Consider the following 72,089-nt stretch of genomic DNA (forward strand, 5'->3'; position numbering starts at 1 on the left):
TTCCGCTCACTGACTGCTTGAGTGCATGGACAATGCGGTCTTTCACATGATGGAGGAGGGCTGGGATGACTTTGCGAGAGAAGAAGTGGCGACTGGGTAGGTCATAGCGTGGTACTGCATAGGCCATGAGTTCGCGGAAAGCTGTGCTTTCCACCAACCGAAAGGGCATCATCTCAAACGAGATTAGTTTGGCAATGTGGGCGTTCAAACCCAGTGTACGCGGATGAGAGACTGAGTACGTTCTTGACCTACTCATAGTGTCTGGGAGAGTGAGCTGGACTTGAGAGCTGCATATGGTGGAAGTAGCGGTGGACAGGGCGGACTGAGAGAGGGTTGATGATGGTGATGGAGTTGGTGTTCTTTCTGATGGCCTAGAATCAGTCTTTCGTTGATATAACAGTGGGATTCCCTGACTGCTGTGGTCTTGCAACGACACCTCAACATTTGCTGCTGTGCTAACCGGTGGGCTTACAGTGGGGGAAACAATGTAGCGTTGCTGACTACCTTCGTTGTGATCAGTTGCACATGTGGCACTTGAGGTTTGGTGTTGTGGCCACGCTTGCAAGTGCATGCTGGTTAAATGTCTAAGCATGCAACTGGTATTCAAATTTTTCAGATTTTTCCCTCGGCTAAAGGTCTTTGCGCACTTCTTACAGATAACCTTGGCCTGATCATGAGGATTTTGTTCAAAAAAGTGCCACACTGCACTCTTCCTACTTTGGCAGACATTTTGCGGCCTAGCACGCTGTGATCTTTTGACCCTCTGGACAAGCTGTCCAGCAACTCTTTTGATGTTTGGAACCTGTCTTTGGAGTGCTCCGGGCCTGCCAGATAACAGCTGTTGCGATGTCGATGTCTGCTGTGGATGCTCCTCATCTGAGCTATTGGAAGCAGCACCCTCTTCCCCAATGGATGCCAATCTGGGTCAACAACTGGGTCATCCATCACCTCCTCATCTATGTCATGTGCACCTTTCTCTGTGTCACCGTGTATGGTGGTATAGTGTGCGGGTAGGGGCACCTGAGTCTCATCAGGGTCAAAATCTGGCTCTGTACACTGCGAGGACAATGTAGTGCTCTGAGTGAATGTACCAGCAGAATCATCCATCAGCGGCTGTGCATCAGTGCACTCCATGTCAGATTCATCTTGGCCTGGGTAATTCACCATTTCACTTGATAATCCAGGCATGGTATGTGAAAACAGCTCCATGGAGTAATCAGTAGTATGGCCTGCGTCATCCTTCAATCTTGGTTGGGGTGAAGGACACAAGGAAAGGTGTGGTTCATGAACATGAGCCTCCAATGACGACTCAGTGCTTTTACTTTTTACAACTGAAGAAGAGGAGGCGATAGAGCTGGAGGCTGAGTCAGCAATGTAAGACAAAACTTTTTCCCGATGCTCTGCCTTTAAAAGCGGTTTGCCAACTCCTAGAAAACTAAGCGTTCGAGGCCTTATGTAGCCAGACGATGACGCAGGGTCAGCACCTCCTGCATTCGGTCCTATTTTGCTCTTGCCACTACCATCAGATCCACCACCAACACCATCATTACCAGCTGCCAACCCCCGCCCAATTCCACGGCCTCTTCCACCAGCCTTCCTCATTTTTGGTAGAAATGTAGACAAAATCCAACAAACTATATAGTAATGTAAAACAAGGTACAAGGTGTCTATAGGACAGGGGAGATTTAGAATTTCTGCACACACTTGTGGACAGTGGACACTTTTGGATTGTGTGAGGCCCACTGATATCTGAGCGCTATGTGACAGGCTCGATGGCACAGCTGCCTGTGACCAAAGTGACGAGAGGATAATGGAGATTTTGAATCTCTGCGCACACTTTTGGACACTGGACACTTGTGGATTGTGTGAGGCCCACTGATATCTGAGCGCTATGTGACAGGCTCGATGGCACAGCTGCCTGTGACCAAAGTGACGAGAGGATAATGGAGATTTTGAATCTCTGCGCACACTTTTGGACACTGGACACTTGTGGATTGTGTGAGGCCCACTGATATCTGAGCGCTATGTGACACGCTCGATGGCACAGCTGCCTGTGACCAAAGTGACGAGAGGATAATGGAGATTTTGAATCTCTGCGCACACTTTTGGACACTGGACACTTGTGGATTGTGTGAGGCCCACTGATATCTGAGCGCTATGTGACACGCTCGATGGCACAGCTGCCTGTGACCAAAGTGACGAGAGGATAATGGAGATTTTGAATCTCTGCGCACACTTTTGGACACTGGACACTTGTGGATTGTGTGAGGCCCACTGATATCTGAGCGCTATGTGACACGCTCGATGGCACAGCTGCCTGTGACCAAAGTGACGAGAGGATAATGGAGATTTTGAATCTCTGCGCACACTTTTGGACACTGGACACTTGTGGATTGTGTGAGGCCCACTGATATCTGAGCGCTATGTGACAGGCTCGATGGCACAGCTGTGACCAAAGTGACGAGAGGATAATGGAGATTTTGAATCTCTGCGCACACTTTTGGACACTGGACACTTGTGGATTGTGTGAGGCCCACTGATATCTGAGCGCTATGTGACAGGCTCGATGGCACAGCTGCCTGTGACAAAAGTGACGAGAGGATAATGGAGATTTTGAATCTCTGCGCACACTTTTGGACACTGGACACTTGTGGATTGTGTGAGGCCCACTGATATCTGAGCGCTATGTGACAGGCTCGATGGCACAGCTGCCTGTGACCAAAGTGACGAGAGGATAATGGAGATTTTGAATCTCTGCGCACACTTTTGGACACTGGACACTTGTGGATTGTGTGAGGCCCACTGATATCTGAGCGCTATGTGACACGCTCGATGGCACAGCTGCCTGTGACCAAAGTGACGAGAGGATAATGGAGATTTTGAATCTCTGCGCACACTTTTGGACACTGGACACTTGTGGATTGTGTGAGGCCCACTGATATCTGAGCGCTATGTGACACGCTCGATGGCACAGCTGCCTGTGACCAAAGTGACGAGAGGATAATGGAGATTTTGAATCTCTGCGCACACTTTTGGACACTGGACACTTGTGGATTGTGTGAGGCCCACTGATATCTGAGCGCTATGTGACACGCTCGATGGCACAGCTGCCTGTGACCAAAGTGACGAGAGGATAATGGAGATTTTGAATCTCTGCGCACACTTTTGGACACTGGACACTTGTGGATTGTGTGAGGCCCACTGATATCTGAGCGCTATGTGACAGGCTCGATGGCACAGCTGTGACCAAAGTGACGAGAGGATAATGGAGATTTTGAATCTCTGCGCACACTTTTGGACACTGGACACTTGTGGATTGTGTGAGGCCCACTGATATCTGAGCGCTATGTGACAGGCTCGATGGCACAGCTGCCTGTGACAAAAGTGACGAGAGGATAATGGAGATTTTGAATCTCTGCGCACACTTTTGGACACTGGACACTTGTGGATTGTGTGAGGCCCACTGATATCTGAGCGCTATGTGACAGGCTCGATGGCACAGCTGTGACCAAAGTGACGAGAGGATAATGGAGATTTTGAATCTCTGCGCGCACTTTTGGACACTGGACACTTGTGGATTGTGTGAGGCCCACTGATATCTGAGCGCTATGTGACACGCTCGATGGCACAGCTGCCTGTGACCAAAGTGACGAGAGGATAATGGAGATTTTGAATCTCTGCGCACACTTTTGGACACTGGACACTTGTGGATTGTGTGAGGCCCACTGATATCTGAGCGCTATGTGACAGGCTCGATGGCACAGCTGCCTGTGACCAAAGTGACGAGAGGATAATGGAGATTTTGAATCTCTGCGCACACTTTTGGACACTGGACACTTGTGGATTGTGTGAGGCCCACTGATATCTGAGCGCTATGTGACACGCTCGATGGCACAGCTGCCTGTGACCAAAGTGACGAGAGGATAATGGAGATTTTGAATCTCTGCGCACATTTTTGGACACTGGACACTTGTGGATTGTGTGAGGCCCACTGATATCTGAGCGCTATGTGACACGCTCGATGGCACAGCTGCCTGTGACCAAAGTGACGAGAGGATAATGGAGATTTTGAATCTCTGCGCACACTTTTGGACACTGGACACTTGTGGATTGTGTGAGGCCCACTGATATCTGAGCGCTATGTGACAGGCTCGATGGCACAGCTGTGACAAAAGTGACTAGAGGATAAGGGAGATTGGATTGCTTTTAAAAAAGCAGTTTGCGGAGCAGTGGGTAAACAGCAATGCCAGCGTGTCAGGAAGCCTTAAAAGGCAGCCCAACAACCAACACCACTGATACACCACAATATAGCCTCCCCTTGCACTGCACACACAGTGACTTGTGTGTTGTGCAGGCCAAATCGCTAGCAGCAGAAGCAGTTTTTTTGTCTTCTTCCCTGCCTAACGCTCTTCCTACAGAATCAGCAGCAACCTCTCCCTATACTAAGATCGGCAGAAGTAAGATGGCGGTCGGCGTGCACGCCCTTTTATACCCCCTGTGACGCCCACCAAAGCAAGCCAATCACTTGCATGCCCTTCTGAAAGATGGTGGTGACCCGTGCCTAGGTCATCACGTTGCCCACAGTGTCCGTGGATCCTGATTGGCTGAAAAAGAGCGCAAAACAAACTTTTGAAACGCGACTTTGGCGCGTAAGTCGCCGACCTCGTGGCCGACCTCATCCTAGGGTCGGGTTTCGTTTCATGAAACCCGACTTTGCCAAAAGTCGGCGACTTTTGAATTTTTTCGACCCGTTTCGCTCAACTCTAGCGATGAGTGCTGGCCAGCGGGATGTCAATGATCAAAAAATGGCCCAGGACATTCGAGCACGATCAGCGATATCCAGCGGGGGGCAGCGGTCACTGCTACGTGTCACATGTAGCGAGATCGCTGGCGAGGTCGCTGTTGCGTCACAAAATCTGTGACGATTCAGTGATCTCGCTAATGATCTCGTTATGTGAGAAGGGGCCTTTACACTAGACAGTCTGAAAATGTACCAGATCCATGGTGGCTCATGGTAGATAACAAGTTTGCATCTTTAGACATATTTGTCTAATTTTACTCTACCCTTTCACTTGAGGACAATATTTTGCACCACAAATATGAGAATTTTTGGCGTATTTTGCATTTTAGGCCACAGCCATTTTCCGCTGAGCCATATACTTTCCGGCAAAGCCATGACCACTTGTTGAGTGAGTTGCAAAAAGTGTCTAAAACATGTAAAAATGTGGTGCACGGCATGCACGCCCTTGTTTTTTGGGGGGAACTTACATCAGAATTGTGGAGCACTAATCTTATTAAATATCCCCCCACTGTGTTACTTAAATGCCAAGCTTTCAGACTATTTAGACCTTGCTGACACTGACTTCAGTGGAGTTTTTGATATACCTGAATGAAATCTAAATAATCTTAAAAAGAAATTTGAGACGTGTATGTGCGATCTCCCAAAGGAGCAAAAGTTTCGCACACAGAAACAAACATGATCAGAACACTGGTCCACAACCTCTCCAATATCACCCAAGCATGGTTGTCATTATCTAAGCACCTTGTCTGTTCTTTGAAATCTGTTAATTCCGGCACAATGTTCCTAAAATTAATATTAAAGTTTAGGAAATGATTTGGGCCACTGAAATTATCTGCTATATCTGTATGTTTTGGTATTCAGCGATAAATAGACACATAGATAAATAATGGTAAAATAATAGAAATTTAGGACATCATAAATATATATATAATGTATAGCTCTATGTTGCAGAAAGGGTTATATTGATATGTATACACAGCGCCATCTAGTGTCCTCATCGCCTGATGACTTTAGATCACAGCTAAAGATTGGAAAAAAAATGATTAACATTATTATTATTTATTATTATAGCGCCATTTATTCCATGGTGCTTTACATTAGCTTCTATTTCTGTTTCTCTGTGTTAAATTTCATTCTAGCACATAGTTTGTATTTTAGAGCATTATACGCAATACCTGCAAGATGTTCTCTGCATGGGTAGGTTCACATGGACCAATTATTCTGATCAGAGGTTAATCAGAGTGTGATCAGAGTGGCATCAGTTTTTCTTAGGCGTGGAGAGAAAAAAAAACCTTCTCCACCTCCTCCATTCTGACAGTCCGTGACAATCAGATCGCACTCAGATGTCAAGTGTGCGCTCCGTTTTTTTTCACGGGCCCATAGACTTGCATTGCTGATTTTGATCCAACACTTGGATCAAAATCGGATTTGTCTCTGATTTTTTTTTTTATGTTGAACACTCGGTCCAAGGAAAAAACTTGGACAAGTGCATAGCCTCATAAAATATCAGGTATGAGTATGATCTGTGAAAGCTATGGATTACACTGGTACAAGAAAATTGGTTGTGTGCATGAGCCCTTATTAAAATGCTAACATAATAAGTAAAAACTAACAGGGACATTATTTTTGACGACAGTTAAGTTCCAAAGAATGTCCAGTGCCAAAAACTAGGAAAAATGTAAAGTATGCCAACACTTGGGCGGTGAAATCAAATTCCTACAATGAATGAACAGCCAGAGATATTACATGGTCCCTACTACTCAGTTTCAATGCCATTATGACATCACTGGTGCCACAAATGACTCAATACTTAGAGCTCTCACCAGTCGTAAGCTTTATGGACGGGCCAACTGCTTCAGGTAGCCACTGATAGGAGAACAATATGCTGCAGGTTGCAATGACATCCCTAGCAGTACATGCTTCAATCCCTATAAGGGTGTAGTCAGATTACTGTATTACAGCAAGGAAGATCGCATCACAATGGTGGAACAGGCTGGGAGCTCTACTGACCCAAATGTGACAGCATGTATTCCTATGCAGTTGTCACGCTCGGGTCAGGAGAGCCACCGGCCAGTCCGTGCACTGCAATGCGATCGTCGTTGTGATATGCGGTCATCATACTTACTAATTTCAGCATGACCATGGTGCCTGGTGAGGTCCAATTGAGTTTGATAAGGAGGAATTATTGACTTGAATTGAACCATAATGTCAAGCTAATGAAAGGGGAAGGATTAGAAATCACAATTGCTCTTCTAGATTAATCCGTAAGTGGCTGAATGGGATCAAATGGCCAAAGATGTGTTCCAAAATCTAGCCTTTCTAGAAGAGCTAGAAGCATGGACGCCATTACAGTAGCAAATAGGAACAAGCTTCATATGGACACCAATGGTTTCAGAATGTGATACCAAACCAGCTGTGATCAATCTCCAACTTCAGGCATGGAGGGCAATAAGAGAGTCATACCGAGACCAGAGTCATCTATAAGCAAGCCCACATTAATATCTCTACAACTCAATGAAACCTTCAGCACATTTTATTTGTCTCCTCATAGGATGATGTGCTTAGAAATATTTTCTAATTAGCAAACTGATTGGCTAATGTAAAAGATGGATTGACCGGATTTCTCAATTAATCTTTACAGTTAATTATCAGATTCACATTCTCTCTACAAACACATACAGTTAAAAGCCTTTTGCTATTTCAAGTGGAAACCAATAAAAATCTTTTGGGCATATGGAGCAATTAGTGGCAGAGTATCAAAGCAAGCGGAGAGGGAATATGCAAAACAGGCCAGTGTCAACTTGTATCGTCTTCGTTAGGGATCTAACGAGAATATGGAAATGAGTGTGGATGATATGAGCCAGGAAAATAATTGCGCCGCTTATCTTACTTAACCCACTCAAGACCAGGGGAGATTGTAATGCACAAATAGCAGTATTATAGGCAGGTTGGTGTAGAGCTTGCATTAACACGTGGACCCCCCTAATCCAGAGAGGATTAAATATTTCACTACAAGAGAACGGTTAACATATTTTCACATGCAATTTTTGCACCTGTCCCTAACTTCTGAAACAGTTTTATTTAAATCCTTGATGTCAGACACCTGTCATCCTAACCCTTGTTGGGCCAACATTATTCTCTGCTGCTGCCCCCACCGCCACTTACACATGCATCCTCAATTCTGCCGAGTGTGCACGTATTCTAAATAGAAAGAAAGAATTACACTGTTATTTCTCCAGGAATAAAATGATAGAAAATTAAAATTCAAAATGTCTGATCTTTCTTTCCTCCTTCATCAGTCAATGAAGAGCCGGGAAGCCCCCATACACTTTATTTGGTTATTCTAATCAGCAAGCCACCTAATATTATACAACTATGCCCATTTTTATAGTGGGTTTTCTTGGGTGTACATATTATAAACATAGTGACTTTTAACCCCTTAACGACCAGGGGTATTTCAGTTTTTGAATTTCCACTTTTTGCTCCCCTTCTTCTCAGAGACATTATTGTTTTATTTTTCGGTCAATATAGCCGTATGAGGGCTTGTTTTTTTGCAGGACAAGGTATACTTTTGAACAACATCATAGGTTTTAGCATATCGTTTACTGGAAAATGGGAAAAAAATTACAAGTGCAGTGAAATTTCAAAAAACGTGCAATTCCACAGTTGTTGTTTTTTTTTTTTTTACCAAGTTCACTAAATGCTAAAAACTGACCTGCCACTATGATTCTCCAGGTCATTACGAGTTTATAGACACCAAACATGTCTAGGTTCATTTTTATTTAAGTGGTGGAAAATAAAATCCAAAGTCCATTTTCAGAGACTTGTAGCGTCTACATTTTTCGTGATCTCGGGTTGGATGAAGGATTATTTTTTGCGCGCTGAGCTGATGTTTTTAATGACACCATTTTGGTGCAGATACTATCTTTTGATCGCCCATTATTGCATTTTACTGCAATGTAGCGGCGACCAAAAAAAACGCAAGTCTTGCGTTTTGAATTTTTTTCTCATTACGCCGTTTAGCGATCAGGTCAATTCTTTTCCTATATTCAAAGATCGGGTGATGCTGAACGCGACAATACCAAATATGTGTATATTTGTGTTGATTTTTATATTGTTTTATTTTGAATGGTGCGAAAGGGGGGTGATTTGAACTTTTATTTTTTTATATTTTTAAAAACTTTTTTTTCACTTTTTGCGTGCTTTAATAGTCACCATGGGAGACTAGAAGCTGCAATACTTGGATTGCCTCTGCTACACACAGGTGATGATCAGATCGCCTGTGTGTATCAGAAATGCTCGCTTGCTATGAGCACGACCAAGGGGTGGCGCTCATAGCAATCTGGCAATGTCAACCATAGTCCATGGGCACTGGACTGTGGGATGGAGGATATGTATGATGGGTATATGGGCATGGGACTATGGGATGGAGGATATGTTTGATGGGTATATGGGCACGGGACTATGGGATGGAGAATACATATGATGGGTATATGGGCACTGGACTATGGGATGGAGGATATGTATGATAGATATATGGGCACGGGACTATGGGATGGCGGATACATATGATGAGTATATGGGCACTGGACTATGGGATGGAGGATATGTATGATAGATATATGGGCATGGGACGGAGGGTATGTAGGATGGGAATATGGGCACGAGACTATGGGATGGGGGATATGTATGATGGGTATATGGCCACAGGACTATGGGATGGCGGATGTAGTGAAACCTCCACCAGGGGGAGCTGGTGAGGGAAGAGAGGTTACACACTAAGAGCAGCAACCCTGAGCAACAGCACAGGTGCCACAGGTAACGAGACAGAATAGTCAGACAAACCGAGTCAGAAACTAGCAGGAGCAGATGTACCAGAAGGAGCAGCAATACACATAGTCAAAATACCAAGCCGAGAGTCAGAAAGCCAGAACATGAGCACGGGGTCCAAAACGTGAGACGAAATACGTGGTCGGGGTACAAGCCAGGGGGTCAGATGCCAGAGAGGGAACGTAACAACAGAGATGAATACCAAGAGACGGGGTCAGAGATCAGTCCGGGTCATACACGTGAATATCAGTCAAAGGCAGGAGGATCACCAAGGTACAAGGGTCAGAGGCTCTAAACTGGAAGCTTGAGCTATCACTAACACTGGTCAGCAGGCTGTGAGAGACTGAAATAGCCCAGCTAGCTCCAGAACGAGGCTGAGGAGATTAACTCCCGCATGACCAGTCTGGAGTGAAGACAGCAGAAGATAAACTCCGGACTGGACCATGACAGCGGATATGTATGATGGGTATATGGGCACGGGACAATGGGATGGCGGATATGTTTGATGGGTATATGGGCCCTGGACTATGGGATGGAGGATAATCATTATAATTTGTTATAACTAACCGCAGTTAGTTACTATGCCCGGGCAATGCTGGGATCTTCAGCTAGTCTTCTTATAGTGTTCTCCTGCCTTGTGGGCCTCCAGCATTTTCATTTTCACAGGGCTAGGAAGCTGCTTAGAAGAACCTATGGCTGCTGTTTTTTGGCACAAGGTTAGAGCAGATTGGACTTTTATAAAGCTAGGAATTTTGCATCTCCTGGTCTTTCCTAACAATGATAGTGAACAAGTCATAACCTTAACAGGCTAATTAAGGTCTGAAACCTTGGTTAATGTTATCTGAGCAAACAAATCTCCAAGGGTGCCCAAACTTTTGCACCAGCCCATTTTACTTTTTGTAACTTTTAAAATGTAAAAAATACATGCCTAAATGTCTAAAATACAAAAGGAAATATGTCATCTTTAACATTAGGCCTTTTAGAGATAATTGCTTAACTGTTCGCAATAGCAGTAATTTTGACCAGAGGAGCCAAAAGTTTTACATGCCACTGTAGATCAGGAGAGGAGAATGCCAGTAATTACATGTCTCCCATTGGTAACTTCCACTTTCATTTAAAATAATCTCTGGAGGTAGATTCTCCTGCAGATCAGTGTCCGGCCCATAGATCTTTACAGCTCATTTACATATTAAGAAAAATGTGGATTTCTCTGGAATAAGACATCAGATCGCAGATATCAAAGTATAATTTTATTCAACATTCTATTACCTATATGTTTCATAGTGATCAGTGGGAGTTTACGGACAGGAACACTTCCAGAGCCTGTTTTGCTCCAAGTCCCAGACATTGGCTTAATCACACACCAGTATCTCTGAAAGACCTTTACTTTATTCATAAAAATAATCATTTACACAAAAATTGAGATTTTTTTTTAAAATAAAATTGCATTAATGAAATATAAAGAACTTTTCATTGCCAAGTTACAACAATTTTTTCCCTTGTTCCCTGCCTTGCGCCAAGGCCCAATAATAGTTCTACTGGGCAAATTCAACACAGTTGATGCTCACCCAAGCAATTATTTCACTAAAAATGAGATAGAAGTTGAGACCTAAATAAAATTGGGAGTCATAGAAGTTGAAGATTTTTTATAAATAAGTATTTGCACTTTGTGACCATCCCTGCACAGTAACCCAATCTTGAGCATTGTACCAGCTGTGGAATTCTCTCCAGATACTGCCCAACTCCTCCAAATTTCGCTAAAAATGAGGGTGATGCTGTGACGTACTGAAAATTAGCGACAGATAATTTTGTTTGGAAAATTTTTTTGCCATTTTTCGCTCAGACCTGGCAGCAGCTCAGTCCTGCACAACATTCTAAAAATGGAGAGGGTGCAGAAATGTACCAAATATTTGAGTCACGGAAGTCAAAGAATTTTATTTTTTTAAAATTATTTGCATTTTGTATACAGTCTTGGCAGGGTTATTTTTTAATCTTTACTTTCAGTTTTTAGTTAATGACATGCTCATGCTCCGGGGCAGCCTGTGGGGAGGTCTTCATGTGGTGCTCTGATTAGGTATTCATAATGAAGACTGCTGACAGGTCACTGATCCCTCACTTACCTGCCCCCTAGTTAACATAATGAATATTATATATACATAGTAAAAAAAAACCTGCAGGCAAGCGCCAGCCATGGCACCTGGGCTGCAGCATAATCGCATGTGTAATATGCATATAATTATTATGGTTAAGGTTATCTTGATATTTAAAAAATAAAATCCATTTGAAAATGGTGTCCACCACACCTGCACAGTAGCAGCTATCGGAGTATATAGAGGTGATCCGATAGCTGCTACTGCGTATGTGCCGGCGGTGCCAAATTGCTAGAAAAGAAAAAAATATTCCTTCTTCAAGATGGCGCCTCCGCAGTGGCAGCTAATGGCTCACTTCTATATACACCGATAGCTGCTACTGCGCAGGCGCTGCACGTACCATTTTCAAATGGATTTTTTAAAAAATATCAGGATAACTTCAACCATAATGGTACATACTCATATGCGAGAAAAAAACGGTCCAATTTCCGGACCGAAAAAACAGACGAGTGCCATGCGAGTGTCATGCAATTTCCGTACGATTTTTCCATGGAACATCTGTATGACATGTGTATGACATGCGTATGTAATCCGCATGCACTGTGATTTTAACATGAGCTTTTACATACAGAAGTTCTCTGTTCTTTACACATCGTTTTAAAATGAAATATTCTGCAAAACACACACATATACAGCATATATATAGCTATATATATATATCTATAAAAATGAGTGTATGTGTGTATCAAGCCACGCCCACTCCACATAACCCCACCCACTCCACATAGCCACACTCACTCCACACGCAAAGCCCCGTCTAAAAAATATCTTATATATATATATATATAAAATATCTTATCTAATAAATATATATATATGATAAATATCTAATAAAGCTATTTCATAGGCACATCTTCTAGACCATAAAAGGTACACTGCCTGTGTTGCCCATAGCAACCAATCACTAAGCATCTTTCATTTCACCAGAGCTGTTTAAAAGAAGCTGAGCTGTGATTGGTTGCTATGAGCAACGGTTTTCCTTGTATACAGTTGTGGTAACTGAGGCCTATTATTCTTATTATTTCTATGGTGTTATCGTCCTTCTGTAAAGCTGGAAATAACACAATTTAGTATTGTGCCAACACAGACCACCCTCTGACACAGACTGCAGGGGGAGCCCAGAATCAGGAACTTCTCTTTTTCTGGCATGAAGCATCTCATTAACTTAAAAATTCAAACACAGATTAAAAAAGAAACACAAGAGGGATTTCTCCAACCCAGGTATCATTTTAATCAGTGTAACAGCGCCAACCTGACAATGTTGGCTCTGACGGGATGATGTGGGATATTAGTGGTAGTAGTCCGGTGGCTCTGGCTGATGGGATGATGTGGGATATTAGTGGTAGTAGTCCAGTGGCTCTGGCTGATGGGTTGATGTGGGATATTAGGGGTAGTAGTCCGGTAGCTCTGACTGATGGGATAATGTGGGATATTAGGGGTTGTAGTCCGATGGCTTTGGCTGACGGGATGATGTGGGATATTAGGGGTAGTAGTCCGGTGGCTCTGGCTGATGGGATAATGTGGGATATTAGGGGTAGTAGTCCGGTGGCTTTGGCTTGTGGGATGGTGTGGGATATTAGGGGTAGCTGTCCGATGGCTCAGGCTGACAGGATGATGTGGGATATTAGGGGTAGTAGTCCGATGGCTCTGACGGGATGATGTGGGATATTAGTGGTAGTAGACCGGTTGCTCTGGCTGACAGGATGATGTGGGATATTAGGGGTAGTAGTCCGGTGGCTCTGGCTGATGGGATAATGTGGGATATTAGGGGTAGCTGTCCGGTGGCTCTGGCTCACAGGATGATGTGGGATATTAGGGGTAGTAGTCCGATGGCTCTGACGGGATGATGTGGGATATTAGTGGTAGTAGACCAGTGGCTCTGGCTGACGGGATGATGTAGGATATTAGGGGTAGTAGTCTGGTGGCTCTGGCTGATGGGATGATGTGGGATATTAGGGATAGTAGTCTGGTGGCTCTGGCTGACGGTATGATGTGGGATGTTAGTGGTAGTAGTCTGGTGGCTCTGGCTGATGGGATGATGTAGAATATTAGGGGTAGTAGTCTGGTGGCTCTGGCTGACGGGATGATGTGGGATGTTAGTGGTAGTAGTCTGGTGGCTCTGGCTGACGGGATGATGTGGGATATTAGAGTGAGTGTGGCTATGCAGAGTGAGTGGGACTATGCACTCAGCTTTATATTTATAATCATTATAGTTTGTTATAACTAACCACAGTTAGTTACTATGCCCGGGCAATACCGGGCTCTTCAGGTAGACAGATTAAAAGCCGGTAAATAATCTGCCGTGTACAGTATAATCATAGAGTGACAGGTTAGAATAGAATAGATAAAATAGATATATACACATAGAATAGATGTGTGTGTATATATATATCAGTAACATATACAGTATATATGTATATATATATATATTGTGGCAGGACTAAGAGTCGTGTAATCGATGGGAGATATGTGTCTCAAAAATGGCTTGTCTGCATAATGTAAGGCATAACAAATATTGCTGTATTATTATTGTTTTGAAGGACCTGTGGTGAGGTCACAGTCCTGTGACCAGTCAGCTGCTGGGTTCATGGGTGTGGCTACACCCTTAGAATGTGGCCTGCTCTTGAATCAGGGAGCTATATGTGAGGGGGTATACACCTCCTGTGTGCGCTGAGGCTCGTGGACTGAGCCTGAAAGAAAGGACAAGGATGTTGCTTTGTCTCCTGAACTGATGGTTGTTTATTTTGGTGACGTGCTGTTTGGTTTATGACATAATAAACCGCATGAACTTTAAGGGAACCTGCCTCCTGACTGTCTCCCGTCGCACCTAAGGGAGTAGAATCTCTACAATATATATATATATGTGTATTTATATTGCAGAGAGAGAGTGAGATATATAGAAGAATAGCCGGTAATTCATTTGTTGACTTATGTGAAATCACTGCAGGAACCGACAGGATAGGAGCGATGGATTACATACAGTAAATCCATATAGAATGGATAGATATATACGTCAGTGTCAAATACAATTAGTATAGTGTGTGTGAAAAACAATGGAGTGGGGTTCCCCTATAATTAATAGCCATTGCAGACAGCTGATGGCTGATGTTAATAGCCTAAGAAGGGGCCATGGATCCTGGTCCCCCTAGCTAAAAACATCAACTCTCAGCCACCCCAGAAAAGGCGCATCTTTATGATGCACCAATTCTGGCACATAGCCTTGCTCCTCCCATTGCCTTGTAGCGGTGGCATATGAGGTAATAGTTGGGGGGGGTAGTAATGGAGAGGCATCAATAAGATGCCCATATTACTAACCCCATAGTCAAATTGTAAAGAAAATACAGATGACTCGCCCCCCAGAGGCCTGGGGTACTCGGTGCCTGGCCCGTTGATTTCAATGGGAGATGTCACAGGGGCAGTGACCCGGTCCGTGGCCTCAGGCGGTCAATGTAAAAGGGGTACAGTGATGAGGATAAAATTATTGAGACGATTTGTGACCCCACCTGTGGTTTCTGGTCAGTTTGACTAGCGCTGCAGGGTTGCTTTTCTGGGACAGATGGTGTGGTGCAGCAATGATGTTGAAGCTCCCCACAGGTGGAGCTGTAGTCCCAGGGCAGTGTAGATGAGGTTGGTAAGTGGGGAGATGGTGTAAAGAAGTAGATGTAGCAGAGCCGGGTGTAAGGCACAAGAATAAGTGGAGGACACAAGGGCATGTAGTTCCAAGGCTTTACTCACAGTCTGGTGCACACAGATGCCCGCAGTGGTGCCGTGTCCTCCCGGTCAGGGGCTCAGCCAACTCCCAGGCAAGGTAAAGTACACCTTTCCAGCACTCCTCCAACATGTGCCTTCTCTTAACGTCTCTACACTAGCGCCTAATCTGAAATACTTGTAGTTGCATATTAAACTCAAGTTGCTCGTTCTTGATGTTACTTAGAACTCTATTTGTGCGGCAGACAGTTGTAGCCTGCTTCGGGGACTCCTTGCTATCATGTCCCGCCTCACCCTCATTGCTGTTGTGCTCCCAAGTCTTAGATGGGAATAAAGTGGTGACGATTTCTATTCCTCCGGTTTCTGCTGCAGGAACATCAGTATCCATATAACCTCGGGGACCGGACCCCGGCCATGCGCTTCAAACTTGAGGAAGGGCTCTGCTCTGACCCTAGTCCTTAGTTCTCTTCTTCTCCTTACGTTCCGTGCTAAACTATCTTCCTTCTGAAGAATCAGGCTTTCTATGGCTCTTTCCTGTGCCAGCAGCTCCAGGTCACAGGAGTCTGTTGCAGCACTTCCTTCACTCCATCCCTCTCTGGGGATCTTCTCTCACAGACTGACTTTTTCCTAATATTCTGCCACTCTCTTGTGCAGTCTAAACTCCACCCACCTCCCAGCAATCTTTGTGTTCCAAGCAGGGAGCCACAAAGGTTGCTCTGCTACACTACTGGTGTGCATGTGGGATGTGAGTATTGGAGTGTGGTCCGGGGACGGTGCATGCGCGGGATCAGATCTCGTCCCGACGAGATTCAGATCTCGGCAACGAGATCTCGGGACGAGATCTGAAGCTGCGCATGCGCCGTCCCCGGACCGGCGGCCATCTTCCCGGCGTCCATGCTCCCGGAGGCCACCACAACATGGCGGCGGCCAGCAAGGGAACTGCGGGGGCCTCTGGGCTGCGAAGAAATGCCGACGGAGCCGCCGCCCCTGCACCGGAGCACAGCCCGCTGCCACCACCGCACCGCAGAGCCCCGCCCGCTGCCACCAGCCACCAGGTTAGACCGTGTATTGCGACCATAAGACGCACCCCCCACTTTCCCTCAAAATTTTTGGGGAAAAAAGTGCGTCTTATGGTCGGAAAAATACGGTAATTGAAATAAAAACACAGACTCCTTTATAAATTAAACCATACTTACAACCACACCTAATCCATGCGAAGCCCTCATTCTCCTGTAATAAATTCAAAATAATAAAGCAGCAATATACCATACCTGTCCGTCATTGTGTACCACGCCATAATCCATATCTGGGGGATATACATTTTTCAACCTGGGTGGTGCTAAGATTCGACTGTCCTGGCTGGAAAACACTGGTGAATGAGGAGATGCTGCCAGCGCAGACTCAGTGACTAGCGGTGACGTCACTGAGTCTGCGCTCCTTCACAACCTGAACTGCGATGACCTCTGTACCGTGGGAATATGCTAGTGAAGAGGTCACCGCAGTTCAAGCTCAGTGTCTTCATAGCAGATTACCGTGAGAATTCAGACCCATTTAAATTTTTCACTCTTTGTTTCATTGCAGCCGTTTTGGTAAATTCCAAAAAGTTCATTTTTTACTCATTAATATACACTCTGCACCCCATCTTGACTGAAAAAACAGAAATGTAAGATTTTTTGCAAATTGATTAAAAAAGAAAAAAACTGAAATATCACATGGTCATAAGTATTCAGACCCTTTGCTCAGACACTCATATTTGTCACATGCTGTCCATTTCCTTGTGATCCTCCTTGAGATGGTTCTACTCCTTCATTGGAGTCCAGCTGTGTTTAATTAAACTGATAGGACTTGATTTGTAAAGGCACACACCTGTCTATATAAGACCTCACAGCTCACAGTGCATGTCAGACCAAATGAGAATCATGAAGTCAAAGGAACTGGCCAAGGAGCTCAAAGACAGAATTGTGGCAAGCCACAGATCTGGCCAAGTGTCACGGAGTGACTGTCCCAGTGTGACACGACCCAATAATAGGTCGGTCACCAAACAACAAAACAAAAAACACACCAGGAAAAAATACACCTGCTAACCCAGCAGCAAATGCAATTATACCAGCAGGCCAGTGGGGGGGGAAAACTGACAATAACCCCCCGATGGTCTGAAAGGAAAAAAGATTTAATTTGCCACACATCCAAAAATGGATTGTGACACTGTAGGGAAGTGGACTGACCTATGGACATGTCTGATGAGGAACAGTAAATGTAAGATGTGCAGTAAATATACTTGACGTGAACTGGTGTATGCGTATGGGGAAACAGCTAGAATTAGGAAGAGATGGTGCAGGACCGGGTTCTGGCCACTAGGGGGAGACAAAGAATAGCAGGAGAAGAAGACGGTGCAGTACTGAGGTTTGGCCACTAGAGGGAGACAAAAGAAAGCAGGGAAAAGACTTAACAACAGCTAATGCTTAAAAAACCGTATAGTCAAGGTGGACGGGGTTACGGGGGCTAAAGAGGGGAATTCCCAGGCAGGGGAATAAACAGGGAGAGAGCCCCAGGGAAGCCAATCCAGGAGGAGGAGTTCACCGCAGGAAGAGACTGAAGAAGGGAGGGACTGGAAGGAGAGACAACAAGACAATGACCCTAAGCACACAGCTAAAATAACAAATGAGTGGCTTCAGAACAACTCTGTGACCATTCTTGACTGGCCCAGCCAGAGCCCTGACCTAAACACAATTGAGCATCTCTGGAGAGACTTGAAAATGGCTGTGCACCAACTTTCACCATCCAACCTGACGGAACTGGAGAGGATCTGCAAGGAAGAATGGCAGAGGATCCCCAAATCCAGGTGTGAAAAACTTGTTGCATCATTCCCAAGAAGACTCATGGCTGTACTAGCTCAAAAGGGTGCTTCTACTCAATACTGAGCAAAGAGTCTGAATACTTATGATCATGTGATATTTCAGTTTTTTTTTTATAAATTTGTAAAAATTTCTACATTTCTGTTTTTTTTCAGTCAAGATGGGGTACAGAGTGGACATTAATGAGAAAAAAATAAACTTGATTGAATTTACCAAATGGCTGAAACAAAGAGAGAAAAATTTAAAGGGGTCTGAATACTTTCCGTACCCACTGTATAAGAGAGGAAAACACAAATACAAAAAATAGTGTGCACACCGGATGAAATACAACAAAAATGCACAACTTTATTAAATACCAAGGACATACATGAACAGACCATTAAAAACATCTAAAAATATACATGTAGCATGATAACCATCCAGCACCCCTGAATGATGTTTAAAGCAGGGCAATATATGGGTAGATGCAAAAACAACTGTCCACTGGAGTTTTTTCATAATTTCTGGCTTGCATATTCTTGCCAACTGTAGTAGGGGCAGATATCAGTGCCCTTAAAAGGAACCTGTCACCTCGTTTTGCCGCTATAAGATGTGGCCACTGCCTTTCGGGGCTTATCTGCAGCATTCTCTTTAACATACCGGCTTCCAATACTGCACATTCGCGCACACTCCTATTCTCCTGTTTTCTGTTCTGCGTGTTCTGTATTTTACCTTCTTCCGGATAGGAGACACCACAGCAGTCCAATACCTGGTGGGCTCATCTCTATACGAGTACATACCTCCCCGTGGTGGACTAATCACATAGATGCCACACCCCGTTAAATGCTTACTTCATTAGACACGGCCTTCTATCATGATGTATCTTACCTATGAACATACTAGTCCTGACAAAGCTGTTGCCAAACAGCGATACACGTGGGGATTTTCCCTGCACCCCTGGTCCTTGCGGCAAAATGCCTCTTATGGCCTCATGTGGTGGCTTTGAGCAATCCTTAAGCATTTAAGGTAGCATTATCCACAGGGATCTCTCTGTGGACACATTTATTTCCATCTTTGCAGTATTATCTGCAATCTCACATTTATATATCTCACTTTTTTGACATCCCTTCTCCTTGCTTGTCTCCTGGTCTCTTTGATTGTGACCATTAAACCATGCATCCCTTTACTCCCTCTATTTCTATCATGTCTCCATGACTATAGGTTGCTATCCTTCCCATTGGACAGGTTTCACCTACTTGCTCCCTTGGGGACCTAGGGGTACTATTCGCTATTTGGGCTTCAGTTGCCTTTATTGGGGCTACCTATAGGTTATTTGGATGTTCTACAATTGTAATTTTTGCCTTGCCCTTGCTCCTAATTGTTTTTGTATCCACCTATGTATACGAGTATTTATTGCCGTGCTTTACACATCACTCAGGGGTGTTGGATGGTTATCATGCTACATGAATGATTTTAGATGTTTTTAATGATCTGTGTGTGCACACCATTTTTTGTATTGGTCTTTTCATCTTCCATATGTACTATGAATACAGTAGATTACATACCTGTAAATATAATTTTAACATTTTACTACCTAAGGCCTCTTTCACACTTCAGTTATTTGCATCAGTTAAAATCCGCCAAAAAGGCAGACAAGCGGATCCGTTCTCAACTGATGTGAACGAATGGCACAGGATCTGTTTTTAGATGGATCCTGAAAATGATGAAATTTAAAGGAGAAAAAGAGAGAAAGAGAGAGAGAGAGAATATTTTTTTTGTCCGGCAGCCAGACAGATTTTGGGGTTAATTCTGTGTCTGGAGGATCCGCCGGCAAAAAAAACGTTGCAAGGTCCGTTTGGAAATCTTTGAGGATGTTGACGGACACTAACATTGTGGCGGATCCTCAAAAAAACGGATGCAACGGACGGCAATCAGTCAGGATCCGCCACTAATGAAAGTCAATGGGGAAAAAAAAGGATCCGCAAAGAAAAATGGCGGATCTGTTTTTTTTCAAAATTGGCGGATCTTGACTGATTGTCAAAAACGGAAGTGTGAGAGAGGCCTTATCTGGGAATGTGCTGTGTGTGACATGGTCAGACACTTCCTGTTTAATTTATGAAGTTAGACTCTGAAATTCACAAAGCCTATATGGGCAATGCAAGAACTGCCAAAAATTAGAAGGAAGAAGGACACCGATACACCCTGTATTAGGTATGAAGGAGGACCTCATACACATTCTGTTAAAATTGTTAGGTAGTGGGACTCCTAGACTGATCAAGCCTAGGCACTAAGTGCAAGAGGTGTCAAATATTAGAAGGAGGGACTGCAAAACACTCTAAAAGACACATAGAGGAGGTCCTCAGAAAACATTTTTTCCCCATTTTTAAGAAGTGGGACTCCTAGACTGGTAGAGCACATGTGCAAGGACAGCCAAAATTAGAATGAGGGACTGCACTACAACCTGGAAGACATGTGAAGGAGGGCCTCAGGAAACATTTTTTTTTCCCAATTTTTAAGGAATGAGACTCCTGGACTGGTAAAGCCTATGCACTAAGTGCAAGGCATGAAAAACATTTACCCCTGGGGGTATACATATATGTAAAAGAATTGTAGATGTAGGCTTTATACACATCCTGTAAAAATTATGAAGTTCATCATACACAGCCTGTAATAATTAAGAACGAGGTTTGCATGATGACCCTGTAAAAACCTGTAAGGAGGACCGCATGATGACCCTGTTAAAATTTGAGTGAAAGCTGCATCATGGCCCTCTAAAAATTTTGAGCGAGGACCGTATGATGACCCTCTGAAAATTTGGAGTGAGAGCTGCCTGATGACCCTGTTGATATGGGGGAGAAGGAAAAGAAGAAACTATGAGCAGTATACCCTTTTTTGGGTGGGAAGATGTGCATGAGAATACACCAGAAAGAAAAAAATATTTGAATTGGCTTTATGTTTCACTTCTGTCATCCAGTGAGATTGAGAAATCTGGGCCAATCCAGGCCTTATTCATTTTGATGAGTCAGCCTGTGAGCATTTTCATTTGACAGGCAGATGTGCCTATCAGTTTTTATGCCCCCAGTGGCACTAAAAACCCACTCTGAAAAAACCCTAGTGGCAGGCCAGTCCAACACCTCCAAGGCATAGAGGGACAGTTCATGCCACGTGTCCAGTTTGGATACCCAATAGTTGTGTGGCACAGAGGAATCACGGAGGCTGCTGGGAAGGTTGACTACTCCTTCATCATCTTAGAAAACTTTTCCCTCCTTGTCAGACTACCCCACGCTTGAGGGCCTGGGTGCTGAGAGGGTCTAATGAAACTGCCCCAGACATTTTATGGTGTTCCTCTGCCACTGTTGGACATGGTGTGTCTTCCTCGTCTCTCCTCTTTGGTTACCCAAGGATCTATTACCTCTGCCACCAGTGTTCTCAGATTGTAATTTTTGTACTAATTGTTCAACTAGGACCTTAGGACCTGGTATTGCACCATTGCCAGGGTGGTAGTCATGGCAACTTGCTGTTCTGTTCCCACACCCTGGTGCCGCACAGATGAAATGTAATGTCTTTCCCACTGCATGTGCAGTGTGCGCAGCAGAACACTCACATTCACGGCCAGAGTCCCCTTGGCTGCGGTCACTCCCATTTCGCATCCATGAACTTCACAAACCTCTTCAGAGTCAATGTCCTTTAAGGGTGCCTCTGCCCTCTGGCTTGCTGCGGGGGTGGCGACCATTGCAGGCTGCTGCACACAATGCTACGCCTTCCACGCCTGTCTCTCCTCGATGATGGAGACTAATTTCACCGCCACGGCATGCGGTACCCGAGGCCCCTCTTCTTTAATAAATGTCACTTGGTCCCATTCCTGTAGAGGACCGTCAAATGTAATGGACCCAGCATTAACGTAAACCTTGTCCCCGGTCTCGGCCTCATGGATGAACCCGTACCCTCTGGTAGGCTTGAAGTATTTGATTAGGCTGCGTGTCACTGGGCAAGACATGGTTCCTCTGCTGGGGAGCCACAGCTCCTTTAAGATTCGGTGCTCTCGCAGCTTCTTCTCCTCAATTATTCCTGCCACCCACTGGGCCTCTTCCGCCATGGGAGCCCAGGGTTCATCAATGTAGGCACCGCAGGGAGGAATGGAGACCGGGGAACGTGGCGGGGTAGTTGTTGGTGTGTGAGCTGAGGTGAGAGTAGGTGACGTACTCAATGGGACTGCGACGGTTCTGCACTGTGGCCATGCGAATTCGGGATCAAGGCCGTGACAGTCCCTCTCTCCACGACTTCCGGTTTTTCTATCTCTTCTTCCGGTTCCAGCTTCTCCGCGCTCGTGGTGCTCCAGCTTCCAGCGATCTTCTTTTCTGGCTGACCAAAGGAGAACCAATCCTACAGTTCACCCGTCCACCAGCCTCCGGGGTGCCAGTCCGACTTTGCCTGGGCTGCGGACCGTTCCCAGTCCTGTTGGCTGATTCCTCCATGGAACAACATACTCCTTTGCTGCATCTGCATAGGTATCTCACTAGGTAATGGTGTCTCTTCCGGGCACGCCATCTTTCTCCTCTGGACTCAGCCCATTCATGGGTGGAGCTACTTCCAGCTGCCCCACCCATTCAGCTTCAGTCTCCCCCATTCCTCAGGGATCTGCTGTAGGGGTCGGAGCTTCTTTCACCACGCCCATCCCAGGCAGGCACCAGTCACTAGGGGACGTGGCCTCAGCTTAGGAAACTGCTTCTGCCATTGTTGTGCCTTTTTAAGTTTAGGACGCCCACGATGGGCGGCACCGCTCCCATTTTTCACTGACCGCCATCTTCATATCAGTGTTCGGCGCCATCTTTAAGTCTCTAACAGCTGCCATCTTTACTGTTTTCAAGGCTCCTCCACTCTCTGCATTTAAGGCATCACAATCCTGCCGACTATGCCAATTCTGTAAGGTGGCCAGGGTGGTAGTCGTGACAAATGGCTGTTCTGTTCCCACACCTGGCGCCCTACAGATGAAATATAATGTCTTTCCCACTGTATGTGCAGTGTGCGCAGCCGAACACTCACATTCACTGCCAGAGTCCCCTCGGCTGCGGTCACTCCGGTTTCACATCCATGAACTTCACCAACCATTTCAGAGTCAATGTCCTTTTCCAACGATTTAACTTTATTGAGCAGCAGGGTATCCATCACACATGCAGCACAATCTACACATTTTGGCATTTCCTCAGCTTTCCCTGTTTCTCTTGCAGTCTCTTAGTCCTTCTGGAAATCCCTACCTTATTTTGGGGCAATTTCGGTCCACTCCTGGACAATCCCTGTCTTGCTTCTAGACAATCCCTGTCCTGTCCATGCTCCAGGCCCACCAGCTTCCTACCATTCCCTGGTCCGACTTCAATAGGAAAAGGTGCCAAGTTCGCCATTTCAGCTTCTCCTGCCCCAGTCGTAGAACCCGGATCCTCTTTGGGTTGTTCTCTGTTATAGCTGGTGACTGCCCACATGTTCCCCAGCCTGGGGCCCCTTCCTGCCATAGCAGCTTTATCGCACAAAGCCTAGAGAGTATCCCACATAAAGTCAATTAAAACATAACCTTTAATGAACCATTAAAAGGACATAACACACAAAAACATGCTCATGTGAACCAGTGCTCAATAGAAAATGGTTTGGTCTCACCATTGGTATTAGATATAGCATTCCAGCATCAGGGCATATCCTGCTGGAGAGACGATCCACTCATGGGGAGCTGAGACATGGGAAAACCAGTGTTTGGAGCTTCTGTCTATTTTTCCCTTTATCAGTGGGGGTGTCCACTACAGGAACCACTTGGGGCCTGTCCTTGTTAGGACAGGAGTAACGCTGGGGCACGACAGGGAGTGTAGGACAATACTTTACATTAACACTGGTTTTCCCATGTCTCGGCTCCCCATGAGTGGATCGTCTCTCCAGCAGGATATGCCCTGATGCTGGAATGCTTTATCTAATACCAATGGTGAGACCAAACCATTTTTTATTGAGCACTGGTTCACATGAGCACTTTTTTGTAATGTTTTTGTGTGTTATGTCCTTTTAATGGTTCATTAAAGGTTATGTTTTAATTGACTTTATGTGGGATAGTCTCTAGGCTTTGTGCAATATTTAACCCCTGAGGGTTTTATGGAATAGTGCCAAAAAGCTCACACTATAGCTGAGTGCACATAGCAGCTTTATCCCCATGGCTGGCAGACTGTCCTTTCTCACTGCTCACTGCTCCATCCTGACTGCTCTGAGCCCTAACCAGGAAGTGCCCTCCTTTAACTCACTGCTCTGTGCTGCACTGCTCTGTAGCCCCTCCCAACAGGAAAATCCCTATGCTGACTAAACCTAAGCTACTAATCCCATTCCCTATTTCTAATGTGCCCCCTCTATTCTAATCCCACTATTGTACTATACTACCTTCTATACTATCCCTACTTCTACACATATTAAAAACATCACAATACAGCACATAAACAGTATAGCGCATTACAATAACATTAGCAAATGACAGGGTGCCGCACGTAAGACAGGTGTACAGTATCCACAGGGGAGAAGACAACTGATGGACCCTGTTAACTCCTTACAGCAGCACACGCAGCGTATCTTTACAAGTAGCTCAGGAAAATGTGGGTAGGTTTTCAGAAACCACTGAAGATGAGCACATGGGTCAAGCATTGTACTTGTGTGAGCTTGTCAAGCTTTAGACACGCCAACAGGTTACAGCCATTATCACACATGATCATGCCTTGATGCAGGGTCAGCAGCGAGAGCCACAGATCTGTCTAGTCTGTTATACCTTTCCACAACTCTGCGATGATGTGCTGTTTGTCACCTAAACAAATTAATTTCAGCAAAACCTGTTGCTGCTTCACCAAGGCAGTGCTGCAGTGCTTCCAGCTTGAAACTGATATGGACGATGTGTACTGAGATGGCAATTCAGAGATGGAGGATGAGTAGAAGGAGGGGGTAAAGAAACTCGTAGAGGAAACCCTGATGGAACTAGTGCCCACAATCCTCGTGTCAGTAGCACGTGTGCTGTACCAGAGTCAGATTCGGTCCTAGCCTCCACAAGATTCACCCAGTGTGACATCAGGGAAATGTAGCGTCTCTGGTCACAAGCTCTTGTCCACGTGTCAGTCGGTAAGTGAACCTTCTCAGTAATTGCGTTGATCAGGGCACGTAATGTTATTGGACACGTGCTACTTTAAGGCAGTGACGGGACACTGAAAAAATAGTGGCGACTGGGTACCGAGTACCGAGGGATGGCCACCACCATGAGATTGAGGAAATCCTCAGTATCTACAAGCATAAATAAACATCAATATCTTCAAGGCAAGCAGTCTGGAAATTTGCCGGTTTAGAGTTTGGGCATGTGGGTGGGTAGCTAAGTATTTCCGTTTCCACTCTAAGACCTGGGATAGGGACAACTGAATGCCGTGCTGGGACAAAGAATTGGGCATCGTTGCTGATGGTGCTTGCTAATGTGCAACTAGAGGATGTATGATGGATGGCATCCGCAATTATTTCATGGACACCAGATTGGCAAGCACACAGCACAGGGGATGTGGCAGTGGTGTCACTTGCAAACTCAGGCATTCATCCCACCTAGTCGAGTTCTTTGTTGACATGTACCTAAGCATGCTGGTGGTGGTTAGGCTGGTTGTGGTCAGGCCCCAGCTCATCTTGGTACTGCACAGGTTGCAAATGATCATTCTTCTTCCATTCTACTTTCTTTAAAAAAGCACCAGACTGGGGAATATCTAGCCCTTGGCCTGGGAACTTGATGCGTGTGGGTGCTCTGAGGAACAGTTGCCTGCCTTTTCCCTCTGGCCACAGGTGCGGTGGATCCCTCCTCCTCTGCACTGCTTATCTTGCTCTGCATGGCACCTTCCCAGGTTGGGTCAGTAACTTCATCATCCACCACCTCGTTTTCCACTTCTGCACTCTGGTACTGACTTGTTGATTTAACAGCATCACTTGTTGGCAACCATTTCTCATCATCATCTATCTCTTTTCGACAGTAAATGCTGTTCCCCACCGTTGCCTTCTGTCCATGGCTACTAAATGTTTGGACATCACTACACACGTTCTCCTCATGTCCCTCTTGAAACGTGCAGAGCGAGAGGCCAAAATAAGTAAATAAAAATGTAAATAGCTCCTTGTATTGTCCGAGTGTGGGATCACTTCTCTCTTGGGACTTCCCATTGTGGGAGGATGGAGGATCAGATTTAGGATTATGTGGTACAGACTCTTGGCTAGTGAGACTGGACCTTGTGGAGGACAGGGTGGTGCTGCGAAGCATACTGGAATCATTATCTTTCATCCAACTGACCACGTGTTTGCACTTTTCTGGCTTCAAGAGTGGTGACAAAGTAGAACAAGAAGCTAAGTCTTTTGGTGAGTATGTTGGTTGTGCTCCCGTAGCAGGCACAGTTTCACCTGGCCCATTTCCTTGCTTCTGCAAGCACCATCAGCAGCACTTCCACTTCCTCATCCCTTACTGCACACTTTGTGCATTTTAAATTAGTTGTCACAAATGAAAAATCAATTTTTTTTGAAAAATGTGTCTTATATTGTGAATTTGAACTTCCAAAGATTTGACCATCTCTAATCACCACCAGTAAACAATTACCCTTTTTCAGTGGTGCATCGATGTTATGCAAAACATTTACACAATAGACCATAAAATACATGTAAAGTCCGTGGCTGGTGATGGACTGCAATTTTCAGCACAACATCAATTCCAAGAACTGGACGATGGTCTCTGCTTCGAGAAAGTATAAAGCAGAGAGGGCTTTGTGCAATATATAATGGTGGGTAGACATCTTCCATTGAGGCTGAAGGCTCAAGATTCTTTTGCAAAAGGCAGTACTATCAAGGTGGTTTGGCATCAATTGTGGTGAACTTGCCACACAAATGGAAGACTGGATGCATCTTTAATTCACTGTTAAATCCAATTGGAGTAATATCATTAAAATATAACTTTTAATATATTTGTATTAAAACAACTAACAAAACCAAACTAAATGAAAAAATCTCACAGGGCCATTTGGGATACTAGCTTCAGCATCTGCTTTAATGATGGATTCTGTCAAGCAGTTAGAGTGTGATAACATTAAAGGTAACCTGTCAGCAGGATTTTGCACAGTAACCTGCAGACAGTGTCAGGTTGGCGCTGTTATACCGAATAAAATGTTACCTTGGTTGATGAAATCCATCTTGTGGTTGTTGTTTAATCTCTATTTTCAGGGGTGGGACTGTGGGGGGAGGTGTTCATGTGGTGCTCTGCTTAGGTATTCACCAGTATGGCTTCTGACAGGTCACTAATTCCTCAGTGACCTGCCCCCAGTGACCCCTCATCTTGGTGGCAATACAACAGTCTCATTTAACTATAAGTGATCACTAAATGTATTGTACACTATTATTGCTAATTTCTGGTGTCACCACACTAACATTGTAGTGGACATTTTTATTACTAATCATTGGTGTCAATGCACCAGCATAACTGCCCTGGCTTTGCTAATACAGTCTGAGTTAATCAGTCAGATTTGGTATTAATTTTTTCACTATCTAGCTGCTTGATAGAATCCATCATTAACCCCTTTCCGACATTGGATGTATCCATATGTCATGGTTGGCTGGTACTTACCGACTGACGTCATGGCTATCTCCCAAGCACTGTTCTCAGGCAATTTCCACCGGATGTCAGCTAATTCTGACAGTTGTCAACCGGCACTCAGTGCAGGCCTGGTGCACTTTAACCCCAAAACACTGCAATTGACTTCAAAAAGTGAAAGTCCCATAGTGGGACAAAGTAAGAAAGTTAAAAAATTGAACACAGAATTGTAAAAATCCCCCCCAAAAAATCACAAAATAAGTAAAAAAATAAAAGTATATTGTACCCTCAAATAATCATTTTTATGAAAAAAGAAAACAAAAAAGTGAACATATTTGGTATCGCTGCATCCAGAACTGCCTGACCTATAAAACTGTCTCACTAGCTAACCCCTTTAGTGAAAACCGCAAAAAATAAATAATGAAACAAAAAATGATGCTTTATAATCATAATGCCAGACAAAAAGTGGAATAAAACACAATAAAAAAGATGAATGTAACTAAAATTCTATAAAAATTGTATCTCTGAAAACATCATCTTGTCCTGCAAAAAACAAGCCACAGTACAGCTCCATCAGCAGAAAAATAAAAAAGTTATAGCTCTCAGAATAAAGCTATGCAAAAATAATTATTATTTTTCCTAGGCCCAATTACTGCCACACCTGTTCTCAATCAAGAAATCAGTTAAATAGGACCTGCCTGATGAAGTGAAGTAGATCAAAAGCTCCTGAAAAGAAATACATCTTGCCGTGATCCAAAGAAATTATGGAACAAATGAGAAACAAAGTAATTGAGATTTATCAGTTTGGAAAAGGTTAAAAAGGCCTTTCTAAAGCTTTGGATGCCATAAAACCATAGTGAGACCCCTTATCCACACAGGGTGAAAACATGGAACAGTGGTGAACCTTGCCAAGAGTAAATGGCTGACCAAAATTACCTCAAGAGCACAGTAGCGACTCATCCAAGAGGTCCCAAAAGAGCCCACAACAACATAAAAAGAACTGCAGGTCTCACTTTCCTCAGTCAAGGTCTGTGTTCATGACTCCACCATAAGATAGAGACTGGACAAAAATGGCCTGTAAGGCAGAGTTCCAAGACAAAAACCACTGCTGAGCAAGGAGAACATAAAGGTTTGTTTCGGTTTTGCTAGAAAACATCTTGATGATCCCCAAGACTTTTGGGAGAATACTTTGTGGACTGACTAGACAAAAGTTGAACTTTTTTGGAAGGTGTATGTCCCATGTCCCATTATATCTGGCATAGAAGTAGCACAGCATTTCAGAAAAGGAACATCATGACAACAGTAAAATATGGTGCTGATAGTGTGATGGTCTGTGGCTGTTTTCCTGCTTCAGGACCTGGAAGACTTCCTGTGATATATGATACCATGATTTCTGCTGTCTACCAAAAAATCCTAAACAAGCATGTCCAGCCATCTGTTTGTGACTTCAAGCTGAAGCACACTAGGGTTATGAAGTAGGACAATGATACAAAACACACCAGCAAGTCCACCTCTGAATGGCTTAAGAAAAAATAAAATTAAGACTTTGAGTGGCCTAGTCAAAGTGTTGATCTTAATCTGATTGAGATGCTGTGGCATGACCTTTAAAAGACGGTTCATGCTCAGAAACCCTCCAATGTGGCTGAATTACAATTTTGCAATGGTGAATGGGCCAAATTCCACTAGTGCGTTGTAAAAGACTCATTGCCAGTTATCGCAAACGCTTGATTGCAGTTTTTGCTGCTAAGGGTGACCCATCCAGTTATTAGGTTTAGGGGGCAATCACATTTTCACACAGGGCCCTGTAGATTTGGATTTCTTTCTCGCATAATAATAAAGACCTTCATTTATGAACTGCATTTTGTGATTACTTGTGTTATCTTTGTGCAATATTTAAATTTATTTACTGATCTGAAACATTTAAGTGTGACAAACATGCAAAAGAATAGGAAATAGTGGGCAAACACTTTTTCTCACAACTGTATATTAAAAGTTACATTTTAATGATATTACTCCAATTTTATTTGACAGTGAATTAGTATTTTAGAACTGAGGACACTATATATATTGGTTGAATGGAAACTGTATGTTTCTTGGACACAGGAAAGGCTAACTAATAATGCAGCAGTGGGAGAGAAGGAAGAATATGGAAACTACAACTATTAAAACAAGTGTGGAAAAACTTTAGAAATTTTTTACAATTTTTTTTTAGAAAATACTCACAGGCTCTCCATGCATGTGTTGCACCTGTGACATACATAATCAGCTGCGGCGCCAGACAGCTGATCAGCCGGCGCGCTCCATGTATCTGGGTTCCCTCTGCAGCTTAATCGGTAAGCGCTATAGCTTGCCGAATGAGCAGGGAACCGATCAAATTCTCTCATCTCTAGTAATTACCTTCAGACTGGGCTGCATGGACTCGGGAGAGCTGAGGGATTGTCCCTCCAACCTGACGGACGCTAATGTCAGCTACAGTATTGTCCTTCCACGCCGACGGACATTTTGTTGTACTTCTCCACATCTGAGAAAATGTTTATTCTGATGAGAGAGTGATTAGCATAATAGGACCGATTTCCTTGGATCAGAGAAAAATCGATTGTGTGACCCCAGCCTAAGGCTACTTTCCCACAATGAGCTTTGGGCGAGTTTTTGATATTGCAGTTTTTCTATACCATTTCTGCCCCTATTACATAAACTAGGTTTTTTCATTGCATTTTTGAGTGTTTTTAGACAGGCAATTGTGACAATGCTATTTTTGTCTCCTGTTTTAAATAAAGCTGCTTTGTTTTTGATACTTCCTGATATTTGGCTTTGACAAAACTGATTTGATACAGTCATGTGTGGATTACATGCATTTTTGATCCGTTTCCACACCAAAAATGCACTAAAATGCATGTGTGTCTTTTACCTGCGGATTTTACACATCTATCACAAGTCAATGGGAAAAATCTGCACTTGAAACTCAGTGTACCCTCAAAAGAAAGTGACCTGTTACAGATTTGAAACTCGCACCGTAAGTCAGTTTATGTTGAGTAAAAAAAGTCCAGTCGGCATAAGAAATGCTGCATACCACAAAATAAGAAGCTGCAGAGATAGTGGTCACACTAGTGCCTCAAAGCTTTTGAAATGGCACATGAACCACATACTGGTGGACATCAGTATTATGAATGAACATGGCAAATTAAGGTTCTGTTAAAGATTTTGCAGGCTGGAGCTTCAAGTTGAACTTCTGTGTAAAATATTTGACCTAGTCATATTTGATGCTATCCTAAGAAGATTGTTCTCTAAAAATAGTCCAGCAGAATAAGAATGCAATGACCGTCCCACAACAATTCTAATGACATCTCTCTGTTTATGTATAGACAAAGCCTAACAGGAACAACCAGAACAGATGATAACATGACCTTCATGTCCTTTGCAGGTTTTCCTTCTGTCATTTTAACCTTCTTTTCATTGATTCATTTTACTAATGAGAATCACTAGCTATGGATAACTGGATTGCATGAGAACAGTTACATGGACATGTACACATTTCTCTTCTAGAAACATGGAAATCCTCTTGCTATTGACTTAAAGACCTTTTTGAAGAAGAATTTCGACTGCAAGCATGGCAGCGCACACGGCGAACATTCACACAGGAATTAGGAGTCTTAGATTTTAAAACAAATTTATTTGGAAAATGTATTTTTTGGCAATTGTAATGCTTCACAAAAGGCTAAAAACATCGGGACAGATATAGTATTATAAGTGCGCCGGGATTCTAATGAAATTGCGCAAAATTTTGGTGAATATTGGAGCATATTGGCACATCTAGCTAGACCTATGTATTATATGCCCCAAACACTGCAGCTCACATGAAATCGTGGTATGTCTTCATGTGTTGTGTGCCAGGTAAGGTGGCACTGTGTGCCATTAGGTCACCAAAATTTAGAGGAAAAATTTTAAGCAAACCAAGAGGTGGGGTAAATTGAGCCAAAAGTGTGTAATGACGCACTAAATTTATCATCCAGCATGAACCACTGTGATACATTTTGCACATTTTAATTGAATTTAAACATACAGTATCTAAAATTAGGCAAGATTAGTAAATCTACCCCATTATTTTACACAACACTCCTTGTACAAATATTTGATTAGCTAAAATATATTGTCTCCGGTGGTGATGAACAGATGGATTCCCAGTACGCAGTTTGTACCTATATTGTGTACTTATAATTGGCATGAAGCTCTGGATTAACATCATAGATCAAGTTTAAGAGTTGCTGTAGCACATTCTCCTTAGATTTCTGATAGTTGGCGTTATATCCTTGTATATTCTGACTAGTCTGTTCATCAATCTTTGTGACCAGGTTTCCTTGGGATCCCATTATCTGGGGAAGAAATACAATAGGAAATTAAATTGGACCCACCTCTAAACTTAGAAAACTGATAATGTTTATATACAATATAATGATGTGATAACAGTCAAGACTCCAGCCACTATGGCAAATGACATATTGTTCAATCTAGCTATACTGTCAGCAGAATTATTAGGCAAGTGAGTATTTTAATCTTTCTGCTTTATTTTTATATAGCGCTAACATATTCCACAGCGCTTTACAGTTTTCACACATTATCATCGCTGTATCCGACCTAAATTCCCTATGTCTTTGGAGTGTGGGAGGAAACCGGAGTACCCGGAGGAAACTCACGCAAACATGGGGAGAACATACAAACTCCCTCTCATATTATCATTTTTATGCAGATTTTCCAACTCCAAGAGGTATAAACCTGAATGCTTATTGGATGAAGTAGATCAAGTGGTGTGTATTTGTGTAATGAGCAAGGTTGTAACCTAAAGATACAACTGCCTTTATCAAGGTGTGCAGAATTATTAGGCAAATTGTTTTACTCAAGCAAAATGGATCAAAAAAGACTTAACTGACTCTGAAATTTCAAAAATATTTAAATTCTTACAGAGGGGTGCAGCACTCCTAAAACTGCCAAGATATTGGGCGCTATCACATAATTAGCAAAAGATTTGTTGCAAATAGTCAACAAGGTTGCAAAAAACATGGTGAGGAAAACAGCTGCACATTTACTGCCAAAGATTTGAGAAGAGCCAAACGTGAAGAGGCCAGGAACCCATTATCCTCCAGTGCTGCCATATTCCAGAACTGAAATCTCCCTGGAGTGCCCAGAAGTACGTGTTCAGTGCTCAGAGACACAGTCAAGGTATGGAGAGTTCAAACCCGACCAAGACTGAACAAGATACAGAAGGAATACTAGAACACTGTACCCAGTTCGGGAAACCACATTTTAAAAAAAGACATTGAAAAACTGGAGCAAGTTCAGACAAGAGCTACCAGGATGGTGAGCAGACTGCAAAGTATGTCTTGCGAGGAACTGTTAAAGGATCTGGGAATATTTAGCTTGCAAAAAAGAAGGCTAAGAGGAGACTTAATAGCGGTCAACAAATATCAGAAGGGATGTCACAGTGTAGAAGGTTCATCTTTATTCTCATTTTCACATGGAAACACAAGAAGCAATGGAATGAAAGGGAGAAGACACAAATTAGAAAAAACTTTCTGACAGTGAGGGTGATCAATGAGTGGAACAGGCTTCCACTAGAGGTGGTGAGATCTCCTTCAATGGAAGTCTTCAAATAGAGGCTGGACAGACATCTGTCTGAGATGGTTTAGTGAATCCTGCATTGAGCAGTGGGTTGGACACGATGACCCTGTGCGTCCCTTCCAACCCTAACATTCTATGATATTATGGGCTGGTATTATTAAAGATGAGCTAGTTAGACCTTTTCAGGTTGAAGATGGACTAAATATCAACTCCCAAACCTACAGCCAGTTTTTAGAAGACACCTTCTTAAATGGGACAGTTATGGTGCAGTAAAACAGTCACCTCTCTGATGAGTGTCTGGGAGGCTGTGGTTGGTGCTGCTCAAAAAGTTGATCGTTAGATTTAGAAACTGACAGACTCCACGGATGAAGGACTTATGATGACTGTTATTGAAAGAAGGGCAGCTATATTGGTCACTGATATACTTTTTGAAATGTCAGAAATGTATTTTTGCACTTTGTTTATTTTCATCTGTTAAAGTGAGAATAATAGCCAAAACAACTCAATTGAGATGGGAAAAGTTGCATTTTTAATGTACAGTATATCTGTCCATATGCTGTTGTGGTTCAGTCGCCACAGAGGTACTGCACCTCCTCCTGAGGTGTGGTACCCCACTATCCAGGTAAGGTGGAGGCGCCTGACCACACTCCAACACCTGCACCCAGCACAGACACTTTAGAATAGTGGAGCACCCTGTAAGTCAGCTGCTTTGGTTCACAAAGGGTGCTGGCGAAGCGGGTGGAGCTTAGACTGCACAAGAGAGCGGAAGAAGGTTAGGAAGAGTCAGTGAGTGAGAGAAGATCCCCGGAGTCGGATGGAGTGAAAGCAAGTGCTGCAGCAGACTCCTGTGATCTGGAGTTGTTGGCACGGGTAAGAGCAAGAGAAAGCCTAATTCTTCAGAAGAAACATAGATTAGTACGGAACGTGGGGAGAAGAGAACTGAGGACAAGGGTGAGAGCAGAGCCCTTCCCTAAGTTAAAGTGCATGGTTCGGAGTCTGGTATCCGAAGTTGTATGGATTCTATTTGGTCTTGCAGCAGAAACCGGAGGAATAGAAGTTGTCACCACTTTATTCCCACCTAAGACTCGGGGGCACAATAGCAACGTGTGTGAGCCGGGACCTGAGAGTAGGAAGTCCCCGAAGCGGGCTACAGCTATCTGCCGTACGAGTGGAGTTTGAGTAACATCAAGCAGGAGGAACTTCAGTGTAACTCAGTACTGCAAGTACCTCAGATAAGCGCTAGTGAGGAGACATTCAGGAAAGGCATATGTTGGAGGAGTGCTGGAAAGGTGTACTCTATCTTGCCTGGGAGTTGGCTGAGGCCCTGACCTGGAGGACACGGCACCAAAGTGGGCATCTGTATGCACAACAGACTGTGAGTAAAGCCTTGGAACTACAAGTCCTTGTGTCCTCCACTTATTCCTGCGCCACTTGTCTAGCCCTGCTACAACACTTAACACTGCATCATCTACCACCACACCTATTACTACTGCCCTGGGACTACAGCTCCACCTGTGGGGAGCTTCAACATCATTGCTGCACCACACCATATGTCCCAGAGAAGCAACCCTGCAGCGCTGGCCAATCTGACCAGAAACCACAGGTGATCTCATTAATGATCTCATTAACTTTATCCCCATCACTCTACCCCTTTTACATTGACTGCCTGAGGCCACGGACGGGGTCACTGCCACTGTGACATCTCCCATTGAAATCAACGGGCCCAGCACCGAGTACCTCATGGCTTCTGGGGGCGAGTCACTGTTACTTACAGTTGTCTGGATACGTCGAAAGTCACTCTCTCTTTTAAGCTTGTACTGATCAATATCGGCTGTCGCTTCTTCTTTTGCTTGCCTTAACCGCTTATTTTTTCCTGGATTAAGAAATAAAGAACATTTCAATATTTAAGTGTTTGTCTAGTAAAACATGGACATTTATGCTGGTACAGAACTCAATCATGTTTGGAATGACACTTTTTTAGGTTCTGATTCTGATAGGGGTCAAAGCAAATGTTGCATTAGTAAGTGCAAAGGAATAGCTGCTCAAATGACACATTTGCCAACAACATGCCAAAAAGAAAAACATGGGGAAAGCAGTCCATGTGCAGTGAGATCAATTGGTCACTGTAGCTATCTTACAATAAAAGGCTTGTGCACATGGTTGGATTATGACTGTTTTGTATAAAGTTGGAATCAGGCTAACATAAATGTGCATGAGCCTTCTACAGTCCCTCCTTATGCCTCAACCTTCTTGTCTGACGTGCATGGAACCCATCTCACAACAACAAATCATATAATAATAATAATAATAATATTAATTTTATTTATTTAGCACTAACATATTCTGAAGTACTTTACAATTCAGAGGTTACAATTACAAACAATATCAGACATAAGGATCTGATTTGTAACTGTTTTTTGGTCAAGTTTTTGTAGTTTTGTGCTTTTCTTTTCGTTTGTACCAAATTCCCCTTTCCATTTGAGCCCTTTCTGAAACCTATTTCACATATGTTCACTTGTATTATTTTTTAGCTTGCCATTGTGGGGGAGATTTAAGATTTCCAGATGTTAACCCCTGATTCAACATTTGCAACATTGTTCAAAAAGTTGGCAAATTTTGCCAAATTTGTCGCAAATGTATTCCAGTTCCTCCACCTCTTCCACCCACCTGGAGTGAGTTTATGCATGTTAGAATCTTTTGATAAATTTTTTCAACTTTTTACAAAACGTTTTACCCTTTGCTGTAGAATATGAGAGAAAAAGACCATGTTTTACTTTACGCAAAATTCACTAACTGGGTGCGTTGATGAATTTGATGCAAAAAACCTCAGTGACGACCATAAGATAAAAGAAGAAAATTAACATAGAAAAAGCACGAATGATGAATTGAGACCATATTTCTTTAATTCACGCCACAATTCATGAATTGAATTGTAACCTTTTAAAAAGGCGCAAAATTTGGCGCAGCTCTGCTCTGTTCCAGTCCTCCCCTTGATGTATTTTTGAGTATTCCAGTATTTTGCTGCAATTTTTTACACCATATTGCAAAGATGTGCAACATTCGGTATCAAAATAGTAAAACAAAAATAGTTCAAGATAGAAGATAGAAGACCATATTTTACTCTGTGCCAAATTTATGAAACCAGTGCTCCATTTTGAAGAATTTGGCTCCAAAACCTGCAACTAATATCACGAGTAGTGTTGAGCTTTCCGATACCGCAAGTATCGGGTATCGGCCGATATTTGCCGTATCGGAATTCCAATACCGAGTACCGATACTTTTTCGTATCGGATACCGGAATCGGAAGTCCAAAATGCAATGAGCCACTTTTGTGGCTCTGATTGGCTGCCGAAATGACGTCATCATGATGCGCTGTCTGTGCGCATCATGATGCGCCGTCAGTTCGGGCCTTCGGGGGGGCTGTGCCGACTGTCCGGGGGGCTGTGCCGGCCTGCCGGTGATCTGTGCAGGCTCCGGGGGTCTGTGCCGGCCTGCCGGGGGAGCTGTGCCGGCCTGCCGGTGGGCTGTGCAGGTTCCGGGGGTCTGTGCCGGCCTGCCGGGGGAGCTGTGCCGGCCTGCCGGTGGGCTGTGCAGGCTCCGGGGGTCTGTGCCGGCCTGCCGGGGGAGCTGTGCCCGCCTGCCGGTGGGCTGTGCAGGCTCCGGGGGTCTGTGCAGGCATCGTCCGATGGGACTACAAGTCCCATCGGGCGATGCCTGCTACCATGACAGTGATTGACACATTAGCCAATGATGGGACAGTAGTAGTCCCATCATCCAGCTAATGTGTTGAATGTAAAAAAAATAAAAAAATAAAAAAAAAATTTACATGCTACATACATGCTACATACATGCTACATACTACATACATAATACATATATACTACGTGCATGCAACATACATACTACATATATACTATATATACATGTAACATACATACTACATATATACTACATGCATGCAACATGCATACTACATATATACTACATGCATGCAACATGCATACTACATACATACTATATATACTACATGTAACATACATACTACATATATACTACATGCTACATACATGCTACATACATGCTACAAACATACTACATACATACATACTACATACATGTAACATACATACTACATGCAACATGCATGCTACATACATGCTACATACTACATACATAATACATATATACTACATGCATGCAACATACATACAACATATATACTACATGCATGCAACATGCATACTACATATATACTATATATACTACATGTAACATACATACTACATATATACTACATGCTACATACATGCTACATACATACTACATACATGCTACATACTACATACATAATACATATATACTACATGCATGCAACATACATACTACATATATACTATATATACTACATGCATACTACATATATACTACATGTAACATACTACATATATACTACATGCTACATACATGCAACATACATACTACATACATGCTACATACATACTACATACATAATACATATATACTACATGCATGCAACATACATACAACATACATACAACATATATACTACATGCATACTACATATATACTCTATATACTACATGCATACTACATATATACTATATATACTACATGTAACATACATACTACATATATACTACATGCTACATACATGCAACATACATACTACATACATGCTACATACATACTACATACATAATACATATATACTACATGCATGCAACATGCATACTACATATATACTATATATACTACATGTAACATACATACTACATGCTACATACATGCAACATACACACTACATGCTACATACATGCAACATACACACTACATACATGCTACATACATACACACTACATGCTACATACATGCAACATACATACATGCTACATACTACATACATGCTACATACCACATGCATGCAACATGCATACTACATATATACTGCATATATACTACATGCATGCAACATACATATATACTACATACAATACATACATATAGACATACAGTACATATAACATAGAGTACATACTTACCGTCACTTGTCACTTTGATCCCCGAAGCCATTGTCGTCTGAGGAATAAATATCAAAATAAAAAAACACCAATCTACTTACCCCGATCTGCAGAAGTCCACGAGGGTCCCACGTCCATCTTGCGTGGAGAACAGCAGCATCAGCTGATGCTACCGTTCTCTACCAGCTCCAGGAATACAATGACGGAAGGTAGGTATCCTTCCGCACTGTATTCCTCCACCACTTTAAAAAAAAAAAAAAGTCCATAGTCTCACTTTATGCCATTGCTGCGTGGGAAATTCCCACGCAGCAATGGCATAAAGTGAGACTAGGGACTTTTTTTTTACAGTGGTGGAGGAATACAGTGCGGAAGGATACCTACCTTCCGTCATTGTATTCCTGGAGCTGGTAGAGAACGGTAGCATCAGCTGATGCTGCTGTTCTCCACGCAAGATGGACGTGGGACCCTCGTGGACTTCTGCGGATCGGGGTAAGTATATTGGTGTTTTTTTATTTTGATATTTATTCCTCAGACGACAATGGCTTCGGGGATCAAAGTGACAAGTGACGGTAAGTATGTACTCTATGTTATATGTACTGTATGTCTATATGTATGTATTGTATGTAGTATATATGTATGTTGCATGCATGTATTATATATGCAGTATATATATAGTATGCATGTTGCATGCATGTGGTATATATGTAGTATGTATGTTGCATGCATGTAGTATATATGTATTATGTATGTAGTATGTAGCATGTATGTAGTATGTATGTAGCATGTATGTAGCATGTAGTATATATGTAGTATGTATGTTACATGTAGTATATATAATATATATGTAGTATGCATGTTGCATGCATGTAGTATATATGTTGTATGTATGTTGCATGCATGTAGTATATATGTATTATGTATGTAGTATGTAGCATGTATGTAGTATGTATGTAGCATGTATGTAGCATGTAGTATATATGTAGTATGTATGTTACATGTAGTATATATAGTATATATGTAGTATGCATGTTGCATGCATGTAGTATATATGTTGTATGTATGTTGCATGCATGTAGTATATATGTATTATGTATGTAGTATGTAGCATGTATGTAGTATGTATGTAGCATGTATGTAGCATGTAGTATATATGTAGTATGTATGTTACATGTAGTATATATAGTATATATGTAGTATGCATGTTGCATGCATGTAGTATATATGTTGTATGTATGTTGCATGCATGTAGTATATATGTATTATGTATGTAGTATGCATGTAGTATGTAGCATATATGTAGTATGCATGTTGCATGTAGTATGTATGTTACATGTATGTAGTATGTATGTAGTATGTATGTAGCATGTATGTAGCATGTAAATTTTTTTTTTTTTTTACATTCAACACATTAGCCGGATGATGGGACTACTACTGTCCCATCATTGGCTAATGTGTCAATCACTGTCATGGTAGCAGGCATCGCCCGATGGGACTTGTAGTCCCATCGGACGATGCCTGCACAGACCCCCGGAGCCTGCACAGCCCACCGGCAGGCCGGCACAGCCCCCCGGCAGGCCGGCACAGACCACCGGAGCCTGCACAGCCCACCGGCAGGCCGGCACAGCCCCCCGGCAGGCCGGCACAGACCACCGGAGCCTGCACAGACCCCTCGGCAGGCCGGCACAGCTCCCCCGGCAGGCCTGCACAGACCACCGGAGCCTGCACAGACCACCGGCAGGCCTGCACAGACCACCGGAGCCTGCACAGACCCCCCGGCAGGCCGGCACAGCCCCCCGAAAGGCCCGTACAGACCCCAGAGAGGCTGTACAAGGCAAAAATAGGGTTTTTCTTATTCCGATACCGGAAGTCCCATAGACTTGAATGGGACTTCCGATATCGGAATCGGCGATACCGATACTTTTTTTTAAGATCGGCCGATCCATTCCGATCCGATATTTTCAAGTATCGGCTGGTATCGCTCAACTCTAATCACAAGACAAAAAAGGAAAGTGGCTTGCAAAATCCTATAAATGATGCATCGGGGCCAACAAGTACACAATAAAAAACAAATACTGTGTCTCGATCTAACAAATATGTTAGTAAAGCCCCTGTTACATTTTTATTGCTTCCCATTCAAGACAGGTACCTATTAATCACTACAAGCTTTCCACGTAATTTCTCTAAAGACGACATCATCCCATCCAGCATGTGTATAACATTACAGCGTCTGTACAACTATGAAATCTTATGTTCACTTATGCAAATAATGAAAAATAGACCTCACTCAGCTCAAGTCTATAGACCGACACTTCCCCTCGACATCGGAATACTCATATTTACTGTAACTGAATTGATGTATAGCAAACCTCAAGCCAGAAGTGAAGTTATCTTACAAATCTAGGGTAGAGGACAGTAATTGTCAACAGTATTCTGCCTTCATATATAGGTGTAATACTTTGTGTTTTTTTTTCTTATTTTATTGTTTTTTATTCTTTACCATAATATTCAAAGAAAGAAATAACATGTATGAAACTGTTCTTGTTAAACAGGAAGCATACAGAGGGTGAATGTCCTGAGCTCGTAGGGTTGTTGGGTGTAAACAGCAACGGCAGCCAGTACTAGCCTACTCCTGTATAATGTACAACCACAGCTCGGAGTGTGTATGGTAATAACAGATCCAGACGTAAGTATGTGCTCGAGCCCAGTGATAGGATTGGGAATAAGATCACGGCTCCTCTGCAATCTCTAAAATGGAGATTTTCACGTATGTGTACCATGAACATAAGATCTGTAGGTTTCTAGTGGTTAGCAACAACCATTCCCAAAAATGATAGGGAATAGTACTACTGGCAACAACTGTGCGGCAGCTCCCTATGGAAGCTAATATATGATAAATGTAGAAGCAACAAAAATAGCCTGCTTCTGTTTCCATATTTGAAGAGATCAGAGCCCCCGAGGATGTATCCCTCACCAACCACAGTTCTAGGGCCTATTACAATGATAAGTCATACATGTAACTTTCCCACAGCTAGTGTGGGTATCATACAGGTCAAGATGTCATTCTGTTCTGACCTTACAGGCACCTGGACATGAGCGTATGAAAGATCAATTTTCTTCCAGAAAACTTGGACGATTATTTTTTTCTAATTTTGATCATGTTTTCATCCATGTGCCATCCGTGTGTCCGTTTTTTGCGCCCGCGTGACATCTGTTTGACGTCAGTGTGCGATCCGTTTTCATGCATCTACATAAAAGCATGTACATGATCACATACAGTTTAATAGGTTTGCAATAGAAATCTAGCCATAAAAATCGGATGCTGCTCTGATGGTCTGTGTGGGATCTGATTTTTCTTTCACCCATATACTTGAATGACTGAGTATCATCCGAGACTCGTAAGAAAGTAGCGCATGCTGCGATATTTTTTCTCACGGACACTCAGACCGGGAAAAAAATTGTTCATCTGAACAACACTATTAAATAACATGAATCATTGTGCTGTCAAATAAAAAATTGGGTAGCACACATCCGATATATACGCTCGTTTGCAGGCACCCTAAATCTACATTCACACATTTGTATAAAATGTCCGTGTGCTACCAGATTTTTTTTCATAGGATGGAAAACTGATCCGTAGAGTTTTATTGCAGCCGTGTATGTTTTAATAGCGTTTCAGAGAGAACAAACTTTTAAAAGTCATCCAGGGACCCTGCGTCTTTGCTAGTCTGAGGCAGATTTTCTCTGCTCCGTATCCCTAGACTGACAGGTCTGTCCCTATACACATACATAGGGAGAAAAGTGTCACTCTAGGGGAGCGGGGCAGGGATAAGAATCCAAGGACTGGCTTTGTTCCAGTCATCTGAGACTCATAGTCCTTGGCCAACTTTCCAAATAATGTTTTCTCTGAAAACAGTATATAATGAAAACCTTGCACTCAACTTAATGCTTAGTGGAACTGTTTATTGTAGTACCAAAAATGTTTCGGTCAGTGTTGACCTTAACAGTTACTACAGAGTGAAAAAAACAAGTGGACAAATCAACAGAAAAGTATAAACACAAATAAAGTATATACAAAAATAAGTACGTTCTGGTCTTTGAGATATACATAGAATATACAACTCGGTTACGGAGACCCAAAATAATAGACGGTCAGAGTTAGAGAGGAATAGGAATGGAACATACCGTATTAGAAGATAGGATGCAATTGTGTTGGAGGGCGCTTTAAGATTGTCCCTATGAAGCCATGAGAAAAATAATTGGCGAAGTTAAGGTGTGTACTAATTATAATAGGTAATCCACTATTATAGCCTGATACATACCAATGTATTGTGTGCTGCTGAAACGCAGGTAAATCTGTAAGTAAATGCAATGCCTTTAGCTGGCGGTAACATAATAGGGGCGAGTGGTAGTGAATATCGCTTGTGTAATAGGCAAGATAGTTTACCTTAATCAGTGGCAGGGAGAGCGTGAGCCTGGTCCTCCTGGACGCGGGTTTATCTCTGCTTATCAGCGGGGACAGCAGTGCGCTGAGATAAGGGGAGGATGGGCAGGACTAAGGCCTATCTAGGCCTTAGTCCCGTCCATCCTCCCCTTATCTCAGCGCGCCGCTGTCCTCGCTGACAAGCGGTGATAAACCCGCGTCCAGGAGGACCAGGCTCGCGCTCTCCCTGCCACTGATTAAGGTAAACTATCTTGCCTATTACACAAGCGATATTCACTACCACTCGCCCCTATTATGTTACCGCCAGCTAAAGGCATTGCATTTACTTACAGATTTACCTGCGTTTCAGCAGCACACAATACATTGGTATGTATCAGGCTATAATAGTGGATTACCTATTATAATTAGTACACACCTTAACTTCGCCATTTATTTTTCTCATGGCTTCTTAGGGACAATCTTAAAGCGCCCTCCAACACAATTGCATCCTATCTTCTAATACGGTATGTTCCATTCCTATTCCTCTCTAACTCTGACCGTCTAATATTTTGGGTCTCCGTAACCGAGTTGTGTATTCTATGTATATCTCAAAGACCAGAACGTACTTATTTTTGTATATACTTTATTTGTGTTTATTCTTTTCTGTTGATTTGTCCACATGTTTTTTTCACTCTGTAGTAACTGATGAAGGTCAACACTGACCGAAACGTTTTTGGTACTACAATAAACAGTTCCACTAAGCATTAAGTCGAGTGCAAGGTTTTCATTATATACTATATATGGTTTTGGAACCTACCTTAGCACCACCACAGTAGTGCACACGGTGTTTTCTCCTAGACCTTCTCTGAAAACAGGGCAGCATTTCAGAGTAGAACTTACACAGCAGCAATAATGCAGCTGGTGCTTGGTTTGTGCTGCCTGTAGTTCATGCAGCATGTGTGGGCAGCATAGTGATTTCATAATTAGCACTTTAACCTTGCAGCGCTGGGGTCCTGGGTTCAAATCCCACCAAGAGAACCCCTACAAGGAGTTTGTGTGTTCTCCCCATGTTTGTGTGAGGGCACTCCTATCACACTCCAAAGACATGCCAATCGGGAATCTAGACTGTGAGCCCCATTGGGGACAGCAATGATGTCTGTAAAGAGCTGCAGAATATGATGGCGCTATGGAAGCGAGTAAAATAAAATGAATGTAGCCAGGTTCCCTTTAATCATATCTGATTTGCAATAATCAATGTGACCATGTCACAGCTCATTATGGGCTAGTTACCCAGCTTTCCTTGTATCCTGATCATATAGCTCTAGGTAATGGAAACAGAGATTGTATCATCAAATGCTATGAGAGATTGCCTTCTAATAAATCTACAGAGTTGCTGCTACATAACTTGACATTGCTAGGGCCTCTGAATTTGCCATAAGAGCAAAATTTCTGTATAGTGTTTCTGAATTATATGGCTTTTATTAAAACTTCATCATATGTTACTACTCAGCTTTCCAGGTCCCCTGAATGGAAAACTTTGTAGTTATGGAGCAGCTTGGGAACAGTGAAACCTTATTGTACCAGTCTAAAAAAGGTTGACGAGCGTAGTGCCCACATCATGGCTGACTACTCTTGACCAATATGTAGTAAGTTTGGGGTGCCCAGTAACCGTCTAGGAAAATAACACGTAGCACAGACATTGGCATTTTACAGGCAGCGAGGCGAGCGATGTTGGATGTGTGCCACCATAGTGGAGGAAATCTCTGTTATGTTTAGACATATATTGTGTGTCCATGCAATATGCTGAGAAATAAATCTGCCTCTGGGTTGGGTGGTGGACATATTGCTTGCTATAGTAACTTTATGATCTTACAGAAAACCCTATAAACTTTAAGTGAGTTTCTGATCAAAGCCCTTGATCATGGTCGGGTTTCTTTGATTTTACCTCCCTTTGTTTGTCTATCATTTCCAGATGCATTCATCTTAACACATTTCTGACTAAGGGACAGTTAATACAAAAGAGGTTTGTGATGCAGCCATCAAGGTATTTCTAAACTAGAATTGGGCCAATGTAAAAACACATGTTTGGGATTACATTTCTCCAGGGAGATGGAGCTGTAATCACTGATATCTGCAGAGTAATTGTAATTTCCAATCTCCATGTACACAAAAAAAGGAGAAGAAATAATCATTTTAAAAAAAGTGTAATAAAAATGGTGAAGTTTCCAAAAGCTCTAAACTTACTCTTTTTGGCCTCTTCAAGTTTGTCCTTTGCTCTTTTCTCAGCCTGAAGGAGTTGCTGGATGCCCTGGGACTGGCTAGCCATTCTGCGTCCTCCTGTGCAGCCAGTACACCTGTGCGGCCAGGTACAGGCTGCTCCTTTATACCCCGGCTGTTTACTATCATAACACTGAGAAGCTGCCTCCAGAACTGGATGGAGCAGCACACGTCTGCTTACATTGTGTTTTCAGAGCTGTTTGTACCCAGTATATGTATATACACTATGTACACATCACGCTGTGGACAAGATGGACAAGGACAGCAGCAGCAAGAAGAAACACTGCTATTAACTATTATTAAGGCTGAATACATTCTGTCTGGTTGATTGCAAACTAACACAAATGCAGAATATAAAGTTTAAGTTTTCCATTTGTAAAGATTCTGCATAGTTTAGATAACTGAATATTTACCTTAGTTCGTAAGCAGAAGGTTTAATATCTGCTCTAAATGTACCACCAAATTCTAATTACTTATCTTCACACTTCTCATTGCCCCCTATTTCCAGCACACATATCACTGCCCCCCATATTCTGCACACATATCATTGTCCCTTATTTCCAGCATACTTCTCACTGCTCCCCCATTTCTAGCATACATATCACTGCCCCCTACTTCCAGCACACTTATCACTGCCCCTCTACTTCCAGCACACATATCACTGCCCCCCATTTCCAGCATACATATCACTGCCCCCTACTTCCAGCACACTTCTCACTGCCCCTCTACTTCCAGCACACATATCACTGCCCCCCATATTCTGCACACATATCATTGTCCCTTATTTCCAGCATACTTCTCACTGCTCCCCCATTTCTAGTATACAGATCACTGCCCCCTACTTCCAGCACACTTCTCACTGCCCCTCTACTTCCAGCACACATATCACTGCCCCCCATATTCTGCACACATATCATTGTCCCTTATTTCCAGCATACTTCTCACTGCTCCCCCATTTCTAGCATACATATCACTGCCCCCTACTTCCAGCACACTTCTCACTGCCCCTCTACTTCCAGCACACATATCACTGCCCCCCATATTCTGCACACATATCATTGTCCCTTATTTCCAGCATACTTCTCACTGCTCCCCCATTTCTAGCATACATATCACTGCCCCCTACTTCCAGCACACTTCTCACTGCCCCTCTACTTCCAGCACACATATCACTGCCCCCCATTTCCAGCATACATATCACTGCCCCCTACTTCCAGCACACTTCTCACTGCCCCTCTACTTCCAGCACACATATCACTGCCCCCCATATTCTGCACACATATCATTGTCCCTTATTTCCAGCATACTTCTCACTGCTCCCCCATTTCTAGCATACATATCACTGCCCCCTACTTCCAGCACACTTCTCACTGCCCCTCTACTTCCAGCACACACATCACTGCCCCCCCATTTCCAGCATACATATCACTGCCCCCTACTTCCAGCACACTTCTCACTGCCCCTCTACTTCCAGCACACATATCACTGCCCCCCATATTCTGCACACATATCATTGTCCCTTATTTCCAGCATACTTCTCACTGCCCCCCCATTTCCAGCATACATATCACTGCCCCCTACTTCCAGCACACTTCTCACTGCCCCTCTACTTCCAGCACACATATCACTGACCAGGGCCACCATCAGGGCATTACTGCCCTTACTGGCGTATGGGGCCCGTTGAGCAGAGGGAGCCTGTTCTGCTCATCAGGCCCCAGCGGCAGGATTCTGCCAGCTCAGTAACTGCCCGTGTGTCCTCAGACTGTCATACGCCGAAACAATGCTGCGCTCCTCAGATGCATCGACCAGAGGACACCGCTGTAGTTCAGTGAGGTGAGGTGGAACTTTTTTTTTATAAAGCCACAGTATGGGGTGCATTATACCAGCATGGGGATGCGTTATACTGGCATGAAGGTGCATTATACTGATAAGGGGGTGCATCATATTATGGGGCTGCGTTATATTATGGAGTGCATTATACTGCTTTGGGGTGCATTATACTATGGGGCTGCATTATAATACTATGGGGCTGCATTATACTATGAGGGTGCATTATAATACTATAAAGCTGCATTATACTATGGGGTGCACTATATTATGGGGTGCATTATAATACTATAAGGCTGCATTATACTATGGGGGTGCATTATACTACTATGGGATGCATTATATTATAAGGTGCATTATACTGCTATGGGGTGCATTATACTGCTATGGGGCTACATTATACTGCTATTGGGGTGCATTATGCTATGTGGGTGCATGATACTATGTGCTGCATTATACTACTATGTGGCTGCATTATGCTGCTATGGAGTGCATTATATTATGGGATGCATTATACTGCTATGGTGGTGCATTATACTGCTTTGGGGGTGCACTATAATATGGGGTGCACTATACTATGGGGCTGCATTATACCACTATGGGGCTGCATTATACTATTATGGATGACTATGGGTGCAATATGGAGAGACATGAGGCAGAATGGGTGGACACGTGGGGTCTAGAATGGGAGGACACGTTGGGTCTAGAATGTGGGATATTATTACTCTAGGGGCTAATTAAAGGATATTATGCTTGAGGATATTGTTTTCAGTGTGGGGATGAGAGGTCCTGCTACTGTGCAGGGCGACACAGTCACTTTTTTCATCATCTGGTGTTTTATAGAGGTTGGGGAAAATTGGGGAATGTGCTCTAAATAACTGTGTTCTTTTCTGCAGAGGCGAGTCCTGGCTGGAAGAAGTGTTGAGGGTCTGAACTAGATGAAGAAGAAAAGCGGAGATGAAGGACTTCAACTAGAGACGTCACCGGTGAGTCACTGTTACTTGTACACTTACACTATATACTGTATACAGAGCTCCTGTGTATAATGTCACTGGTGATCACTGTACTACCTGTACACAATATAGAGCGTTCGTGTGTATAATGTCACTGGTGATCACTATTACCTGTACACTACATACAGCATTTGTGTGTATAATGTCACTGGTGATCCCTGTATTACCTGTACACTGACACTATATACAGAGCTCTTGTGTATAATGACCCCTATTTCCAGCGCACATATCACTGACCCCTATTTCCGGCACACATATCACTGCCCCTATTTCCGGTACACATATCACTGCCACCTATTTCAAGCACACATATCACTGCCCCTTATTTCCAGGCTCCAACACACTTCTCACTTCCCCCTCTATTTCCAGCATACATATCACTGCCCCCCATATCCTGCACACATATTACTGCCCCCTGTTTCCAGCACACATATCACTGCTCCTATTTCCAGCACACATATCACTGCCCCTTATTTCCAGCACACATAACACAGATCCCCTATTTCCAGCACACATATCACTGCCCCCCATTTCCAGCACACCTCTCACTGCCCCCTATTTCCAGCACACCTCTCACTGCCCCCCTATTTCCAGCACACATATCATTGACCCCTATTTCCATCACACATATCACTGCCCCCTATATCCAGCACATATCGCTCTGACACCCATATATCAAGCACATATCTTATGCCCTCCCTATATTCAGCACAGATTTCACTGAGCCCCTATATCCAGCACACATCTCAGTAACCCCCTACAGCTCTGGCAAAAATTAAGAGACCACTTTCAATAGTTCAGTTTGTCTAATTTTTCTCTTTACAGGTATATTTTTGAGTAAAATGTAAATTGTTCTTTTAGTCTATAAACTTCTGACAACATGTCTCCGAATTTCCAAGCAATAAATTTTGTATTTTTTTCTGACAAAGAAAAATGTTCAAAATAAAAAAAACAGTGCTTGCAGACCTCAAATAATGCAAAGAAAACAAGTTCATAATCATTTAGAAACAACAATACTAATGTTTTAACTCATGAAGAGTTCAGAAATCAATATTTTGTGGAATAACCATGACTTTTAAAAACAGCTTTCATTCATCTTGGCATGCTTTCCACCAGTCTTTCACACTGCTTCTGGCGCAAAAATTTAAGCAGTTCTTCTTTGTTTGATGGCTTGTGACTATCCATCAGTGTGGCGCTCAATCAGTGAAATCCTAGGTGCAATGCTCCCTGGGAAATACAAATATGCAAATAAAGTCCATGGAGCCTCATTTAAGAGTCTCAAACACGGGACCAGCCAGATCTTCCTCCAGGGAAGGACCCAGCCAAGGATATAGGAGTGTCAGGGAGATATGTGCTGGATATAGGTGGTCAGTGAGAGGTGTGCTAGATATAGGGGGTCAGTTGATTCCTTCTTCTCAGGTAATGTTCCCCAACTCTGAGGACTGGTTTTTCCAGCAGGATAATGCGCCATGCCACACAGCTAGGTCAATCAATGTGTGGATGAAGGACCACCACATCAAATCCCTGTCATGGCCAGCCCAATTTCCAGACCAGAACCCCATTGAAAACCTCTGGAATGTAATCAAGAGGAAGATGGATAGTCATAAGCCATCAAACAAAGAAGAACTGCTTACATTTTTGTACCAGGAGTGGCATAAGGTCACCCAAAAGCAGTGTGAAAGACTGGTGGAAAGCATGCCAAGACGCATGAAAGCTGTGATTAAAAATCATGGTTATTTCACAAAATATTGATTTCTGAATTCTTCCTGAGTAAAAACATTAGTATTGTTGCTTCTAAATGATTATGAACTTGTTTTCTTAGCATTATTTGAGGTCTGCAAGCACTGCATTTTTTTGTAATTTTGACCATTTCTCATTTTCTGAAAATAAATACAAAATTTAGTGCTTGGAAATTCGAAGACATGTCAGTTGTTTATAGAATAAAAGAGCAATTTACATTTTACTCAAAAATATACCTAAAAAGAGAAAAATCAGACAAACTGAAAATTTTGCAGTGGTCTCTTAATTTTTGCAAGATCGGTGGATCCATGTAATCAGGAAAAAGGTATTTTGGTGCCCTAAGCAGATGAAACCAATAGCACCCTCCCCTCAGATCCCAAGTAAAGGAATGGGTTAGAGACTAAGGTAAAAGGACCACTAACGCACCTCCGACGACCACTTCCATTAGAATTACCTTTTTCGCCCAAAAATACCAGCAAGAGTAAAACAGAAAGAATTTTCAAAGTACAAAAGTAAATCTTCAAAGTTAGATATATAGAATCATTCATTGTTTGTGAATCACTTACACAATACAAGGGACAAATAGTGATATTTATCCCTGACTAGAGATGAGCGAGCCTTTAAGCTTTGGTTTGCTTTGAATTCGCCAAACGGACCGATGTTTGCCCAATGATTCGTCGAACGTATCTGAACCTCATTGAATTCAATGGGAGGCAAAATCAAATGCAAAGGCAACACCTTCAATGGGGGCAAAAAGCTGCCCCAAAAGCTCAAATTAGGGGCAGACACCATGAAAAGTGGCATCAATTGACCCACAGTAAAAATTTTATAATGGCACAGCAGTCAGGCATGGGCCAAGCATGAGATAGGGTCTGAGACAGCATTTACACCTTGTAGTTGAAGTTTCAGTGAGGACTTGGTGGTAAAGGGAGTGCTGTAAACCTTCTTAGCTGGGGTACCAAATACCTTATGCAACACCTCCAATTTTAATTTTTTTTTTTTTATTTCAGCCACACTCAGATGGCACAAACATAAAGTACCATTTGTTAGGGCTGGCGGAATGCACCAAATAATAAAATAATAGTAAGGTGCGTTCGCAGCCCGGGGTCCACCGTGCAGAGGTGGTAAACTGCTGCTTAGTAATGGCGGATGGATATAGCAGTATGCAAAGGGTCACATGTGGGTTAACGTCACCTGGTGTGAACAGGAGCAGACTCTGTTACATCACAGAGCCGCAGTACTGTGGAACATAAATGCCAGAGCCTGTTAAGACACACAGCACTCGGCAAGAGAGTGCTCAGTAAATGGTCACAGAACTCAGCCCCAAAGACACGAGGTCTGAGTTCCTCTAGACCTACTGAGCGTGCAGCGTCGCACCTGCGGATGCCTCTAATGAACACTGACCACCGAGGAGTGCAGACTATGTGCACCGTGGCGTACAGACAAAGCCACCGGTGGATGCTGATGCAAGTCTCTGACTCTGCCTCTACCTGGACCTCAGCCTGGGCGCTAGCAGGTTAGGCTACACACACATGCATACCAAGGGTAGGGGTTTCATAATGAGTCATTCACCAGAGACATTCATACATGCATACAACACTCACTCCACATGGTCTAATTTTTTTTTTCTATATTCGCACATGGCCAGGTAGCCATGCGAACCTTTTATAGCTGCAGCCTTCCGGGACCTTCCTGGTGGTCCAATTGGAGCAGCAATAGGACCTGAGCATGTGACCTCTGACCTCCAATGAGAGGTCGTCCCACGGGCATGCTCAGGAGGAGAAAAGCAGGACTTAGTCCAAGGAGCGTCTGCTCGCCGCTGACTCATACATGATACAATAGCTGAGCCAGGAAGAGCAAGCAGATGTCTAGCATTAGCCTGGGCAAGACGCTGGGACCAACATCTCTGCTGACCAGGAACCTCTGTGGCTGCAGAAGAATGGGAGACCGCAGAGGACATGGCTTGAGATTCCCCCATTGTTAGAAAAATGTAAGGATAATAACACTGGAAGTTGACTAAAAGTGAGTGAAAGGCTGCAGATCTAGGAGCCAAAACTACAAAAGGCAACATATGTGAAGGAAACCCAACCTGGAGTACAAATATTTCCCCAAAATAGAGGCACACAACAGGAAATGGGTCATCAATTTACCTACAGTAGAAATTTGGTAATGGCGCAGCAGAAATCAGCCATGTGCCATGAATGAGGTATCAAGGTCTGGCCCAGCATTTACAGCTTTGAATTGAAGTTTCAATAAGCACGTGGTGGCTAAGGGAGTGGTGTAAGCCTTCTTATCTGGGAGCCCTGATACCTCATGCAACTGTTCCAATTTTTTTTCCGTTCACACTCAGATGCCACAAACAACAGTTTCATGCAGTACTATTTATTGGTACCAAAATATAAGGAAAGTAAGCAAAGGCCTGCCTGTCTAGGAACCCTACTTTGAGTCTCCACATTTCAAAAAAATAATTGTCACACAGCACTAAAGTGGCATCAGTTTGCACAGAGTAGAAACAGTATAATAGGCCTCTCACACACCTTTCACCGCAGGCCACTCACCAGATGGAAACCCAACTTGAAGTCTCTACATTTTAAAAAATTGTTTGTAACATCTGCAGCAGTAGCAACAGCAGGCACGTGGATCTAACACAGTGGCAACCTAGTGGTCAGCACTATTTCTAACCCTAAGAATACGGGCATTGTGTTGAAGATAGTGCAGCAAGAAGGTGCTCATGTGTCGGGCGCTTTATTGAGGTCTAAGTCCATGCTGTGTTGGTGGCGGGGTAACACTCAAGGTTGCTTCCTCCGTCCCCTACCGCCAACCACGGACAACAGAGAGCGGATCATTATCCTCTTCATCTCCTAACTGTTGCGCATCCATGATCTCGTCCTCCTCCTTTTGTTCCTCGGCTCCTGTATCTTCACTAACAGTTAGTCTGGTACCATGAGCCCCCCTTGATTGTTGTAAGTCATTCTCCCATGGCACCCGCCAATGCGACGACAGTCCGGAAATTTGAGATATTGTTATCTCTTCTGCATCCTCCTCTGCTTCCAACTCTTCCTCTGGGAGAATCACCTCCTCACGCAAACTATTCAAAGTGTGCTCCATCATCAGTAGCCATTTCCCAACTGTGCAGAAGGGTGCAGCGGTCCATCACCTGTGCCCACTCTGCAAGCATCACTTGCACCACGTCCAGACTGTGTTCGCCCAGGCTAGGCAAAAGGACATACTGCACCAGGGCTCGTCGCTGCTGCCACAGCTGCTGCATGATGTGCAGAGTGGAATTCAACTATGTCGGAACATCGCTAATCAAACGTTTAATCGGTAGGCCGAAATACCTCTGCAGCAATGCAAGTCTATGACCTGCGGGGTGCAATCGTCGGACGTGAGCACACAGCAACAGTGCTTTCTGCAGCAGCGCATTCAGTCAGAGATAGTGGCGAAGAAATTGCTGTAAGACCAAGTTGAGGACATGAGCCATGCCAGACACGAGATTTGCACAGACTTCCCTGACTCCAGGTTTAGTGAAGACAGCCATTGCTCTAACTCAGCCTGGAAACCTGTCCACAACTCTTGAGCTGTAGGACTTCGATCTCCAAGGCATATTAATTTAAACACTGCTTGATTGCGGTGAACCATGGCAGTGCAATACGTAGGTGGAAAGACTCTATCTGAACTGTTAGAACTCGTGTCTGATTAAGGGAGAAGTTGAGAGCACAGGTGAAGGCCCTATAGGATGTGGAGGAGGCAGAAGCAGTGAAGGAACTGTTAGATACAGAGGTTTGTCACGCAAACCTTGGGGATTCAAAGAATTTGAAGAGCAGCCCCTTGATTGCCTGCCCCCCACAGTCACCAGAGTCACCTATTGCCCAGTCTGCAAGATGTAACGCCCCTGCCAATGTTTTCTTGTCCAGGTGTCAGTGGTGAAATGCACCCTGGCATAGATTTTTTTGAGGAACGGGAGATGCTGTCGGCTGGTGTAGCGCAGGCACATCTTTCTTAGAGAAGTAATGGTGACCGGGCGACTGGTACTGGGGGACTGCGACGGCCATCAACTTTCTGAAACCGTCTGTATCCACCAGGCGGGAAGGCTGCATTTCTGTGGCCAACAGATTGGAGATGGTGGAGTTCAAGCCATTAGTTTTGCCATGTGTAGGAGGAAACATTCTTTTACGTGACCACACATGCGGGACCGAGGCCTGGCTGCTGTGCTAAGAGACGGTTGAGTACTGAGAGTGGGACAAACTGCTGGACTGTTAGTGAGGTGCAAGCGGAGATGTTATGGTGGATTGAGAAAGATGTGTTGTGCTACAATAGCACCAGTCATGTTTACTTCCGTAATAGCTGACAGGCTCTCACTCACTCTGACTGTAAGGGTTAACAAGTGTAGTTTTTGGAGTCAGAGACCTTTGTGAGAAGTCTTGGCATGGTGACGGAGGAGAAAGAAGCAGCAGATGGGGTTGATGGAACAGCCGGTGATTGACTAGGCCCACTAGTTTGCATTTTAGCGCAGTGAGATTCCTACACTAAGGCATGTTGATCGCGTATGTGCCGGTTCATGCATGTAGTTGTCAAATTATTGCAAATTTTGCCTCTACTGTGTTTTATTTTTCCCACTTCCTGTAGCATGGAATCACATGACCAACTTTAGATACACTGTGATTGGTCAGTCTAGGTTTTCAAGGAGCATGTGGAGGCCATGATGCCACTCCCCCTGCCGAAGGCACGCCACCGAAACAGGCATAGGGGAAGTGGCATCATCGGATTGCTTAGGTAAGATATGTTTATTACACTCACACTGTTAATGTAGCATACAATGGCTTCCACACCTATGCTCTAGCACATTATCTAATGTGTATTGCAGGCACTTTAGACGTAACTTTGAGAGATTTAGGAATATAGTCTATACACTAAACTTTTTTTCCATCCTCTGGATGCATCTTTTTATTAATGTTTATTTGACTGCATTGTCTATTAGCAATGAGATTATATCTTGCTCTTGCCTGCCATCTGGTGGTGCCACCTATCTTCTTTGGCTCATCACCATGCACTATATTGGCATTTTTAACATATTGTTTGTCTCTCTTAATCATTTCTAATAAAGTATTGTACTTTTAGTGTTTATCTTACGCCTCCTTTCATCTGTTCTCTCTGTTATGGCGTAGCACAGTCCTTCATATAGTCCTACTTTGATGCAAAAAATGTATCTTGTACCTTTGGAGCATATAATTATTTATATTATTATAAGCATTATTTGCTAGGGATTCAATCTCTGTTCTTGTGTCTTTTTTTTGCAAATTTGACAGATATCATGTGTATCATGTGTTGGGTCATCCTTTAAGGTCTCAAGAAAAGGCCTAGGCTAGGCAACCCTTGCCATCCCTGTGAACTGCACACTCATGACCGGGTCTTGTCCACAGCCAGAATTGGGGCTGAGCATGCATTGTAACCTCCTAATCTTCCTCCTCCACCACCTCCTCTGCTGAACTTTTCAGCTGTGTACCTCTGGGTTTACATCAAGTGGGTTCTACAACCTCATCATCATCCTCTCTGTTCTCACACTCCTCACCTTGAGTCACCCTCCTCTTCTTTCTGTCCTGACATCACAGTACAGTCAGCGTGCGCCTCTGGTATCTGAGTCTCATCATGATCATCTCCACTCTTAGTGGTTAATGACTGGTGACAAGGGTCTGGATTCTGATCGGACCCTACTTCGTCCGGCCCCGGATTCAACATGAAAAAATTTGGGGCATCGGTGCAGATGCTTTCCTCCTCTGGATTCTGTGATTCTTCGGAGCAGACCTTTGATGTCCATGGAAAAGAATGTGTGAACAGCTCTTCAGAAGCAAAATGAAAATACCTCCAGGAGTTAAGGGGTTAAGGGGAAATCTGGCCTTCTGATTTGTCTCTGAAACATAGTTTTATCACAAACAATTTGGAGTAGCTAATTGGGCCTCATGGCTGCACAAAATATTAGGACTAACAATTTGTAAGTGGAAATCTGGCCTTCTCATTTGCCACAGAAAAACACTTATCAGAAATGATTTGGACTAGTTGATTGGCCCTCCAGGCTGCACCCCAATATTAGACCTAATGATTTTTATAATCATCTATAGGAACATGACATCCAGTGTATGGATCCTCCTATATGGGATTTTAATGAAATATAAGAAGATCATTGTGAAGAATTACCAATGAAGTTTTTGCTTAAATAATGTATAATTTTTTATGCACTTTTTGCACTTTATGATATATAATAGATTTATGTGTATAAATTGGTGTTGTATGTTGTATATGCTGATCATAGCACATTTATCACTGCATACTAAGGCACTAGCACTTTATGCTGTTGTATATTATTTGATTATGTATGCACATTTTAGGTTTACATGTTATTATTATACTGTATAATATTACACTAATTTTTGCGTCACTATATTATTTTATTTATTATTTTTTATTTATTTTTTATCATTTTTTATTTACAGTATTATACTTATATAGATCTTTAGGGAGGTGCAATATATTTAATTAGCAGGATATAATGTGCAAATTCACTAGTGTTCACCAGTAGTTCCATTCACCAATGTGCACATTTACGTGAATTGCTTCTGCCGAGTGCGCATGTCCTGCTTCGTCAGCTCTGACTATCGGGTCAGCGGACATTGGGAGAGGAGTGCACGTGCACGGTGTCCATGACGGCGCAACGCGTCTTCTACTCCATGGCCTCGAGCCCGTGGTCAATCTCTGGGTGAATGACGTCAATCGGCACATGCGCCGTGATGGCAGGAAGCAGCGGCACTTGACACAGATGCCGTGCATTATAATTTTATGATGTGCGCGGTTCTTGCCGATTCTGATTGGCCATCCACCATATAAAATACTTGCTCACCCCCCCTAGACACGTCTCCTGACGAAGAAGCGAAACGCGCGTTGGGGCGACAGGGAAGCCAGCGTCATATACTAACAAACATGTAAGTGCGCTTTCTCTGGGAGTTTCTCCGTATTACATTTCTCTAATTGGCTACACACCACTTTTGAGATCAGAGTCTCCTTGTATTTGAATATAGGCTGTGCCTGATTAAATTAAGGAATTTTTTCTGTTATTTAAATTTGCTTACCCTGTAAACATGAATTTAACAATTATGGGTGTTGTTTGTACCAATTAGTGGCATACTGTATGATTAATTCTTATTACAATTGTATACAGGTTATGCCTGCTTTGAATTAAATAGTCACAGTGTATGCTATTCATGGGCAAACGTGCAGTATGGCTCCCTGTTTGGATAGCAGTATCCCCTGTTGTCATCTGTGAACGATTTGTAATGTTTGGATAATTTGTGTAGCAAATTGTGCTTAATAAAATTTGTATATTTTGGCAATTTAAACTAATTTTGTTGTGGCTGATTAATATTGCTCTGAGTTTTTGCCATAATAATCATTCATTGGGTTTTGAGTGTTATTAAGTAGAAATCTAGCCTACTGATTTGGCACTGAAACATAGTTTAAGCACAAACAACTGGGAGGAGCTAATTGGCTCACCAGGCTGCACCCTAGTATTAGACTTAACAATTTTTATGTTGATATCTGGCCTTCTGATTTTCAACTGAAACACAGTTTTAGCACAAACGATTTGGAATAGCAATTGTGGTTTCTGGAGACTGCCACACAGGTTTTGCACAATCAACTTTGATGCTGGAAGATCGAATTCATGCAGGATAGGATCCTATCTAGCTAACTGACAAGTTCACTAGTGCAGGAGCGACCTTTCTGCACTGTGACACTGACACAATGATGCCAGCAAAACAAGATGTCCGCTTTTTATAAGACCAGAGACTTGTGACTTCGGCATCCAATTACAGAAGACCTTGTGTCAGACATTGTGGATGGTTTCTGTGTAATAATACGGCCGGGGGTAGACACATCAGCACATTCCGTACTCACTGTGCTGTCTGCTGCTTCTTCTTCCCTGTTGCATCCCACATTTTTCCTGGAGTTCAAAGGACTGAAGGCAGAGCCCAGGATAACTTCAAACAATAAAGATTTATTCTCTTCAGGACACAGCATATCCAATACACCTTTAGCAAACTTGATACGGTACCAGCAATACATTTTCTCCAGCTTTCCCTAGCTTCTTCTGCTTCACTGGAATAGGTCACAAAGTTACAACGGGATGAGGAGCCCAGTGAAAATGGCACTTCAACCTATCTCCCTGGAACCGACTTCAGCCCAGACACAGAAATAATCATTTACTAGGTCGTCCACCCCCTTTTGGTTATCTTGCCCTTGCACTCGCTGGTGGCCCACTCTTCTACTTCTTCAGCACCCAGACTTCTGCTGACACTTCATCAGTAACTTCTTCACTGACTTCTTCACTACGTTGCTGCAGATACCATACACTTTACTATTCTCTTCTCTGCTCAATTCTCCCACTGTCTACTATGGAAGGCCAAGGGGATCCACTTCACATGTTGTGTGGCAGCTATGCAGCTCAGGCACAAGACCATCTGAGCAGCACCAGGGGTCTACCCCTGACTGACTATTACCAGGAAAGCTGTCTACCTTATTCCCCAGCTACCTCTCCTACAATTAACCTCTATAGTGTCCTACAACTATGCTTTCTTATGCAGTGTACTCAGTGCCCCCATCTAGTGGCCTTTTCCCTAACTGCACTGTCCCTAACCTACATATAACACAATAAGGGAATAAACACATATATACAGCTTACACATAGTACACAAATACGTAAATACTACACATGCAAATATGGCAATTATGTACACGTTAGTAGCAACATCAACATTTAAAGGGCTAGGCCCTGACCCTCTTAGATACGCCCTGATTGACTGACGGAATCAACACACATAAAGTTAAGGGGAAAATAAGAGTGGCTGCTCCTGTAACCTCCTCGCCTCATATAACTCGTCCCTCCGCTACCCTGCTCATCATACAGCATCACTATTCTAGCCAAAGTAATAACAAAAGCATTAGTGGAAATGCGATGATTTACCGAACTATGACAGATTTTTGCTGACATTAAGTAAAAATGCTTGTGACAGTGAACACAAATCCAAAAGGTCTACGCTCATGCCGAGTTTGAGATTGGCGAACGTTTACACGTTCGCTCATCTCTCGTTGCAATGGTTCAGTCATTAAAAACGTTCTAGGAAGACTTGGTTGACTTTCTTTAAAAATATATTTCAGGTTACGGGCATAAGATTCTGTGATGGGACCTTGATCCAGGGAACTAGTCTGATTGTCATATGCGCAGTTGGGAAGGAAATTTCCACCAATATGGTCCAATTAGCAGCTGCTTGACAGGGTTTTTGCCTTCCAATGGGTTAGCATGTTAGGTTATAGGATGAAGTCAAAGGCCTTCTTTCAATCTTAAAATTAAGAAACAATGAGGCATGAAAAATACTAAGATAAGACAAAATGCTTTGCTTTTAAAGACACGCATCCTGTGGCGTACCACTATGGGGCCCATGTGTCAGGAGGACCTGGTGCCAGCGACATCACTGTCCCCTCATGCGACATTGCACTTTCAACTGTATCTGCATCCTGGATGCAGATACAGATGTAAGCAATGATGTAAAGAAGAAGCTGTCATCCCCCTCCTCCATCATTCTCCCTGTATGTATAATGTCTCAGTGCAGCAGGTATGATGATGTCACTAGAATGCGTCCATGGTACCAAGCAGCGCAGAACTTAAGACCACAGGATGCAGAGACTGGAGCAGCAGGTGAAGTGAGTATTTTTTTCTTATTTTTTATAATAAATGAGCATTTTGTGGGCGCATCATACTATTTGGAGGGCTACTTGGGGGCCATCATACTATTTGGAGAGGTACTTGGGGCCATCATACTATTTTGAAGACTAAGTGGTGGCCATCATACTGTTTGGAGGGCTATGTGGGGGAGATTATAATATTTGGAGGGCTGTGTGTGGGGAAATTATACAGTTTGGAAGGTTATGTGGTACCCAATATACAGCGTAGAGGGCGGTGTGATGGCCATTATACTATTTGGAGGCTATATGGGGGCCATTATACTGTTTGCAAGGCTAGTGGGGGGCATTATACTGTATGTGCCCATTATACAATGGGAAGGGCTGTGTGGGGACCATTATACTGTGTGGAAGGTTGTGGGGGCCCCTATACTATATTGAGGGCCATTCATATTCAGTGAGTGTGAGTAACAACGCCACACAGGCAGTGACTGCTCAGCAGCATTATAAAATAAGCTGTGCTCTCCAGTCACTGATGTGGCAGTGCCCTCTAACTCTGTTGCAATGCTGAGTGCAGGTAGCCATACACAGGGGAATTACTGCACCAGCCGGGAGGAGGAGGCAGCCTTTCATGGCTCATCCTCCTCGTCCTGCACTTCATCCTAAAACCACTATTATATTATGGGATTGGTAAAAGTACTAAACGGTTGTAGGATAAAATATGTCTAAAGGAATAAATGCGTTTTCGATCCTGTACTAGGACTTTTGTCAGGTTCTAGACACATTTCTCTAGAACATGATGAAGATCTAATCCAGAACTGAAAATGTGTCTTTTTTTTACTTTACACACTAGTTATTATATTGCTGTTTATATTTGTACTTTTACCGATCCCTTAATAAAATAGTGTTTTTACAGTGTAACAGCTATATGGGTTATTGTTTTTTGTCGCGAGACAGCGCCAAAAATCTTCCATTTTTTTCAACCTAATTTATTTCTACAATGTACCCTCTTTGGTAATCTGGCTAGGAAACTGCAGCCAGTTGCATTACTGCTATGCCTCATTGCATTGCTTGCAAGGTGAACATATGATATTTATTATGTAACTAAACTAATTTTATCAACAATACAACTCATGGGAGCGCAATGCTTTTTTAACTATTTTTCTCCTTTTAGTTTTTCTTTTCTCGACAAAAATCCTCTAGTGTAAGCCTGAAGCAGTTGCTAGCATTGATAACTAAGGTTGTCTCATTGGCCTCTCAATAGCAATGTAAGTGTAGTGAAACCTCCACCAGGGGGAGCTGGTGAGGTAAGAGAGGTTATACACTAAGAGCAGCAACCCTGAGCAACAGCACAGGTGCCACAGGTAACGAGAGAGAATAGTCAGACGAACCGAGTCAGAAACTAACAGGAGCAGACGTACCAGAAGGAGCAGCAATACACGTAGTCAAAATACCAAAGCCGAGAGTCAGAAAGCCAGAACATGAGCACAGGGTCCAAAACGTGAGACGGAATACGTGGTCGGGGTACAAGCCAGGGAGTCAGATGCCAGAGAGGGAACGTAACAGCAGAAACAAATACCAAGAGACGGGGTCAGAAATCAGTCCGGGTCATACACGTGAATATCAGTCCAAGGCAGGAGGATCACCAGGGTTCAAGGGTCAGCAGCTCTAAACTGCAAGCTTGAGCTATCACTAACACTGGTCAGCAGGCTGTGAGGGATTGAAATAGCCCAGCTAGCTCCAGAACGAGGCTGAGGAGATTAACCCCCGCATGACCAGTCCGGAGTGAAGACAGCAGAAGATAAACTCCGGACTGGACCATGACAGTAAGCATAAATATTCAAAGGTAGAACTTATATCTATGTAAATAGTTGTCTGTCCTTTTTTAATAGCTGGTTTCTTCATTCTAGACGCTTTTTAGCTAGTGGTCAGTGATGAATATTTAGATTTTAATTGATCCGATATTTATTGGAGATATATTTTTGGTGTCGCAGTGAAGGGATGTACATAACGCATTCACTCACATCATCGTAAGGCCAGCAGAACCCCTCCAACATAATATTGGTCCAATGGATGGTGTTAATCAGGTCATGTTTCATTTCTATAGACAAATAAAATCACGATGAGAAACATGATGACCATATCTACCGCCTGGGAGCTCCAGAGGTGAAGATATCCGGTAAATTGGGGATCTCATAAAATTCTGAAAGACCCAGTACATCCCACAACCAGCCTGTCACAATCCTGCTGTTGACACCAATATGTCACGGACGGGGGAATGCGACGCACTGCCGACACACGGCTATCACAGGCGCAGGGGGGCTCATCTTAGTTATCCCACTGCTGCCACCAATATGTCACAATCCCACCCGCTGACACCAATATGTCTTGGACGGGGAATGCGACGCACTGCCAACATACGGCTATCACAGGCGCAGGGAGGCTTATCTTAGTTATCCCACCACTGCCACCAATATGTCACGATCCCGCCGCTGCCACCAATATGTCACAATCCCACCCACTGACACCAATATGTCATGGACAGGGGGATGCGATGCACTGCCGACACACGGCTATCACAGGCGCAGGGGGGCTTATCTTAGTTATCCCACCGCTGGCACCATGTGACAAAAAACCAGCAAGCTAGTCTTGCCCTAACAATTTATCGCAGGGGGGTTACTTTGGATGTCCCCACCACTGCTAACAATCTTCCACGAACTGTGGAGATTTATTGATATCCCACTTTTCAGTTCCACTTTGGAACTTGCAGCTCTCCGGCGCCCCCCTTACCCTCAGGTCAGTCAGGGAACTACACCTAGGATAATTAGTTGCCGGATGGGCTGCTTGTTGTGCACAGGCGATTAGACCGCTGCAGTGAGGGAATTAATAATGCTTTGGCCGCAGCCACCCAATCAGCATATAAAACCCTTCCGTCACTGCCAGCTAGCTCAACCAACCAAGACACACCACGCCACCACCAGCTCCAGATTTCTCTGGTTAAGTTATAGACTTAATAGAGGGGTTCGAAGCCAGCCCAATCAGTAGTGTAATTATCTTAAAGGCACGTGTACTCAATTTCTGCTGTTAATCCCTTTTATTTTAAATTTTCAAATTTAAAATAAAAGGGATTAACAGCAGAAATTGAGCTTACAGTTGCTTAGATCATCTGTAGGCTACCATGTGGGGAGGAGGCATGGCCACACGTCGCCCTGCATCTGGGGGGTCCTTTAGGCATGAAAACCTCCAGCTCGAATGAATAATTTTGGGAGGGAATGCCTTAAAGCTTTGGCTTTGTGACCTCACGAAAGGAGCAGTCTGGAGAGGGTCAGCCCCCTACTCTTGGAGTTATAATCTAACTACAAAGCTTATAATAACTTTATCTCATAGAGGGTACCTCATATAAACTCGCATATGGTATCATTATTTTTAGCCGGCCGAATGCAATAATTCAAAACCAAACATGCAGTAGTTATGTTACACCGTAATGGAGAAATCCAGTTCTCCGTTTCTGCTGGAGTTAGAACTTTGCAAGAGCCACCGTAGTGAAGCCGGATCAGCGCATATCACAGAAATGTCCGTTTCATTTTGCTGTCGTGAACGGAGTGCGCGCTAGGGCTTCTTTTAATATTCCCCATAACTGAATTGGTCTCATGGTCAGGACAAAGAAATTCTTTCCCCTGCCTGTACAGGGAAGGGGAGGAAGGGCAAAGAATCTTCACTGGGATCTCAGATTTCACAGAGCTGTGGGTGAGGAAGGGGGTTTTGCAGCTATTTGACAGGCAAAGTCTCAGAGAATGGAAGATTCTGGAAGGTTCCAGAAGTCATACCTTAAAGACATATCTTACTTATCATTACACAGCCCCCAAATGAGCTCGCCAAGAGGAGGTAGGTGGGCATAACTTTGATCTATTAAAAAGTAGAAATTGGGTTTGATCATTTATCAGTCCTGGGATGTATAGCTTTCTGTAGGTCCTGTCCATTTTAATAAGGAGTACCTCATTCTACTGAGTGTTGAGCTATATCTGTGACATCGGGCTTAGTCATTTTCTTTTGCCATCCCATTAATTTTATGCAATTGTATATACCCTATTGTTTTGTTCCTATTTTGTATCATCTTTGCATATTTTTATAAACACTGCTTACCTTTCTGGATTAAATATATAAAGCTCTGTTACTTTAACTCTGTAAATCGCATGTCATGTAGTCATGTAGTCAATCCCCACTCTAGCTAAAAACAGATGGAATATACAAACAAGGGGGAACACTTAGCTTGAGTAGACTCAGAGAAACACAGACGTCTTCCAGCAACACCAAGGAGGAAGATAACCGACTGCAATACCTCCAAGCTGCAACAGGGAACTGGAAATAGAAATATCAACCATATAACTCCTTGCAGCAATCTGTGGGTTATAAACTATCAGGGTTGACCCTGGTCTCCTACAGGCACCAGAACAGGGGCAAGTCTCTTCCCAACATTGCCCCATATGGAAGGGTCTTCACCACTTCTACCACATGTTTAATGTCCCCACATGGTGTGGAAAAATTAACATCCGTGGTCGGGTACTCATGGATTTCCCGATGGATACCCATTACCTCCACTTCCGTCCTTTGGGGTTATCCTTGGCACCAAGAAGGGATCCATTGACCAAAGCCACTACCATACTCCTCGAGTCCAGGAGAGCATCCGTTTGGCACCCAATGATGAGTACCTGGTACAGCTGGTGTTTGCTGTCGGCGGAACAGACTGGCTGGGCATACATAGACACACAGCTGGTATACCCACAGTCCATGGGTTCAGTCATCAGAGGGCATTTGAAAGCCACATGTCCAGACCCTTGATAACACTAACACTTAATAAACACCCGCTGATCGCCCCTCACCTTAGGGGTCTCCTCTTTACACTGCTGATCACCCCTCCTCTTAGTGGTCTCCTCTTTACACCACTGATCACCCCTCACCTTAGGGGTCTCCTCTCGCAGGGCCACATCCTGCTGCAAAATCTGCTCACACGTTCTCTGTTGCTTCTGCTACAACTGCAGCACATCCTGCTGCTGCCGCTGTAACTGCAGCTCCTGCTGCTGCTGAATGAGGACCACCTGCTTGAAAAGATCCTCCATTCTTCCAACCAGCTTGCTCACTAACCTGCAGCACTCTTGGGGATATACCTCAGTTCACACTGTCTGCATTCTCCACCATATGTAGTGCAGTGGTAGCCAATTGTGCAGTGATGAGGCAGTGACCCAGCAAAGTTCAAAGCAAAACGTCTCTTTAATGTTCAACTCAGCAAAACACAGCACGCGATATCCTTTGGATCACAGCTGGGCACATATCCTCTGGATTACAGTCTCTAAACATGCTAGACCACCTCTTTCCTGTTGCCGTGGGCGACTGCACCACCGTGTTAATGTTCTACTCACAGCATTACACAGTACACAATATCCTCCAGATTGCCTTTGTGCACATCCTGGGGGGAACATACAGTGACCCTAACATGTAACACCAGTCACTGCCTCACAATGGCCTTCAAGGAATCACCAAAGGTTGAAGAGCTCTGGACAGATGAATATGTGGGGTCTTAGAATATGCACAATTACTCCAGGCAGCTACTGTACATACTCCTGAACATCCTGGTGCACCCCAGACCACCAAAAATGATGAGTAAGAAGATCTGTGGTGGCTTTACTACCAGGATGAACAGTCAAAGCCGAATCATGATGTTAACTCAAAATTCTAAGAAGGAGGTTCACAGGAATAAACAGTATACCTGAAGGATAGGCAGCAGCGGGGTTGGTCTGGGGCCTCCACGACTTCCTTCTCCAGATCAGAACATACAGTAACAATAATTACTCCTTTCTTTAATATAGGAACTGGCTCACAATTACCTCCTCCCCAGAAAACAATGTTCTTATCCCTCGGCCTATAAGTCACAAAAAAGTTGAATCTGGTAAAGAATAATGACCATCTTGCCTGTCTAGGTGTCAGACGATTTGCAAATACCAAATACAAAAGATTTTTATGATCAGTGATTACCATGACCTGATGAACTGCATCCTCCAGAACAGGACGCAAACTCCTCAAAGGTCCATTTTATTGCCAAAAGTTCCCTATTACCAATGTCATAGTTTCTCTCGACAGATGAAAATGGGCTGTGGGGTACTCGGTACCGGGCCGGTATCTCACAGGGAAGTGTCACAGCAGCGGTGACCCAGTCCGTGGCCCTGGGCGCCCATTGTAAATGTTCAGTGTGAATGTGTAAGTTGTGACGCCACCTGTGGTGTTCGGCAATGTAGATGTTAAGCCGACGCTGCAGACAGTTCCTCTGGGACAGATGGTGTGGTGCAGCAGTGATGGTATAGCCCTCCTGAGGCAGGGCTGTAGTCCCAGGGCAGAGTGGATGTAGCGACACTTAGATGGTGTAGTGTCGGGCGCAAGGGATGTAGCAGTGCTGGGCAGGTTGACGCAGGAATAAGTGGAGGACACCAGGGCATGTAGTTCCAAAGCTTTACTCACAGTCTGTGGTGGCTCAAGAGCCTGCATCTGTGCCGTGTCCTCCGGGTCAGGAGCCCAGCCAACCTCCAGGCAAGATGAGGCACACCTTTCCAACACTCCTCCAACTTATGTGCCTTTTCTGAACATCTCCCTCTTAGCGCCTTTAAGTGAAGTACTCCTAGTACTGAGTTACACTGGAGTTCCTCCTGTCCGATGTTCCTATGAACTCTACTTGTACGGCATACAGCTGTAGCCTGCTTCGGTGACTCTCTGCTTCTTAGTCCCGGCTCTCTATCTCGTTGCTGTTGTGCCCCCAAGTCTTGTGTGGGAATAAAGTGATGACAAACTTCTATTCCTCCGGTGTCTGTTGTGGGACCATAAGTATCCAAACAACCTCGGGGACCGGACCCCGGCCTTGCGCCTAGAACTTGAGAAGAGATCTCCTCTAACCCTCAATCCTCTGTTCTCTTCCTCTCCTCATGTTCTGTACTAATCCTTTCCTTCTTATGGAGAGTCAGGCTTTCCTTTCCTGGGCCAGCGGACCCAGATCACTGAGGTCGGCTGCAGCACTTTCCCTCCTTCATCCCTCTCAGGGGATCTCCTTACACAGGTCCGACCTCGTCAGACTCCTGTGACTAACTCCCTATATCCTATCCTCTTCCCGCTCTTTAGTGCAAACTAAACTCCACCCGCCTCCCAGCACGCTTCGTGTTCCAAGCAGGGAGCCACCAAAGTGTGCTTTGCTACACTGCTGTGTTGTGTGGGATGCAGGTGTTGGAGCGTGGGCAGGGGTCTCCACCTTACCTGAGTGGTGGGGTACCACACCTCAGGAGGAGGTGCAGTACCTCTGTGGCGACCGAACCCTCAGGGGCGCCACAATAGTTTCTCTGAAAAGTATGCACATGGATGCCATTTACTTGGAGATGAACCCTGCAACAATATAGCCCCAACTCCCTCCTCTGACTTTTCATCATCTACAATGAATGGCTGACTGACATCAGGCTGTATTAGAATGGGTAAAAAAGCAAAACATCTCTTTAAAGTAGCAAATGCCTCACTGGCAGGACTGGGCCATTTATAAAAGTCCATCTCTTTCCTGGTCATATCCGTAAGTGGTTTGGTCACTACCAAAAAGTTCTTGATGAACTTTCGGCAGTAATTTTAAAACCATAAAAACCTTTTTAAAGCCTTTAAGTCTTCAGTATGATCCCAATCTTGTACTGCCTAGACTTTTGTTGGATCCATGCAAAAAATGGTGGATGATAAGAAATAACCCAGAAAAGAGATATTCTGAACTAAAAACTTACATTTCTCTGTGATGGCGTGGGTGGGCAGGAGCCGGAATCTCCAGGAGTGGACCCTCTGGACCGTGGCACTGAGGGGCCCCAGGCGAGCGGCCAGGTGGAACCGACCCCTATACAGGGACCGTTAGGAGCAGGCCCAGGGGATCGAGTACCACGGTAGCCGGTACCGAGATGGGCGGCTCAGGATGGACTGGAGTAGGACAGTGCGATGTAGCGTGGTCCCAACTTGTAGGAGGGCAATTTCAACCAGATGAATTTGGAGGAGAGCCAGACTTTGTCCCCAACACGATACGGTGTAGGATCCAATCTCCTTTTGTTGGCATAATTCTTCATCTGATCAGCGGACCTCTTGAGTGACGTATTGGTCTCGGTCCAAATCTTGGAAAATTCAGAGGACAAGGCATTGGCTGCGGGTACCTCGGAGGCAGCGGTTATCAGAAGAGGAACACCAGGATGTCTGCCGAAAACAATGAAGAACGGAGACTTGGCCGAGGACTCGCCAGCATGGTTGTTATAAGCAAACTCTGCCCAGGGGAGTAAGTCGACCCAATCGCTCTGGTGGGCGTTGGAGAAATGACGTAGGTACCTCGTCAATGTCTGGTTGGTACGCTCTACCTGTCCTTTGGACTGTGGATGGTAGGCTGAGGAGAAGTCGAGGGAAACGTTCATGAGCTTGCAAAGTGAACGCCGGAACTTGGAAGTAAACTGAACCCCTCGGTCAGACACAATGCGTTGAGGTAGTCCATGGAGATTGAGATTTGGTGAATGAAAACTTTGGCCTGCTCCGGCGTCGAGGGAAGACCGGGCAGAGGGACGAAGTGGGCCATCTTGGAAAAGCAATCCACCACCACCAAAATGACTGTGCAGCCTGAAGAGCGGGGTAGGTCGGCGATGAAATCCATGGTGCTGTTTTCCCAAGGAACCGTAGGAACAGGCAACGGAAGCAACAAGCCGGACGAAGGTCTTCATGGTTCTTTGTTTTTAGCACAGGATGGACAAGAAGCCACAATGTCGACTACGTCTTGGTGAAGTGTGGGCCACCAGTAGTGACGCGTGATAAGATCAAGGGTCTTCTTAGTTCCGGCATGGCCGGCCAGTTTGGAGGAGTGCCCCCATAGGAGGACCTTTCGCTTGAGGTTCTCAGGAACAAGTGTCTTGCCTGGAGGAGGAGTAAGCCAGTTCACTGGAGCCACTGGGATGATCCTAGTGAGATCAATGATATGCGAAGGTTCCTCCATTGTTTCATGTGGCTGGAAGACCCTGGACATGGCGTCGGCTTTGGTATTCTTGTTGCCAGGAGAGAAACGGAGCTCGAAGTCAAATCGGGTGAAAAATAAGGACCATCTGGCCTGATGAGGGTTGAGTCTCTGGGCAGACTGGAGATAGGCCAGATTCTTGTGGTCCGAGAAGATGACAAAGGGATGAACAGCTCCTTCCAGGAGGTGACACCATTCCTCCAAGGCCAACTTGATGGCCAGGAGTTCCCGGTCACCGATCGAGTAGTTACACTCAGATGGAGAGAAGGCCTTCAAGAATAAGCCACAAGGATGCAGGCGACTGGAGGCGGTTCTCTGGGACAATACTGCCCCGGCACCTGTTGAGGAAGCGTCCACCTCGAGTACAAAAGGTCGATTGCTCTCAGCGCAATGCATGACCGGAGCTGTGGAGAAAGCCCGTTTTAGGGTCAGAAAGGCCTCCTCCACCTCAGGAGTCCAATCTTTGGGGGTAGTCCCCTTATGGGTGAGAGCAGAAATAGGTCTTGTGATGGCGGAGAAGTGGGAGACAAATTGCCGGTAATAATTGGCGAATCCGAGAAATCATTGTATCGCCTTTACTCCGACGGGGCGAGGCCATTTGAGAATGGCAGACAACTTCTCGGGGTCCATCCTTAGACCAGCATCAGAGATAATGTATCCCAGAAATGGCAGAGAGGTCTGTTCGAAGATACTTTTCTCGATCTTCGCATACAGGCGGTTCTCCCGAAGACGCTGTAGCACCAGGCGGACACTCTTTCTGTGGGACGAGAGGTCCGGCGAGAAGACGAGGATGTCGCCTAAGTACACGACCACACAGGAGTACAAGAGATCCCGGAATATCTCATTGACGAACTCTTGAAACACCGCAGGAGCATTGCAAAGACTAAAGGGCATGACCAGGTACTCGCAATGGCCGTCTCGAGTGTTGAAAGCGGTCTTCCACTCGTCACCTGCACGGATACTGACCAGATTATAGGCTCCTCTGAGGTCCAGCTTGGAGAAGACCCGAGCCCCTCTGAGACGGTCAAACTGCTCCGGAATGAGTGGAAGAGGGTACCTGTTCTTGATGGTAATCTCATTCAAGCCCCTATAGTCAATGCACGGCCGTAGAGTTCCATCCTTCTTTTTGACGAAGAAGAACCCGGCTCCCGCAGGTGAAGAGGATTTCCGTATAAAGCCTTTGGCGAGGTTCTCTCGGACGTACTCTGTCATGGCGGTGGTCTCTGCGGGAGACAAGGGGTAGATTCTGCCCCTTGGAGGGGTTGAACCATGAACAAGTTCAATTGGGCAGTCAAACGGCTGGTGTGGAGGAAGGACCGCCGCTTCCTTCTTATCAAAAACATCGGCGTAAGAGCTGTAGGAAGACCCGGAAGGTCTGGAGGTGACCGAGGAGTGGCCGCCAGGCGGACAGGAGTCAGACAGCGAGCTTGGCACGGGTGCCCCCAGCGGAGTATCTCCCCAGAAGACCAGTCGAGAACAGGCTGATGAGTCCTTAACCATGGAAGACCGAGTAGAATGGTGTGAGAGAGCTTAGGCAAAACGTAGAAGGCTATCTTCTCTCGGTGTAAGGCTCCAACTTGCAACTCTACTTCTTCAGTGACCAAGGTGACGGTCACCTGTAGCGGTTTGCCATCCACTGCGGCAATCTGGAAAGGGTTAGATAGAGTAACCATGGGAAATTGGTATTTGTCCACCTCTTCAGGTCGAATGAAGTTACCTGCTGAGCCCGAATCCACATAGGCCACCTCGGAACCACGTCTCTCCCCTGAAACCAAAAGCACAGAAATAGTAAGAGGTTGAGAGGGATCATCATCACCTAGAGAGGCCTCTCTTACCTGACCTAGGTGAAGTTTCCCTGTCTCTTAGGACAGGTGTGGACATAGTGTGACGAATCACCGCAATAGAGACACAGACCTTGTGCCCGACTCTTTCTCTGGCGCAACTCGTCCAACTTTAGGTGATCTATCTGCATGGATTAGACTGAGGGAGAAGAGGACCCGGCCGAACGGGGACTGGCAGAACAGGTGAAAAGGGGAACTGGCCTGGTGGACCTCCTGTCTATCGCTAACTCGCGAGCGCGCTCCTGGAAGCGTAGGTCAATGCGGGTAGCCAGCAAGATAAGGTCCTCTAAGGTGGGCGGGGTATCTCGACCTGTGAGTTCATCTTTTATTCTGCCTGAAAGACCGCGCTAGAATGCCCCTACCAAAAGGCGCGCTATTCCAGCTGAGCTCAGAGGAGACAGTGCGAAAGCGAATAGCGTAATGCCCGACCATGAGAGAACCCTGATGTAAGTTAAAGAGTGACTCAGTGAGAGAGGCTAACTGGCCTGGCTCATCGAAGACCCTGTGAAAAGTATCCAAGAAAACCGGGAGACTCGAGACTACAGGGTCGTCACGTTCCTAGAGGGGATTCAACCAAGACAGGGCCTCCCCCTCCAGAGGGATATAGCTGCGGCAACCATTCAAAGTGGAGGCTACACTGATTTAAGAACCTCCTACAGAGCTTGGGATCCCCGGTGAAGCGAGGCAGTTTGGCTAGGCGGGGCGTCGGGAGCGCTGTAGATGCGGAGGGAGGAGTTGGGGCTGTGGTAGCAGCCTGGAGGGCCGACAAGTGACTGTCAAAGGAAGCCATGTAAGACAAAATGTGGGCTTGAGTATCTTGTTGCTGACTCAGCTCCTGTTGGAGACTGGCCAGTTGAGTGGCATTTCCAGGATCGGCCACCTGCAGGGCCGAAAAACGGGTGTCCATAGACTTCATGATCGACATAATGCTTCCCTGATTCTCCCGCAGGAAGAGCAACTCTTTCTGAGTAGCAGCAGTAGTACCGGCGGAGTCCATGGCCTGATTGCATTGTTGGCGTGGGTGGTCAGGAACCGGAATCTCCAGTAGTGGACCCCCTGGACCGTGGCACCGAGGGGCCCCGGGTGAGCTGCCAGGTGGAACCGACCCCTATACAGGGACCATTAGGAGCAGGCCCAGGGGTTCGAGTACCACAGTAGCCGGTACCGAGAGGGGCGGCTGTTATGATGAGTCACCGAAGGAGGAAAAAACAAAATACCAGCTAAGTCCAGAAAAACCAGAGAGGTTGGCAGCTATCGGATTGCAAACCCCTGAACCTATCCACAGCAACTAGCAGTAGCCGTGGGGGGTTCCTACGGTGCCCTAGACCCCTAGATCACAGCCGGAGAACTATATAGCCTAAAGACAGAAAGGGGAAAAACTAAACTGCCCCAGAGCAGACCCCAAAGCAATAGGCAGCCCCCAACATATAATGACGGTGAAGCAAGATGAAAACACTAACACAGATAGAAAGATAGGTTGAGCAAATGATGGGGCCCAAGCTAACTACATAGGACAGGATAGGAAAGCTGCTGTCTGCCATCTGCAAAAACCCTATCAAAATGAGCCAACCGACTGATAGGAAAAACAGGCCCTGAAGTCGCTAGGCTTCAAAA

The 72,089-nt window shown here is 44.3% G+C and overlaps 1 protein-coding gene across 1 annotated transcript; it reads right to left on the minus strand.

Annotated features, from left to right (window-relative positions):
• Positions 1–31,580: 31,580 nt before the first annotated feature.
• Positions 31,581–45,402, minus strand: ATP6V1G3 (ATPase H+ transporting V1 subunit G3). Its single transcript, XM_073571742.1, has 3 exons — positions 45,247–45,402; positions 35,316–35,416; positions 31,581–32,300 (listed from the first exon to the last, which is right to left on the minus strand). Exons 1-3 carry the CDS (start codon positions 45,326–45,328, stop codon positions 32,127–32,129), a joined length of 357 nt encoding a protein of 118 aa, XP_073427843.1. The 5' UTR covers positions 45,329–45,402; the 3' UTR covers positions 31,581–32,126.
• Between the last annotated feature and the right edge of the window lie 26,687 nt (positions 45,403–72,089).

The sequence above is a fragment of the Dendrobates tinctorius genome, unplaced genomic scaffold (assembly GCF_039654945.1).
Source record: "Dendrobates tinctorius isolate UK_male_01 unplaced genomic scaffold, ASM3965494v1 ptg000029l, whole genome shotgun sequence".
In the NCBI taxonomy this organism is placed as follows: domain Eukaryota; kingdom Metazoa; phylum Chordata; class Amphibia; order Anura; family Dendrobatidae; genus Dendrobates; species Dendrobates tinctorius.

Coding starts and splice junctions, on each gene's coding strand:
- ATP6V1G3 (XM_073571742.1), bottom strand. CDS start 45,328: ATGGCTAGCCAGTCCCAGGGCATCCAGCAACTCCTTCAGGCTGAGAAA. Junction 35,417..45,246: donor ACTTGAAGAGGCCAAAAAGA/GTAAGTTTAGAG, acceptor TTCTTAATCCAG/GAAAAAATAAGCGGTTAAGG. Junction 32,301..35,315: donor TTCGACGTATCCAGACAACT/GTAAGTAACAGT, acceptor TTTCTTCCCCAG/ATAATGGGATCCCAAGGAAA.